Source organism: Nyctibius grandis, chromosome 18, assembly GCF_013368605.1.
Source record: "Nyctibius grandis isolate bNycGra1 chromosome 18, bNycGra1.pri, whole genome shotgun sequence".
Lineage (NCBI taxonomy): Eukaryota > Metazoa > Chordata > Aves > Nyctibiiformes > Nyctibiidae > Nyctibius > Nyctibius grandis.
The window spans coordinates 5,458,856-5,530,944 of NC_090675.1; positions in this window are offsets into that span (position 1 = coordinate 5,458,856).

A 72,089-nucleotide genomic window follows, 5' to 3' on the forward strand; every position below is an offset into this window, starting at 1 on the left:
CTGCAAATTCTTTATTTTTTTTTCCTTACGCCTGATTCACTTTCGTGGTTTGCTGCTGAAGTATAGAAGTCCATCCAGCCATAAGAGAGAAAGATCCATCTTTCAGCATCAGGAGATTAAAGGAATAGAGTGAGATTTTGCAAACCTGAAAGGATTTGAAAATCCCTCTCCTGCTATTTCTGGAAAAAAAATCAATGTTAGAGCAAGATTATCTTCATTAATAGTGTGAGAATGAGTGTTGGCTGCAAGTTTGGTTTAACCTGAAAAGCAGCATTCAGCAGCTGGGTTTCCACATCTAAAATAATATCCGGAGAATCAAAAATTCTTTGCCACACACAAAATCATCCTCCGGTTGTGTGTAATGGAGCTCGGCAGCATAATGTGCAGGAGAGAAGGATAACCTTTTAACATCTCTGCATCCCTGGGGACTGGCGCGTTGCTTATTAACAGATGCTTGGTGACTTGAAGTTCCCGAAGTTAAAGCTTTGCATGTATTGCACAAGTCACCAGTTTTATTGAGGGCTTGGGAGAGACATATTTTTTGGCTTTTATCCCACTTTTCAAATGTGGCATGATGTAAGTCACTGCTCTGAAGTGAAGACAATTGTTCTTTGGAGGGAGAAAGCTAAAGCAGCGTTGTGGGAACTGCTCTGCAGTGTCCTGGCTCTGATGGGGGCCATGGGCACCTTCTTCAGGCAGACAGAAAGGCAGGAGGTGTGCTGGGGGCTCACCTCAGCAGCATGAAGCATGAGCGGGCATGCCCTTTCCAAAACACCTCACATTCTTTAGGTATTGGGCATGTCTGGAGGGGAGGGTTGTTACTTGGGGTTTTGGTTTTACTGATTCCATCTGGACTTCAGTTTCTGCCTAGACCTATGGAGGAGGTGCTACAAAATCCTGCCTCCTGTGAAGCCTTGTGTAGGGCGAGGTGAGAAGGGCATTGCCTTTGAAGTAAGCCTCTCAGAGAGGTCTCTGCATTTCAAAAACAGTCTAGCCAAGCAGCTCCAGTGTAGGACCATGTTGCTCAGCTGACTGCAGCCAAGCCTGCAGTGCCCACCCAACAGCTGCTGTTCCGCAGTTTGCTGACCAGTGTAAAGCCTTGTCAGACTATGAACTTGGTGTGCAAACCACAGTTGCTTTGTCCTCACTGAGATTTCAAGTAGTATTGGCTCAAGTGAAAAACATACATTTGCATGCTAAAGACAAGGCTGCAGGTACCTCAATTAACCACAGTAATGGGGTTCAGCAGCAAATTAGGAAAAGGACCCAAAAACTGCTGGGGACGCCTCTCACAAAGATTGAGACCTTCACTTGAGGCCATGCAAGTTTTTTTTTCCCACTGACACTTGTGCCTTTGGATTAGGCAGGTCTTTCTGGAGGACTTTCATTTATATCTCTTGAAGTCAGGCAGCTGTTATCTGAAAACATCCAACACTTGGTCGATCACGGCGTCTCTGCCACAGGAGCTGTGCGGAAAGCCGGGGCTGTGTGCAGGAAGAAGGTCTAATTAACAAAATCTACACTCCAAGAATTTGCTATTTTCAGGGCACTTCTCCACCTGCCAAGCTGTGCTGATGTTAGCAGTGCATGGCGAGAGGAGTTTTAAAACAAGTGCTGGAAAAAACCCAAACCCTGTCCCTGAACAAAACGCTGCCAGCTCCCGAAAGACTTGCCTGACAGGCTGAGAGCCCTGTAGCTGTCAATTCTTCATGCCCTTTGGGGGTCTGCTTATTATTTTTGAATAATTTACCTCTCCAGTGGTTCTTCTGGCAAAGTGTCACCTGTACAAGCAAAAAATAAGGGTCCTACCATGGCTGCCTTTAATTCTTGATACAAATGGGATAACTATGACTTCTGTTGTTGTTATAATGATAATAATCTGCATTTGATGTACATTTTGTAGGAACATAAGAGGTATGTCTTAGAAGAAAGTTGTGTCGTCGGTCTCACTGTGTACCCCAGCAAGGTGAACAGACTCAGGTTGGTGCCTTTTCCAAAGCCCCGTGATAAAGCAACAGAGAGGTGAAAGTATTCAAAAATAACCAGAGGCAGAGCAAGGGCTGCAACACAGCTTTTCTCTTCCCGGTTCCATCACTGACACTCAAATCAGTGACATTTCACGTGCGAAGGGCAAATAAATACATGAAAATTATTTGGAGATCGAAGTTCAGAGAGGTGTGGAGAAGGAGGGATTTGGTGAATGAAGGTTTTGTGAAGAGAATCGCTGGCTGGGATTGCTTGACAGAATTATACTTCATTACTGACGCTTCACAGCCTTGATTTTCATATTTATTTGTGACTCTTCTTTTTTAAAACACGGGCTCTTTTGACATGAGAGTCATGCTGTGTAAAGCGCTATTGATTAGAGTTTCTAATTTCATGCCATTACAGCATGACCATTGGGGAATGAAATGTATTTTATTTTTTCCACCACGGCTGTGACAGCAGTGCTTGGGACGCAGCCACCGCGCGGGCTGTTGGCAGCAGGCATTTTCAGCTAAAGATCTTTGCTGTTTGAGCCAAAAGGCGAATTTGCCCAAGGTCTAAGCCTCAGATCAGTGTGTTGTTCCTGGAATTAGAATAAATCAGTGGCAAAGTGTATTTTGGGGCCAGAGGTTTCCAGAAGGACAGCTGGCTTGGGGACTTTCCATTTTTCGCTCAGGCCTGCAAAAGGCCAGTTTTTTCCCCCTTCCAGAGGAATGGTTGCCATTTGCAGTAATACCTGCTGTCTTTCCAGCATCTCTGGTTTGGTGCTTAAAAAAGTGAAGGAACCTAAAATCACTAAAAGCTTGGGAAAATCCCAGACAGTGTCTGCTGTGATCATGTAACGTACATAATCCCTGTTACATACAAGGGGCAAGAACAAACCCATTGGAAACCTGAGAAAGGCCTGTCCCAGCCTTATTATAAATAGTTTTTTCCTCTCACATGCTCGATTTGGGCCCTTCTGGAGTTTCCCAAGGAAAGGGTTCATGGTGAGACAGGGGAGTTGGTGCATTCATAGCATTTCAGTCTGTTGGAGCTGCCTGGGGACATCTTCCCCTTCCCTCTTCCTCCAGATATCCCCCAAGCCCCTTGGTTTTTTTGGTCTGTCCTGAAACAATCTGTAAGAGGCTTCCTTCAGCCTCTTGCAAAAAATCACCACCTTTTTTTTTTCCCCTGTGTAACAAAGGCTTGTGCTATGCTGAGGTAAAGACACTAGGAAGATAAAGTCAGCCTAAGTCTGCAGCTGAGCTTGACTCTAATGAGTTTCCCTCACAGTATAACTAACGTGGCTTGTCTTACACTCTGGTTTTACCTCTGAACAGTAGATATGCACTAGCTGTCCTGAACTAATGAAGCTTTCCAGCAGTGAAGACAAGCTCTAACGGAGCGGCTATAGACATGTGAACCCCTTACAAATAGCCAGATGAGAGAGGAGTGAATGCTTGAAATCTGTCAAAGGGGAACCAGCCGAGAAAGTTCTCCGACTTCTGCTTTATTCCAGGAGCAACTGACACCCGCCGGCGGGTGATGAATTAGTGCAGCACAGCTGGAGCTACTCAAGGGCTGCAGATGCGAATCCCAGAGCTGTTCCTACACGTGCTTGAGCACTAGAGGTAGCATGGCCGGTTTTGGGCTTCCCGTGCAGTAAGACATTAATGTACTGGAGTGAGGCTTAGAAAAACTGGGGGTTTGAGGAGGCAAAGGGGTCATCTTGTTTATGACTATTAATAGGAGGGTGTGCAGAAGACAGAACCAGTCTGTCCTTGGAGATGCACAGCGACAGGACAAGAGGCAACAGGCACAAATTGCAGCATGGGAAATTCTGTTTAGATATAATGTAAAAAAGCATCCACCCTGAGGATGGTCAAATGACAGATGAGGGGCCCAGAGAGGCTGTAGGATCTCCAGTCTTGGAGATGTTCAAAACTCCATTGGACAAGGCAACCCTGTAAGTTGGCTCTGCTTGGTCTGGAGGTCATGATTTTAACTGTGACTTGTGCGTGACACTGGGGATGACAGTGCTGATTTCAGTCTGTAGTGATGCATTAGGTTGAAGCTTTCCAGGCAGAAGCCCAGGCCAGCCCTAGCTAACTCTGCCAGGTGAGTCCACTTACTTCTCAACTGTCTGATTACAACATTACAGATGCATCTTGCTGGTACTGTCCTTGTTCTTACTGGCAGTTACAAGCACAACCCTTTGAAACAGGAATCCGGAGTGGGACGCTAGGTATGGTGCTCTACCGAAAAACCATTCCCAAAGCCAGCAGGAAAGGAGAAACCTCTGCCACCTGCTTCCTGATGGCAGCTCCACATGGACCCTGGGGAACAGGTTGGTGATGTCTCTTGATTTTGCTGTTGGATGTGGTGAGGTGTTCGGTCTTCCTCACCTGCATGGGTGGTTACCCAGCACCCCTCTGGGCACGGGGCATGGCAGCACCTGGGAATCGGTGCTGGGCAGTCACGGGGGGTGGCAGGCTGGGAGGTTCACTTCAGTGCCATGCCACCACTCACGGTCCATCGCCTGCCACTGCCCGGTGTCAGGCTTCCCAGAGGAGTCCCCTGCAGCAACCTGCAACACGGCCAAGGAGCCCTGGGAGGGGAGTGCTTGGCCCCTTCCCCAGCACTTGGTTTCAGTGTAACGCAATCCCGGTGAACTCCGTGCCTACTCACTGCCTGCAGGGTCCTGTGGGCTTTTGCAGGCTTGCTGACATTTCTATACATTTCTAAATATCACGGAAGCATTGCTGGGAGAGGGAAATGAGGAATGAATGACATGGACTTGCAGGCAGCAAAGGGAAAAAGGTAGTTGAAAGTTTGATTGTAGTAACCGTGCCAATAGCCGCTGAGGAGCGAAGCCTCCTGCAGGCACGGTGCCTCTTCCAGGAGACGAAATGAACTTCTTCAGCTTTAGCCCTGAGTAAATAGCGGTCCAGCTCATAAAACATCCTGAAGTGCAGAACTGTTTACAGGCTTTATTTGTCTTGAGCCTTGTGCTTTGTGAGATCAGAAGCAATTTTATTACCCAACTTTGTGCAGTGTCATTCCAGAAATGATCACAAATGCCATGTGAGTGTTTACCGTAGATGGCAACGTCTAATAGAAATATATATCTAGAGCAGCTGAGGGCCAGTCCCAAGGATGGGCTCTTCCTTGCTTCTTTTTATTCTGATTTCTACCTTCCTCATAGCTAGAGCTGAATGAAGGCACATATCCACATCCTGGTGCTCCCTGACACCCTGACTCCCTCTCCCTGCAGCGGCATGCTCCCCACAGCTGGACACAGGGCAAAGCCAAAGGAGCAGGACTGAACCTTCCCTCCCTGGTAAGGGGCATCGGTTTTGGGGAGCAGTTCCCCCAAAACGGTGAACTAGAGCCATGGCTGCACAGTGGAGTGGGAGCAGCGGCGATGCACAGCCAGCCAGCTTGGACTGCACGTAAAATGGAGCTTGGTCAGCATCCAGTATTGGCCTTTCGCCTTTTATTTTCCAAGCAAGATGCAAGCAATTTGTCTTTAGGATGCTATAAAGGTGCCTTCAAGAATATCATATAGTCTGTTAATGCTACGGAGAACCTCTTAAAAACTTAATTGCCTGTGTCACCAAATGAGAAGAGAGTAGTCCCTTGAAAGATCCTGTGTTTTGAAAACAGACAGTCAGTTCTAAATATTTTCAATCGTACATGCCTCTTTACTCCTGCTGACAATAAGAGTAATTGCTGAGCACAGGATAAGGGAGATTGTCTGAAATGTTTCAGCACTATTTTCTTGTTCCCTATTTTTTTCACAATGCAAAAAGACAGTGGCATTCTTGGTCTGTGACCAAACAAAAGGAGAGGTTTTCTTCTCATGCCAAGAGACAGGCGAGACAGAGATCTCACTAACAAAGTGACTCTTTCGGTTTGAGAACATCTCAGCTCCCATCCTCAGTTCTCTCTGCCCCTTTCCTCATCAGATATTCACAACCCTCTGATGTTTTAGGGATCATTAAAAGACAGGTGAACAAAACCAATTAATCACAATTACAGCTATATTTCGGTTTCAGCACAGGGCAGTAGGACCCGAGAGTCCTGGAGGCACCATGGCTGCATGGTGCTTGCACCACATCTGGGCACAGCCCCTGGTAAAAAGGACCAGACGTTGAGCACTGGGATGAACGATGTGACTGAAGCCCCAGAGAAGTGGCAGAGGCGGCACTGAAATCCAGGTCCCATTGCCACCAGAACACACTGCCTTTCAAACGGAGAAAAAACATTGAAAAAAGCCAAAGTCTGCTACCCACGCTTAAAAGAAAACAGGCTCCACCATGCACGGCTTCCACAGAAGAGAGGTCCTCGAGCCAAGAAACTGTTGCTGGAGCCAAGGGAGTTTTGACTGAGTGATGTCTTCCCATTTTGGCCCCGCTGCATGTGTGATAGACAGCCTCGGTTCCTGCTACAAGTCTGCTGCCCACGAGGATGACAGGTAGGGATGTTTCTTCCCACCATTTACTCATTGCACTGACTGACCAACATCTCTATTAATTCTGGGGAACAGGAGACCTCGAGCGTTTCAGTTTGGGCACTCACCCATTGTTTTTATTTTCTTTTGGCCATAATGTTTAGCGTAGGGGATTCTTCCATCTCAGCCTGGCCAGAGCTGATGTAGGTGTTTGCTATCATTGTGTTCGTTCATTAAGGGCTGTTTGGCTCTTTGCATTTTCCTGTGTGGCCCGTGATCCAGCATAGTACATAGCAAAGGAATATCCACTGTAACATGATGTGACATCTGAAACCTCAAAGGAGACTCAGGCTTATGCTGACTGTACTGTTCATATGCTTCCTTTGTACCTGCTCTGAAAGGAGGAAAAAAATGGGTGTGATCTATAGCTTTAGCAATTTTTAAGAAAAATTTAAGCATTTACTGTTTTTTTGTGGGCAAGCAGATATGCAAAGCACAGCAGATGTCTCGAACTTCAACAGACAAGGGAACATTTCTTCTCCTTAGATGAAATGGACTGGGCTTTGCTCCAGAAAACAGGAACGATTAATCCATCACTGAACATGAACTTAAATGAGCTAATATTGGGTATTTTAGTTCTGATGTATGTGCTAAATGAAGTAATCATTCAGGGCATAAAAGTAATGGCTTTGGGAAAATGTTCTAAAACACAGTGGCTGAGGCACGTGGGGCTGAAGCGGCACCCCACTGGAGCAGGCACCGGCGTGGCTATCGCTCCCGCGCTTGTCGTGTGCCAGAGCAGCAGGAAGATGAGTGCAGCAGGACGGAGCCGTGCAAGGGCTACGCTGAGTATCCTCAGAGCACAGCAGGAGTAAATGCTGCTTAAGCCCAGCAGTCTGCAAAGCAGTTTCAGTGTCTTGATACATGCCACCTGCTCTGGCCCCTGGCCTCAGCGGCTTTATGCTGAAGATGCCTCTGCATTGTGCTTTACGTGCCAGGGTGAGTCCTTCCTCGCGTTATCTGCCATCCTAGACGCTCTGCTCTGCAAGTACCACTAACCACAATTGCACCCTTAAGCAAGAGACAGCAATTGATATTTTATCATTGGGATTTTTTTTTGCTGTGACTTTTGTATCCACCTGGAGTGAACAAACTATTACAGATTTCATCCAATTATGTTAAGTGCAGTTGGACATACTGTGCCGAACACAATCTCTTTTCAGTGGGAGAGAGGGGCAGTCCGTTATCAGCTCGAGGCGCCATCATTCATTAAGACATCATTTGCTTCTCACCAGCAGAGCCGAAGCACCAAATCTATAGGATGTCATAATAAGGCGTGCTAATGAAAGATAGGCAGAACAGGATTAACAAAAGGGTCCTCTCCACATTATACCTTCCTCTTACTACTTTGCTCAGTCCCTGACTTTTATGATCTCCTGAGGGAATGTTTCAAAGGGGTGCGTGGAAGTGAGGCCCGCAAATCCAATTAATGCTGATGTGGTTTGTGCCTAGAATCACCATGCACCACTTAAAAAAAAGCCTGCCTGAGTGCAGCAGACTATAAAAAGGAAAATATTGGGCATACAGTGCTGTAAATAAGCCTCTCATCCCATCCCTGCCTGTTGTTCTTGCCCTGGGCTAGGAAAATCTTTGATAACCAGTTCAGCACCTTTGCTCTCATGGTCCGGTTCATCACATAAGACCCACCTCTTCCCTTCTGAACCAGTCCAGTTAGGATCTTATTTTTACTAGAATTGGTTGCTGTGCCAGAGGCTAAGTGGGAGAAAGAGCCCACTTGCTTCCTGGGATCTCAGCTCCTTGGCCTCAGGCAGGCAGGACTCGCTGGCTGCTTACAGGGGTCATCCTTCCTGGAGCAAGCACTGCGGAAGCGATGGCACGTGTCCTCCGTTCCCTCCTCACGCCCCCAACGCCATGTTGGCCATCATGAGCATGTCTGGGGAGGAAAGTCAGAGTTAAAGGCTGCAGTTAGCTCCTTGGCCTCATCAAGGTGCAACTGGGATTCAGCGAAGTATCTTCATGGCAGGATGCTTCTTGGACAAGTCATGTGGGGCTGCACCTTCCATTTTGTCCACCTACAAGGCAGAACTTTCAGCTTTCATGACCTTCATCACTGGACTGGGTGTGAACAGCTCAAAAGTTTTTCTAAGTGTAAAGAGAAGATACGTCAGAGTTCAGTTTTGCAATGTGTATACAACTACAGATCTTTGTGGGGGACAAGGACATGCTTATACCAGTGCAGTTCTATATACGCATATATCCTGGTACGTAACCCTAGTAAATATACTATGACTGTGATACAGACATAGGAATACTAGTATGGAAGATGCTTTTGTCAGCACCACATTATTTGCACATGGGGATAAGCTAGAGTGTCTTTGAAACCAGTGCACAGAGCTGGGCTGGACTCGAGAAGTGCGCCTATAAGCTCTCCGTGAGGCATCGGAGGAACCAACCGGTGGCAGAGTTTACAGAAACCAGGCTTCAATAGTCCCGTCACTCATGGAAGGGGGGGTTAGGGCACTGACACTGATTTTGTGTTTCTGCCAACACTTCCCATCCAATTCTGTCTACAGTAAAGCTCTTGTTGGTATAGAAATGTCATAAAAATTCACATCTTAAATCACTTTGCTGCGACCTGGCCATAGCCTGAATTACTTGTAGGAGATGATGGCCAAGACCCATGGTCCTGAAGGAGTATTGTACGTGGTGCAGGAGAAGGGCTGAACCAGTTGCCTCCTTGCATTTTCCAACCCAGCTCCAAATCTGACAGCAGAGAGGCTCTGGAAGGGGCACTCTCCATTTCTGTACCGCTGTCCACATGGGCGCAATGGAACCCCATGGGCACAAGCCAAGCAGGGCCAGCAGGTTGCCCTCTTCAGCCGGCCGGCGCCTCGCCAGCTTGGCAGCAGCCAGGGCAAGCGTGAGGCACTGCACGCTTTGTGTGCTAACAGGCAAAACCCTGTGTGAGAATGTGCTTAAACATACGCAGTGATAACATTAACTTACACCTTTTGCAAATTATTAGTAATGCACGTTTCTTCCCTGCCTCGCGTGTGTATAGTACGTAACTATGCACATTAAATTTAGCCTATTCCTTGCAATTTCTTCTTCCCGGAGGGCAGCCGATACCTGTGGCACTGGGGACCCAAAATGCAGCTGAGAATCAGCTAGTCCAGTAACTCACCTACACAATCCTACACAATACGTCCCTGGAGAGAACAAACCAGGCGCCTGAATGCATGGGGGAATCTTGTTGCTATCTGTCTTCTGCACTGTTATGGCTTTTATCCAATTATCTGACTTTTTACCACCTATAATATGTTTTTCTTCCCAGCATGCCTAGAAGAAGAACTGTACACAATTGCCTGAAAGGGAATTGCTGTGGAGACGGATGAAGTGACATGACTAAGGTCACCCAAGGCCTGTGTCAGGGAAAAGGAGCTGAACCTGGGGCTCTCCCAGCAGGGACTGAGCATACGACGTAGGCTCTGGATGTAATTCAAGGAAAAGGAGTTTGTGGTTGAAAAGCACCCACTGTAAGTCCTGCCCTACCTCTGAAGCCAGTGAGAACAGCAGGTCAGCAGAAGACATCTTCTAATATTTCCCTTCTCAGGGCATCTGTGCAGCTTTCCGGGAAAGGCATGGCATGCCCACAGCTGGACCAGATGTGCAGCTGATTCCTTCATTTGCCTTCAGATTCTCACTCTTGTGTGGGTACAGTATCAGTCCAGCCCTGCAAAACTGCATTTTCTTTTTACCATTCCCAGAAATACCATTTGAAAATGATTTTTCCATTTCCAGAGCGGGTCAGACTGTCATGGCCAGTGGCTCCACTGTGGTCTGTAAATGAGTTAGGGAGGTGACACAGGACTGCGGCAGGCTGGCATGGCCAGAGCACTGCCACCAGCACAGCAACAACCAGAAACTTTAAGGCCGTTCCCCAGAGAGTACTTCAGGCTGCTGAGATTCAACACATTTAAACAGGATCCATGGACCAAGGCAGATGCTTAAGTACGTGTTCCCATAAAGAAACTCTTCTAGAAAATTCCAAACTGAGCTTGAGCCAAAAGCACAGATGATCTTGCTTCAAACACTGTTAGAAGAAAGTCTCTTTGGCCAAAATTTCTCTTGCTGTTTTTCTGCACTCCAGTAAGCCTGGCTGCTGTTTCCAGCCTGGAGATGACTTCATTTCGCTAGATTTCTCAGCCCGGGCTCTCTGTGCCTCAAAGCAATTGTTTGTGCTGCAGTTGGAAAATGTGTATCATCACAGTTGCCTTTTTTTTCCACTGCAGAGTAATTAATCGATATTTCTCATGGAGGGCAGTCAATTCTCATTACACTGGACTTTCACAAAGCTCGGGGTTTTTTTTTTTTCACAGAGTGGAATATCCAAGAGACACTTTATGCTCAGGCTGAGGTCTCAGCTTCACACTTTTGCTCTCTTTGGGCTGTGAGAGTGCGAAGGCAGCACGGCAAATTTCACATTGCGGGAGGCAGCCGCCGTTGCAGAACTCTCTGCCCGTGTGAAATGAATAAAGGTTTTCCTGCAAATTTTTCCCTGCAGCTCTGTGCCATCTGCGGTGTGCCTGCAATACAGTGCCGAGGGCCAGGGAAGGAGCGAGGCGGAGAGGAGGTTACAAGCCACCAGCCTGTTGCTAACCCAAGCTCATGACCCCCTGCCAGCTGTGGGAAGCAGGATGGCACCTTCGTCCCAGCACGGGGTGGCCGAGGATCACCGTCCCGGCAGCGCTGCCCACTCCAGGGCACCAGCATAGAGTCTGCCCCTGTAAATATATGATCAGTGTTAATCTGATAGCCTGGGGGGAAGGAAAGTGCATGCTGCTCCCTGCACGTGTGCAGCATGTAAGAACCAAACGCTGAGCAGCACCAACAAAATTGTATTTGAGTCTTCCGTTAAGCTCGTGAGTTCCTTCCTGACTCCATGTATTTTACTGTACGATACAGTACTGTCATTATTATTACAAAGAATCACTAATTCAATAATGCCGCTATCCTGCACGAATAACATCCGTACAATATTAATGCATTTCCCCCCTCGTATTCATTGCAGAACACAAAAGCTGTTAACAGAACGCAGGAAGTCTTAAGGCAAGGACGCCGATAATGCGACAGTCACTGTTACCCATGCATTGCTAACGCTGATTGGAGCTCTGGAAATTATGATTGCAATGCACATTTTTGGATGCCATTCACAAAAAAAAAATGGCTAAAAGTTAAAACTTCAAATAGAAGTAGGAAAGCTGCCTGGCATTACACGATAACATGGCACTTTATTATCCCTCTTCAATTGTTTGACGTTTATGCCTCTGTTTAGCAAGTCTGTTCGTTATCATTCTCCAATTAACAGAGACTTTTTTCAGATTATTTTTATGAAATTCTCATTTAATTAGCAATACAGCTGAGTCTCAAATGGCAGTTTTAAAAATATCCTTCTACCGATCAAGCAGCCAAATGGTCTTTTGGAGAAAAAACATATTTGCAGAATTGTAAACCTTCATTTGTCTGCTAATTATCCCCCCGCTTAGAAGATGGGAATGCGAACACCTGACAATTGGGGGTTATTCACCGGACGCTTCCATTGCACACAGTGTGGAAAAATACAAATTTCACTTATTAAAACCATCTCATGAGCTTTTTCTAAAGTAAAGAATGGGATTTATCAGATGATTTTCAGATTCTGCACAATAGATGGGGAATTAAGATAATGGATGACAAATAATAGAAAACAGGTGTGACAGGAGACATCAGGCATTCTGCAGGCATGGAGCAAAATGGGAGGAAATACGTTTATAGTACAATAACGCAAGGAAAAATAAAATAAAATCTACAGCAAAATTTCCATGAATGGCCCCTCCTGCTATACAGCTGGAGACCATTATGGTATGGAGCAACGAATACACAAATAAGCTTAAAACGCATTTTTGCTGTATATTGATGGGTGTATGTAGTTCGGGTAGAAAAAAAATCCCTTAATTTACCACTGAACTGCTTCCACATTTGCAAGGGAATGTGGCAGCTTTCCAGGTCTCTGCTGTTCAGATCTCCCGTTGCGCCGTGCTCTGCATGACCCTGCTGCTCTCCAGCTCCTTGGGATGGGTGAGCACATGCAACTCATTGCAGCGCAACTGCTGCCTGCGTCCAGCGCTGCTGGGTTAGCAGCAAAGGGATGGTTATTAGCTGGATAAGGGGAAAATTCATGTCTTCATACCGCAGGGTTGCAGGGAAAAATACCAAATTTGAGAGGAAAGGAAACATCTTACGTTTCAGGTTTTAAGCCTAATGCTAGCAGGAGATAACGAGACTTCTGCCCATGCCAGAGGTGGGTGTTGGATGCTGTTGGTGTTACGCACAGACCAAGGGGATGGCTGATTTAGCTACTATGGCTTTCCAGTGCTCCTGATCTCATTTATATCCCCAACAGTCCTCTGAAGCCTGGACAGGGAGGAAGAAGGTGAGATACCAGCACAGCCCTTTCAGCTGGCTGGAATGCACTTCAGATTTGCAGGACCCCACCAACCATCCTCACCAACTCTAACAAACTCCGAGAAGTGCTTCCAAGTCAGCATTTGAGGGGCAGGGAGAGAAGGCACTAACGCCTCTGCCCAGGCATTGAAGGGCAGTAATGAAATAGTCTGCTGCTGCCAGATAAGTGCAGAGGATCCCTCGGAGAGTCACGTTGGATCTCCAGCTGCAGTAATACGTTGTTATGAATCTCTATCAGTGCACTTGTAGTGCAGCTGGAGAGTATGTCTGACATTGCCTCCAGTGACCTTTTCAATATAGTCCAAGTGCTGCAGAGCTGGTGTTTCAAGAGGAATTCAAATCGAATTTACTCAGGCAGAAAGGATTGGCCCGAGGATAGCCCTACCACTCGCTTCGCATTTCTCCTTGTCATTCTCATGGAAATTGCAATTCTTTATGCATGGTGCTTCTTCCTACGCTGCTGCAAATGCATCCCTTTAAACAACAGGAACAGCCACCGAGCTTTTAACGGAGGGTCCTCTGTGGCCTGGCAGGGACGGCGTGGTGTCGGGTGCTGCGGGTGAAGGGTGCTTGCAGGTGGTGCCGGTGGCAGCAGAAGTGGGAGGATGAAGGTGTGAACTTGAACGCGACCTGTCGAAAGGTCCCAACGTGGCCATGTGCCCTGGCACCCCAAATTAGCTGCTGCATGTCAAGCACGCACCGTCGTGTTCAAAGATGCAGCTCATTGCCACGGGATGTGAACAGCAGAAATTTGTGTAAGCTGGTAGAGACGTGCATGGGAGAGAAATTCATTCAGGGCGCTGCAAGACAAGAGCAGCCGAGGAACAACATCTTGGTGCGTGACACTAATGGCTCTGGGGTGAGGTCTCTGCCCTTCGGGGGGCAAAGTGCATGTGTTTGTGGGGAGGGAAATGTTGGTTTTCTTCATGTGCTTTCCTGGCACAGTATGATTATTTCATACATCTTTGTATGAGGTGCTTTAAAATGTAATTTCTTTGATTAATTTGGTGTCTGTATTTTCACTGTTTTGTTCGCTCCAATTTATGACAAAATTGAACAAAGTGGGTAACAAAATATAGCCCTGTCAGGCTCCTGTCTTCACGGATATAAAGAAAAATGTGAAACTGTCAGGCACACAAATGTGCCAAACCCCAAGGAAAATTATTACATTCTGCTTGACATTTACTTTAATTTTACAAAATTCTGTAATACCATTATAAATAATAATAATAAAAAGCAGCATGGAAATATTGTTAAGTGTATTTATTTTCATTTGCTAGCTTTGTGATTTATGGGTTTGTTTTATTTTATTTTTTTCCTCTCTCCGCATCAGAAGAGAGGGCAAACACCTTGAGCGCGAGCGCTGCCGCCTGCCTATCTGCCAGCCGGGGGAAGGGGTGGCTGAAGTTGGGTCATCCAAGGAAATGTGCCCTGCTCATAAGAACAGAGGAGAGTACCAGGGGATGTCTCTGCTTCCAAAAGCTCTGAAAGTCTTTTGTTAAACCACATAAAGTGTTCTCTAGGGAACAAGTAACTTGGTCAGACCCATAACTGCTAATGCCAATCCAAGAAAGTTGTTTTTTACCAGCTAAGGGTCTAACTGGGGATGATCAAGTGGTGCTGAGTGGGAATGGGAGACAGACACCCAAAATAAGTGTGAAAAGTGAGTAGTCTAACCCAAAGACTAGTAATGAAAGTAGAGAAAAGAGTTGAGCCTGGAGAAGACACAAGAAGGTGGAAGCCAGCAGCACTCAACTTCCAAGAACAGGATGAACAAAGGCTGTTAAAAAAAAATATGCCTGGGTGATGCTGAGGGCCTAATCCTCCTTACCGTGCTCACGTGAGCATTGCCGTCCTACCCTTTCCGTGAGATCAGGGTTGGCTCTTTGGGCCATCCCATCCTTGAAGCTCCTATGAAGAAGCCCCTTAGCACACAGTTTTTAATCAAGGGCTGCCCTTCAGTCTCTTCAGTCTTCAGTCTTGCTCATTGGTGGAGCTCCAAAGGCCTTCAGGACTTGTTCTCCCAGCTCACTTAATTGCTTCTGAAAATCCCATGTTCTCCTCCCTGCCAAGCCTCAAAGTAGAGTCACACACCAAAGGAAATGGGAGAAGAAAACCACTTCAAGGCATCAAGGTGACTTTTCCTCTGACAGATGAAGACAAAGAAAAGTGTATGAAAATAATTGATGGTATGTAGCGAACGGAGCTGGTATCATTTACATACTGAACTGACAGCATGCGCCATTCACAGGCCCTTTCCACTATAAATAATGCTTTATAGTGACACAAAAAAGCCTTATTTATCTTGGAAGTTAAAAAGGCACCATCTGAGTGGACAGCTGGCTTCTGGACTTCCCAAGAAAATGTTTATATAGGAGACCATGCTTTAGATAAAGATATATAACCTGGCTGATACAGGCATGGCTCCGTAGCCAGTGAATTGCAGCACTCCAGGGATTTCCAGCCCATATTCGTGCTCCCCGCCCTTACCCCAAGGTCTGATGCATTTCCTGGGCCACAGAGCTAACCCATAGCCCGCTGCAGACCAGAACCCTCAAAGGGCTTTGAGTGGTTGGCATTTGCTACCTTTTCCCCCCCAACATACTCATTGTCTCTCATTTCTGAGGTGCTTGGGTCTCCTTAACAGCTTCCAGCTGTGCTGGATTTGGAGGTGAGTGCTCCCAGCTGCTCCCACCACCACTGCCATCTCTGTTGCTCACAAAAACCTGCCCTCACCTGTTTTGGTTAAAATGAGCTCAATATAAATAGCTGCACTTTGGTAATCTGGCTTTTTTAGGCAAGAGTAAGTTTGGGAGTGCTCTGTGGGTTGGGGTATGCAGGAGGTAGGTGCCTATGAATAGATGGGGCTGGTGACCTCTGCAGCCAAGCAAGAATGCAGGGACAAGTCCTTGTACAACTCCCACCACCTGGTGTCTGATGGGGAGGTGCACAGTGGCCATTGCATCACACAGGAGTTTGTCACAGCGTTGGTCCTCCAAGTCCCAGGTAAGCCCTGATGTCCTTGGATCACTGAGCTCGTGGGAACAGGCCTTGCTGAGGAGTGGGAGGCTTCTAGAGGAAAAGGCTTTCGTATTTGGTGAGAGGTTTTGGTGAGCTGGAATCTTCCTTCTGGCTTGCAAGGTTTAATTTGTTTCCACCTGAAAGGGGTGGCTGCTGTCAGGAACTAAACCCTGCTGAAGTGTGGAGGCTCTAGTCATCCAAAACAAGAAAGGAAGGGCTGTCCTGGGGTCTCCAAGAACATACTTGTGCTGCCAAAGGCTATGCTGGTTCAATGGCCAGCAAGCGTGGACCCCCCAGGGTGTGTACTTGAGTGAGTAGTGCTGCTCCTTCATACAAACACCATCCATCTCCCCTCCCTCCGTGGCCACCTCGGCCTCTCAGGTCCGTGCTCTGCCAGAGAGCGGGTTTCCGCTCTAGCCTCTCCTTTATAAAGCCCTTCTGGGAAGCGAAACGTGCCGCCTGCTCAGGAAAAGGCGTTATAATGGGCAGCTACCTATAGAGAAAGATGGATCACCGAGTCAGAAATCAATCGGGAGGTTGTGATGGCATCATAAATCAGGGGATGCTGAGCGTTAAAAGAAACCTAACGCTTGATTTATAACTTGGCAAAAGCCATTTGTCGCCAGCCAAGATTTTCAGAAAGAGAAACATTTTTGTAAGCTTAATTTAACGTTATTTTTTTTCCACTGCGCTAAGCGTTCCTGTAGGGTTTATTTTTCTCCCCCCACAGGTAAAACTCAATTTGCAGATAAAAGCAGCCAAACAACATCTGAAGATTTTGTTTCACTTTGAAATGCTTGATGGGTTTGAGCTCTCTTTTCTCTAATCCAGGGTCGTTCTTCTCTGAGCCTCGACTCCTTCCCAATGTCTTTTATTATCTTTGATTGTCACTGGGAGTCAGAGGATTTTGCTGGGAGATGGCTGGTTCAAATCCAACTTATGCTGCCAAGAAGGATTATCAGTTAATCACTGCTCTGTTGCTTCTGTGAAGCTCATTTTGGTATCAGCAGCAGGTGGGCAGCTGCCTCACCCAAACCTGCCTCTGGCTCCCCGTTATCTGTGTGTCTGGGGCAGCCGTGGGAGAGGCCCAACCATTAGCTGCAGCAGAAAGTGCCATGAGATGTTACCCCTGAGCTGCAGGGACTCAGTGGAGGGGATGAGTTTGTGCTGCTGCTGCCCAGTGCTGTGATTGGGGAACTGCTGTCCCTAATGCATCGGACTGGCTTGTTTAAAAGCCGTGTAGATGTGGTGCTGAGGGACATGGGTTAGTGGTGGGCTTGGCAGGGCTGGGTTAACGGTTGGACTCGATGATCTTAAAGGTCCTTTCCAACCAAAATGATTCTGTGATCTGTCCCAGCATCTCGATGAGGACATCTCCTTTGTTACGCTGCCAGACAGTGCACAAGCAACCATTAACATAATTCTTTTTTAAATGAGGAATGAAAGTATTATTCTGGTGTGAGATGTTTTGAGAATTTAAAATTAAGCATCTGCTTAATTCTAGAGTGCTCTGAGCAACAGTGAGACTTGGTGAAATGTGGACAATGCTGTTCCCAAAGTACTTACCTTTTTTCCCTTAACTTTTTAATTAGTTGGATTTTGGAATGGATTGCTTTGGGTGCTTTAAACCAAGGTGGACAAGCACAAGGGATGGGGGCTATTCTGGAGTTTTCTGTTTGCATTGGTGATGTTGTGCTTATATACAGGTTATATATTGGATGTGTGCTTATATATGGGTGTCCTGGTTTCACAGGGATAAAATTATAGAACCACTTTTCTGTTCCATTTTGTTTCAGTGTGTGGCCAGCTGTGGGATGGTGATCAAGGCCATTAGCAGTTAAACCCAGGGCAGCTGCCCCAGGCTGGCCCACAGGTGTGTTCTATAACATTAACGTCGGGTTCACTATAAATGGGAAAACTGCTGGGGATGGGGGGGGTCCTTGCTCTCTTCTCCCTTTTTCTCCTTCTCCTCTCTTCTCAATGGTTACTATTCCTGGAGGGACTTGCCACCACTCTATGGGCTAAGTTCTCACCTGATTAGGAGAAAGGGTGAGCTGAAAGTTTGCAGCTTCTCAGGGAAGAGCTGAGCTGAGGAGGCTGTGACAAGGGGTTTGGATTCAAAGGTGGAGAAAGCTCTTGCTCCGGGTCCCCCTCTGAGGCTGAGTGCTTCCCCCATCACTTTGACTTTCTCTAACTCAGTCCAGACTTGCTGAGGAATCTGCAAACCTCAGGGAAGCTCTTTGGCAAAGCTGATGTGCATTTTGCCTGGTTTCGGATTTCATGTGAAAAACCACCCAGCCCCCTGTTCTACACAGTTCTTGTTTCAGCTCAGTTAAAATAATGACCAATTTGTACATGCCAGAACCACAGGATCACTCCACAGCACTTTTGTTAGCCCTATTTGTCCATTCGACAAGCATATAATTGTGCTTCTTAATTGGACGTATTTGTCAGTGCAAAGCATCACACACGAGGCCTTCGTGGGAGCGGACCCAGCTGTGTGACTTGTCTGAGTCCAGCACACAGATCTGGCAGACCCTCACCAGGCCACAGAAAGATAAAAAGCAACAATTCTTTTGTCCACAAGAAGATAAAAAATGATGGCCACCTGGTCCCCTTCTCCCCATGGGAGGGTCTGGCTGTTAATAATAATAATAATAAAATACTTTTGGTGAAGCATAAGGCCAAAGAGGTCTCCACTGTGCTCTGCAAGAGAGCTGTCACATTCTTGGTGAAGGTGGATTTAGGTGAGGTCTATGGTGATGTTCAGAGCAAGCTCCTCCAGCAGCAGAGGCCTGAGGCAACGTCAGGGCAACCAGAGCATCCAGTGTGGGCTTGCAAAGAGGTTCTGAGCAGGGCTTGTAGCAATGCACTGCTTGCAGCTCCGCTGGGAAGGTCTGTGGCAAATCCCTCGCCTGCTGGGCACGTAGGGCAAGATGCTCTTGCTCCAGCAGCTGCAAGTTCCCCGTTCCTGTTGGGATGAGCAGGGCTGACCCAGCATGGGTCATGTGAAGGGTTCCCCAGGAGCTGCTGGGGTCCCAGCACACATCTCTGATCCCTTGGTCCCCTCTGCCTCCCAGGATGCCCTTCCCCAGCAGCGCTGGGCTTGCTGAAGGCAGCGTATAGGGCTTTAATTTCTGCTGACACAGACCAAGGGTCAAAGAGCCTCTGTGTCTCTGCCAGTCCATATCCTTCCCCTGTCCAGAAAAAGCCTTTTCCAGAAGAAGGTGGTTTCTCTGTGCTGCAGAGCAGCCCTGGGTCTCGTGGTGGGGCGGGGGGCACTGTCCCGAGCGGAGAAGCTGTCTGCAGGGCTGGTTCCTTTCTTCCCTCTCACTTTGTGAAATCACTGGTGCTGCCTCCCCTTACAATTGAAAGGCAAGCTTGTAGTACAGCAAGGATCCTAAACGGGTCAGACCAGCAGGCAGGCTCCAAAACAAACATCATTAACGCCAAACCACTGAACCATACAGTGTGAGCTGACAGTGCCTCTTGTGCCTCCTGACTTTGACCACACAGACGTCGCCGTCTTAAAGAAACAGCCGGGGCTGCCTGCATGGGGGCTGCTGGCAGCTGCCTGGGAGGGAAGGGGGAGATGCCACCAGATATGGGGCCAAGGCCAAGGTCCCTGCTCCACAGGACAGAGGGCTGAGGGGTAGGAAACCCTCCGTAAAGCTGTGGTGGGGAGGACAGTGCAGCCAGCGTTGCTCTGGTTTGGAGAAAAGAAGGCTGAGGGGTGACCTCATGGCTCTCTGCAGCTTCCTGAGGAGGTGCTGAGCTCTTCTCCCTGGGATCCAGTGATAGGACGCGTAGGAATGGTTCAAAGCTGCCCCAGGGGATGTTCAGCCTGGACATGAGGAAGCATTTCTTTACCAAGAGGATGGCCAAACACTGGAACAGGCATCCAGAGAGGTGGTCGATGCCCCAAGGCTGTGAGTGTCATTTGGACAATGCCCTTAACAACGTGCTTCAACTTGGTCAGCCCTGAATTAGTCAGGCAGTTGGACTAGATCAAAATTTCTGTTCTGTTCTACTCTGTTCTCTCTGCCTGCTGAGCTTTCCCCTGTGCCACTCTGAATCCGAGAGAAGTTGACCCTGCTTTAGGGTTTTTTTTGGCTTGCCTTTTTTTTTTGCAGATAGGCCAAAAAGAAGGGCATGGCAGCACCACGGCAGCTGCTTTGCTTCCTGTTTTTTTGTGCATCTGCACAACTTTGGGGTGACTTGTTCTCGTTGGCAGCTCTTGGAGGGGTGTGCACCCAGGTCCTGCTGCTGCTCTGCAGCCTGGGCTGTGGGTACAGCGCTGTGCCAGGGAGCACGTCCATCCCCCAGCAAGAAGAAATAAAAAAAAAAATGAAACTCAAATATCCTCCGCTTACAAATGGTGCCTGTGGTCCATTTAGTTTCATACACACAAAGTAATATCGTTCATAGGCAAAATCCCGGGAGCCTCCCAGAACACAGAGAGGATCGGTGTTGCTTAGCTACCGGCGGTACACTGGCACGCTGAGATAAATCAAACCAATACAGGTCCAAATATTAAAGCCTTTAAAATAAAATCAAAGCCATGTCCATAATCCCCAGCGCTTCCTCTTTACCTTCGAACAAACATGGCGATGTGCCGGAGCCGTGCAGGAGGCAGCGAAGGATGCAGTTACTGCACAAGCTGCTGCTTCTCCTTTTCTTTCTTTCTTTTTCCTTTCCCTCGATTAAAAGCAGGAGAATATGCTGTGCCACCCCAAAGGAGAGCGGGGTGGAGGGGCGGGGATGGACAACCAGACCTTTGTAACAACATGGAGGTGAGAGTGACTTTTTGCATCTCCCCAGCTGGGTATCATGATTATTTACCGCTCCGAGCCCTGACACCATTGTGAAGCCCTTCGAATGCCCGTCCCTCCTGCGTGAGCAAGTGTTCAGCCTCAGACAGCCTTGTAGCAGCAGCTCTTGTTTTCTGGAGCCTTGCGAGGTTTACCCTGGGCAAAATGCTCCGGGCTAGACCTGAAAGAAGGGACCACAGAGCCCTGAGCAGAGTCATGGTGTGTCCTGACAGTCAGTGCCACCTCTGCTGAGAAATGGGGGGGAAATACCTATAAAAAATACCAGAGCAGCCTGTTACCCCAGAGAAGTTCCTCGGCTGCCAGGATCATGGGTCCCTGATCCCCCTGGGACAGACGTGCAAGTGCTGCGGGTGGGATGGTGTCGTGCTTGGAGAGGAGGTTATGGAAGTTGGTAACTTTAAGTGTTTAAGTCCCGCTCTTAATTAAGTAGCAAAGTGAGGAAATCATGTCCCAGAGATTGAAGGAGAACCAGCAAAGCACAGGAAAGAAATAACCCTGTTTGGCTCATTTACTAGAGTGAATAAAATCGGTGGGAAATGGTGATTGACTGAACTTGTTTATATAAATTAATTTGCTGAGGCTGATTTTTCTCATGGACACAGAATGGCATGGGAAGGCCTTGCTCTGGAGCTGAATGCTGGCAATGTCCTACACCCACAGGAGCAAGGTGGGCTGCCAGGATCAGGTCTCCAGGCTCAGTAATCCCGGAGAAGCAGAGCTCAGGTTCTGAAATGCAAATTTAAAGCAAGTTGGAGACCTTGGTGCATGGGCACAGCACTGAGATAAGTCACTTAGCGATAAGGCACCAGAGAGTGGGTTAAGCTGTCTATATAGACACAGCCGCTCAGCATTTGTATGACAGTAATACCTAGAGAAATCTGCCAGGATTAGATCACTTATATTAGATTTGGTAGATACGCACATACAGACTCCTCTCCCAACAGATTGTAATGTAAGTAGACAAGTCAAAATAGTGCTGAGAAAAAAGGCTGTAACCGTACTCCAGCTTGTAGAAGGCAAACTAAAGCACAGTGAGGTTTAGCCGCTTGCCCACGGGGACAAGAAAAATGTGTAGCTGAGCTAGGAACTGAACCCAGCTTTTCTAAATTCCAGCCCCAGAGAGTGCTGGAAGTGCCAGGACCGCTTGGGGATGCCGAGTTGGTCATTTGCTGGCACCGATCCTGCGGTTCCCGCCCTCGCAGGCCGCGCAGCGTGTCGATACCTGCGCTCGGCAGCTCGCAGGACGAGCCAGGGCCGGTGCTGTTGTCCAGCAGCTTCACGGCACCGGTGAGGACACGTCAGTGCTCCTTGGTGTGGAGGAGGGACTGTAAGTCCTGGCTCCTCCATGGGCTCCCTGCCTGCACAGCTCATGGAGGAGACGTTCCCCAGGGCTCGTGGTAATGTGAAGGGGCAAATATCCCTGACGGGGAGAGAGAGGCATGTCTGGAGGGTGCTTTGCAGGTCTCTGCTATGATTCATGCTGGAGTTGCCCTCCATGGGAGTCAATCTCGCCCCATCACTGGGAGCAGAGAGCTGGGGAGCTGGTGTTCCCCAGGCTGAGCTTGCCGTCGTGGGTGACCCTCTGCCCGCTGTGCCTCTGTGACCTCGCCGTGACGGGTGATGGCACGGCCTCGTGGGGTGCTCCGGTGTGAGCAGTGCTCCCAAGAAGTCACTGGAAGTCGAGCTGTGGTGGATTTCCAGGCTCACAGGGAAAAGCTCACGCTTTTGTCACTCCTCTCTTCCTCCAAGGGCTCCGGGAGATCACAGGCCATCAGGAGAGCCTTGGCAGGAGGGGAACAGCAGTGAACGAGATTTCTTCTTTTCCCTACTGAGCCTCAGTGTCTCCCTGCATTTTACCTGCAGGAAACAGCCCAGCGGTACCTCCAGCCACGAGGTATCTCGGTATATCTGAAGGGGACGCTGGAACCTTTCTTGACCATCCTAGAGGATTTTTATTACAGGGCCACTAAGAGGAGAGGGAGGGATGGGACCTGGGAAACCTTGGTTTGGTGGGTGTTCCCCTTCTGTGCTTTGTTTGTCTCCCCTCTGTGAAACAGGGTATTCAGAATTGCCAAATTCTTGTGGTTTTCACCAGCCCTATGCTGCTTGGAAAGCATGGATTTTTTTTTTTTTCATGAGATTCTCAAAAACAATCTCCTCTTTATTTTCCTTTCTACTAAAAAATACTAGAAAGTCAGAAAATTGGCAGTCTCTGGCTATAATCCGCACCAGCCAGCTTTTTGCGGATAACTTTGCCCTTACACCTTTCCCTGCATCGAACAGATGCACACACCTCTTAGAAGAAATCAGATGATTATAATACGTTGCTTGTGTGGCACTAAAAGGAAAAGAGAAGCAACAAAACGTGTAGGTGTGCACAGCCGGCCACATTATGATCCCTGTTCCAAGAGACAGAGATCATGTACATTTTAATTGATTTGGCTGAGTTATTGTTAGATCTCAAGAGGCCTTTTATTTTTCCTTTTGACCTGCTCCATGCAAAGCCACTCTGGTGGGGGCCTCTTTGGAGAGGATCGCCAGGCAGAGGAATTCAGATGATTGTTGTCCAAACCAGGTGAGAAAACACATTTGCACCGAGAGCAGCCAACTTAAATTAGCAGGCAGTGGCATGGGATGTGAGCAGATAAATGATTACAGGCTGATGAAGACAGATGTAAGACATAAACAGGTGAAATTTGACTTAAATATTTATAAGAACTGAGGGCGCCCTTACAAATGTTGTGTTTGGGAAGGAGATAGGGTGATTTATAGCTGCTGTTCGCACTGCTTGCTCTGCTTTTGTTGCACTGTGGTCTGAGCTAACCTGGTTGTCCCACAGACGAGGTGCAACTTTAAGGTCACACAAACCTTGCATGGTGGTGCGGTGTTGTCCTGGAGCTGGCTGTGGTGTGAGCATCTCTGAGCCCCTCAGCCCTTCCAGCAGAGGATGGTCCTTCTGCTGTACATATAAGGAGGGTCTTCATCCCAGTTGCTGCAAATGGGGCAGGACCCCGAGCATGTAGGTGCAGGGAGCCAAGGAGGTGGAGCTGGTGGCACCCAGGACCGAGCAGTGTGGTGGGAATGGTCGGCTTTGCAGAAGGGAGGAAGAGGGGTGCAGGGATGGTGGAAGAGATATGGGGGGCAAAGAAGCTGGGGGGAACAGGATTGGGCTCTCAAAGCTGGGCATGAGGAAGAGAGGGACAAATGCTAGGTGGGGAGATGGGACTGGTGGGGATGGGGACTTGCTCACTCCTGCAGCCCCTTGCCTGTTTGCCTTGCATGTCATTGGCAGTGGCAAACACCACTCCACTGGAGGCGAAACCGGTGCAACCCCATTGCCAGTAGCTCAGGGTGCGAGATGTTGTCCCCACACACACCTTGGTGGCCACAAAGTCCCCACACCTTCGGCTGAGCAGGGCTGTATCCCTGCGGCCTGTGTTGGGGTGTGACCTCCAAAGACAAAAGCTCTCTCTTGCTAAACAGAGGAGAAAGAGCTGCTGCTATTAATTATTAATGAAATCTCACACACAGCATTAAAGACACAGGCAATTCTTTTTGGCAAGTGTAATGAAAAAATTAATTGAATAATCATTCTGTGTAAATAGATTTAGATAGGCTTCTCTCTTTTTTTTTTTTCCCTCCCTCCTTCTTTCCCCTCCCCACACCTTCCACTTTCCAGTAGACAAAACACTGTGATTTATTGCTTGGAATATTGTTATAATTCAGAGCATCCCATGGTGAGCGGTGGCTGTACTGGCTGGGGCCACCAGGTCCCTTGGTTTCAGATAGTCTTCTTTAGGGGATGCATAGCGGCACGAGGTAAAAAAAAAGGCTTTTAAAATTTACTGTTATTAGGAAAACTTTATAAGAAACTGAAATGCTTGATTTACTGGGCATTGGTTTGTTAATGGCTTCGAGGGCCTGATCCAAAACCTGTTAATGTCCGCGAGCCCTTCTGTGTTTCAGTGAAAAATGTCTTCCATTAAATTTAATCTTGGAGTATCTTCTTTGGGGTCTCCAGCTCTCACTCCCTAACATGGAGTATTCATAAAGGCAGAAACCATTTTGCCTGTACCCATGAAACTTTTCAATTCTCATTACTCTGCAAAGTGGCATAACTTCAAGGAAGAACCAGGAGAGAATCTCTTTTCATAGGAATTTCTTATGGCTTTCAAAATTAACAATCAAAAATACACACCAAGCCCCAAAGCCCCCTTTCTGCCCCCCTCTGTAGGGTCCTGAGTGCTCACAGATGTCCAGCAGCATCGCAGCAGAACCGCAAGGAAGGGAAGGGATTCAGGACCAGCCTGTGCTGAGCCTGCTCAGCATCGTCAAGGGTTCAGCAGGACATGTTCGCTTTCTGTATTTTGAGGCTTAAAATGGCCAAATTCCTCGAGCCGTGCTCTGCCCCGTATTTAAGATGATGTAGACCAATTTTAACTCTAACTCTGCAGACTTCCCAGCAGTCATATCATAATACGTATTCCCTGGAGTAGCATCACAGTTTGACCCTATGTCTTTTTTGGCTCCTCGACTCACCTGACAGTGAGTTTCCAGCTTTCTTCTTGTTCCCTGCTGTTGCAATTAACTTCAAACAGTGTCTTATCATTAAATCAACCTACATTGAACCAGGCAGTTGCCTTAAAGAGAGACTGCTCTTACCCTTTTTCTGCACTTACTCAGCTGATGCATTGTTCCTTCTGAAAAAAAAAAAGAAAAAGGAGGAGAAATAAAATTTATCTCTTGAAGCAAGTGCCTTGTTGCTGCTTGTCGTGCCTGGAGTTTGAGTCTTTGGCCTACAACAAAACCGCTTTGTCTGCTGGGGTTGGTGCTCAGCAGTGTCCAAGGGTGATCCCCTTCCCATGAGCAAAGTCCTGGGGTTTTGTTCCAATTATACCAGTAACTCCAGATGAAAACCAGCAGAAATGCACCAGTATAAAACAGGGCCAAAGGCAAGATGACAGTCTCCTCCTAACAGATACTGCTTTTTTTTTCCACTGATGTTTTATTGCCCTCTCTTATAAATCAGGTCTTTCATGGGTTTTATGGTTTGGTTCCATGTGGTTACCCTCTGCTAAAGTGTCCATTATCAAGTTTCAAGGCTCTATTTAAACTTTTAATTAAAAAAAAAAGAAAGAGTAAGTAATCTATAAACAATGTAACATTGTGGGGTTTTTTTTCTTTCTTTTTTTTTTTCCCTCCTCTCCTCCCTGCAGAAGAGCCAGCTGAGCCTGATACCTGTCTTCTCTATGGCCTGGCAGCTGTTCAGGACTGCTCTTGTTTTTTTATGGATAAACCATCCTGAACCAACTACAAGCTGGTTCACTGTACAAGATGAGCTTGTTTCAGCTGCCAGAGGTGCAAGAGTATGGGAAGTACTGTGGGTTTGGGGATGGACATGGTGGGATGCCCCTGGATCTGGCCAGGGGTGTCGGACCAAAGGGCTGTCATGGATGGGGCAGGCTCGTTTTGTATGGGGCATCGTGCTGATGCTCTGCAGCTTGGCTTCGGGTGCCCAAGAGCATATCTACAGCACGAGTGTCCTTCCTGGAGGGTTTTCTGTGGGTGTGGGAGAAGGACCTATACAGCTTATTATGGGGGATTATCGCTATTAATGTAGGTTGCCATGGCGAGTAATTAAAATCTTCCCACACGTCCCGTTCCTGCACCGCAGCAGGTGCCCTGTACAGCAGATGTTTTGCACACCGCATGCACAGGAGCAGCTTTTGTGCACAGGAGAAACCTGCGACGTGGTTTCACCTCTAGCTGTCATGGTCAATGAAAATGGTCCCTGGCTTGAGCTTAAATAATGCTTTTAATGTTATTTTGCACAACACAGGGGAGCTGCAGGGCACAGGTTGTAATCTGTGGACACTTACTGTCTTTGAGCATGCCATATACTGTTCATACCCGTTGTAAAATGCATCAGATAATTGCATTAAAGAAAAAACCCTCCGAGGAAGGCCACATGCCCTGCTGGGCACTAGGCAGAGGCCAGGCAGCTGCCTGTCCTGCGGGGGCAGCCTCTGTTGCCTGCAGGAGATGTCTAACAGGTGACAGCTCCCAGGTCCTGCAGGCTTTCAGTCTCAGTGCCAAAGGCTGCGGGTCTCTCCTGTAACAGTGGAGTGTAAATGGCATTAAGGTTTCATTCCTCTGCTTCAGGATGTCTGTGGGAAGCCCTGTGAATCGTGGCATCGAGGTCAGAGCTCTGCGTGCTGGAGCAACGACCTGCTCTTGGGTCCATCACCTGAGGGGGTCCATTGGGCACTGTTTGTAACTGGTACTGATCCTGGCCAACCAGGATCTGAAAGGTGATCAGTTCATCCCCAAATAGAAAATACAAGATCTGTCATGTCCTAATTCTGGCTCTACAGTGACTCGCCAGACTGCTGCTTGCTGGGCTACTCCATTTCAACCCTGGAAAAACACAGTGTCTGTCTTTGCTTTTGTACTTTGCTTTTTTTCTCCATGGATTTCTTTGCAGTGCCTCTATTTCAGTTGTCTAAAGGGGTTAGGAGGAAACATGGACAATGGCTCCTGTGTTTCTCAAGGGAAATCTTTGACCTGAAGCTTGTGCAGCCTCTTCTGCTTCCCTGTGCCTCTCTGAAGAGCCAGGCTGTGAGCCCACACTTGGTCAAAAAGCTGGAGATCCAGCAGTTGAGCACGTCGCCTCTGGTGGGCTGGTTACTCGGACAGCAGCCAGCGCTTGGAGATTTTAGAGAGGACGGAGCTGGTGAGACTGACAGGAGCAAACCCACTGCCCGCTCCCCTCCGTCACCCCGCCGCACCCCTCGCGCTCCGGATCAGGCGAGTCGTTGCAAGGTATTGATTGTGAAAGGAACAAAAGCAAAGTGCGAGTGAAGTGCAATAATCATGTGAGAGGAGAGAAACTAGAGAAGTACACCACAGGTTCACTTAACTCCTACTTGGTCGATACGCTGCTTATTGAAACGCATTATTCTTCTGTTCCTGATTCCCAAAAGTGTCTGAGCTGCCTGGAAGACCATAACAAAACAGGCTGCCTCCTATGTCTGCCATTGATTGTAATGGGGAAAGACAGAGCACTGTGTAATAAAGTGTAAGAAGATGATTCCCTCAAAATGAATAGCACAATGGTATAACAAAGATGGTGATTAGCATGGAGTTGTTTCATATTCTCGTCTTTGTGCAACGAGCGTCTGGCTGGCTTCTTGACGTCGCCGTCCTTTTCCACGCTGTGATGCTAATTTAGGGCTATACTGAAAGCAACCACACTGGAAGGTGGGCTGATCCCCATGCAGAGAGAAAAATAAGATAATTTAATTTTTGTTTCATTACTCTGATATTTTGCTACTTAAGCTATTCACAATTTATCAGCAGGTATTTCCTTTTTCACTTTTTTATTTAAAATAAGAGCTCCTGTTAAAACTGTGTGAAATACAGATTGCTTTTGCATTTACTGGCTAAACAAAACATAATGGTTTGGATGAACTTTTTTTCTTTTTTCCCCTGCCTGGATAAATGAAAAAAAAAGTAGTTGCAGAGTTACCAAAAAAGTCTCAATCAATGACAAATTAAGTGTTTTGGTTTGGGGAATGGAAGGGAACAGCAGTGAGAACAGCTATACTTTTAAGTTAAATTTAGGTAAATATAAAAGAACTAAAAACATTGTGCTTAGAAAACATTTGAACTGAACAATGGATTTAAGAGTAACGCTCATGGTGATGTTGGCATAAATTTTAGATTTCAGCATTACCCAACCTGGATTTTTTTTTTTTGGCAAACAGGTCCTTTACTCAAGAGAATTTGCTTGGCCTTTGCCATAATATAACAAATATTAAAATCTGTTTTTTTTAAAAAAAAAGTCACTTTTAACAAGTAAGATCTCAAGTGTATGGATAGACCAGATGCATTGTTTACACTGATAGCTGGGGAGCTCTTATTTTTTGACACATTATTTCAAAATGAGCTTGACTAGAAAGAAAAATGCCTAATTCAGCCTAAAAGAATGCAGCTGCAGAAAATAAACCCATATTGTTTTAACTCAGTTGTTCCCCTAGCCCAGGCATAGATGCTGTTATTTGCCATAGGGCTGTAAGATTGGCTGTAAACCATGGAAAATAAGATCAGGGCACTCACGAGCCCTGCGTCGTGTGGGAATGGACGTGGTGCCGAAACCCACCCTGCACCATTTTGGTCGTGCTGCGCTGGTGGGTTAGAAATCCCCAGTTACAGGAGCACATTGGCCATCAGAGCTGCATCTACCTTTAGAAAATCCAGGAGGATTTTATAACTTTTTTTTATTTTTTATAAAATCCAGGAGGATTTTATAACATCCTCTTGTAAGAACCGGGTCGGTATCTGCTATGGCCCCGACCCCGAGCGCGGTGGGGTCCGGGGGAAGCGCCCCATCCTGGAGCCGGGGTGGGTGATGCCACGTTTGGCGTTTTGCCGGTGCCGGCTCTGCCTGGGCCCTGGGGAAAGCACTGCAGCCCCTGTGCCTGCAGCAGGAGCTTTGTCGAGAGCCACCACCATCAATCTGCCCAGGTTTGTTAGCACTGTATCGATCACGCCCCCGAGGGCAGGTCCTCCTGCCCAAAGGCAGCCCTGAGACCGTCACAACAGCGGCTTTTTTTTTTTCCACATTACTGTATTTAGCCTGAAGTTGATGCCAGTAACCCCATCATTAAAGCCTTCCTGGATGTTTGCTCAGTTCCTTGCTCCCCCAGCCATTTAAAATCAGGTACGCCCTGTCCACGCAGGCCAGGCCAGCTGTTACTTGAATTTCTTCCCAAGGACGCTTCTTAAAAACCATTTCACGATGCTGGTCCTTTGCCAGCGTTGATGGATGCAACGTCCCAGCTTACTGGAAATTCAGTGAGTCAAAGCATGGAGATGGAGCAGCAAAAGGCAGAGCAGTCAGCTTGAGTGCCTGCCACTGCCTGCAGCAGAGCCCAGAGTGTCTCAAACCCACGTCATCAACACCAGCCCCCTAAACTTCTAGCTGGCTTAAATCAGAAGACCAAGGCAGTGGGGTCTCAGCTTCTGGTGTTGCACCGTTCACGTGAGTACCTGAGGAGTGAGGGTTGGGGTCATACTTTTGTCCCCTTCTTGTGTCCACAAATGTTTCCAAAAGCAGTTGGATGCCCCAAAGTCTTGGTGGTGTTGGAGGCATCTAATGTGCTTTGATCTCTGGCTCCCAGGGGTGAGCACCGACATGTCTGGAGAGCTTTGGACAGTCTGTCCCATGTTTATAAACTGTTTTGGAGAGTTTAAACCTGTGTGGAGGTATAGGACTAACCTAAAGTCCAGCCAAAGCTGGGCAGCACTGTGCGCTGCTTTAGGGCCATGGCCCTCACCCCACACGGCCATCTGCATTTTGGAAAGGGTCAGGGTGCATTTTCAGAGCTGCTGTGGGGTCCTTCATCCCAAGAAGCCCAAGGGAGCAGGGAACATGTGCACCTTATTTTTAGCAAGAGCTGGACATCCACAGTCCTCCTTCTCCCAGCCAGGACTCTGACTGGAGCAGATGATCAAACACCATGCAACCTCTTAGTTCACATGGGTTTCTAATTTCCTGGAAGCCCTTCAAGGCTTTCTTTTTCCAATAGCTTACCAGCAATGCCACCAGTCGGATGATATTTTTTTCATCCTAAAACCTCCCCAGATCACAGACGGAGCTGGCCTGCCCACGGCTGAGCACAAGCTGTCAGCTGAAAAAAGACGCGCAGGAGCGTGGGCAGGCAGAAAAGCTGAGGCAAAATCATGGTGAACTGCACATTTTTTTCTCCTCTGTGTCTCTCTCCAGTTTTGTGTCCCACCACTCCCACCTCCCCGGAGGCTGGTGTCACCCACAATAGCTTAGTTTTGAAAAGAAGGTGGATAGGTAAAGAAGAGAAGGTATAATTATGGGTGGAATCTGGGATTTTTTTTATCAGACTGTGACACTGTCGAACGCTTTCTGTGTAAAGTATACTGTTGAAAAGGCACCGACTGTGCCTTTCCCACCACCATTATCAAAGCTCCAGTCAGTCAAAGCCTCGCTGTTATTAAATGCTGCTCTGCAAATCTGCATTGTGAAGTTGAAGGATATAATCACAGGTGCCAGACATGGGTAGAGAGCTGATCCAGAGGTGTGAAAAAAAGAAAACACAAGGATGAACCGAATAAAAACACATAAATGAGGTGTAAAAAATCAGATTACAGAGGGCAGAGAAGGTGGGAGTAAAATGAAGCAGAAAAAAAAAATCCATTACTTAGGCTTCTTCTCCTCCCCCCCCCCACCCTTTTGTTAATATAGAAGAAACATGGGAAAAATGCAAGCCAGCGCGCAGGCGTATTTGCCAGTATTTGCCAGCCCTGCTTGAGACTTGCAGTACTTGAGATAATTCAGGCATCTCTTGACTGCTTCTGTCGGTGTCACAGGGCCAGTGGCATCAGCCGCGGGGACCGGCGGGGTGCAGAGCCCCTGCCAGCACGCTGGTGCCCCGCAAGCAGCCGGATCCACGGTGGCTTCGGCAAAGCCCGGCACCAGTGGCACCCATCTGGACAGTCGGTGCAGTGTTCAGGGGACTGGGTTGACCAGACAGCGCTGGAATTAGAAATTGCACCCAAACGATTGAAATTAAAAATATTAACACAGACTTAGGCTATAGGTAGAATATTTCCAAATTTTTCTGCCAGAGTGAATTAGAAAGGGTATTAGGGCTATCACAGCTGCTCTTCCAAGGGAAGCCGATTACACACAGTCCCTCCTGCATCTCTCCCTGCTGCTTTTGTGCATTGTACAAAAACCTCTGTCTTTTAACCAGGAACTTGACCACAGCAAAACTGGAACCAGTTTCATTGCACACAGTCTTGTGTGTAGCCTTCCCAAGCATAAGACTACTTATTTCAGCTTAGGCTAAGCCTGTTTGTAGTTGATGTCAATTAGGACAGAACTGATAGAAGTACTGTTCTGTACGCAGCTGTTCTGCAATAGGTTTGCAAAATCCTTTGAAAAATAACACTCTAAGGCCAACTGGTGCAACTCCGAACAGAGAAAGCTGGCTAACTTTTTAGCTGGCTTATAGAAACATTACCAGGTGGAAGAACTGTTAACAGGCAAAGCAATAGGTCACCTTTTCTGTGCATAAAATGCCAACAGCACATTAATGGAGCTCACACACCCAACCAGCCCCTGCTCACTGGGCAGGGATGCAGTCACGATTATAACGTAGATAAACATAGATTTTTTTTTTGTTTTGCCCCAAGGCACCTTGGAAACTTGGCCCTATTGAGGTCAATAAGAATTTTTTTTTTCAGGTTTTTGTCCTGACTCTTCTCAGGGGTAAACTGGGCTCAGAGAAGTATGTTTGATCTCACCAGGGAATTTGAGAGTGATGTTTGCTGGCCTTTTTTACACATGATGATAGGCGAAATGATCATACGGCTTCCTTCTGCCCTTCGTATCCACCAGCCCACCCCTTCTTGCAAACGCTTTTCTTTTTGTTACTCTGAATCTCAGTGGTTCAGAGCATCCCTTGTAAACCCAGCAGCACACGCCTTGGGTGAGGTTAATTTTGAACACGGCAGGTCATCTCTCAAGCTAGCGCGACCTTGGTTCAAATTCTACTATATTTCAATTGTTATGGATTTTCAGTGTCTCTTTTCTGAATGGGAACCTCTGAAATGAAATAATATGAGGTGCTATAGATCTGTTTGCTGGCAAGGTTATCACAAAGGCAGGCAGGACAGTTTGCCTCTGAGAAGATGTGCTATAAAGCCTCCAAGGTCTTCCCATAAAGTCTGTGAAATACTACCGCTATAGACATGCGTCATTGATGTTTAGGGTCAACTTTTCAACCTGACCCTCGGACCAGCTGAAATATGCAGCTTTATTATCGTGTGATCACTCTATCGTTCAGGCGAGCGATGCATGGAAGCCCAAGCAGCCCATGTGCAGTGAACAGGCATGCAGGGGGAAGACACGCTGCCCAAGACAGCGTTTCAAGGACACGCTAAAGACTGACTTGTCTGCATACAATTTACCACTGATTTTCAGCTCTCAGCTGCAGGGAGGCAGCTACAGACTCAACGTGGAAGAGGCAGAGGTGTTCTGGCCCAGAAACCAGGTGCCACCCTGGGGAGAAGCGTGTGGTGAAGGAGTTGGCAGAGAGAGGCTCGCGTTTCGAGCAGCACTGGAAATCGGGCACTACGGAAGAGTGGAGAACCTGCAAACATGCAAACCCCAAGTCACAATAAAATGATATTCATAGCTGGGCTGGTTTTGTATTTTTCAAGTACCAGATGGGATTATATCCAAGTTCACAATGGAATGACATAAACCATACGCTCACTGCTGATGGAGCAAAATGATTGATTTTTTTTTTTTTTTGTCCAGTTCCAAAATATGTTGCTTTGGGGGCTCGATGTTATTTGCAGATTCGGCAGGTTGGCTGATGAAGTGAAAAGGATTGTCCAGCTAGCGCTTGCTTGGCAAGATTTGCCTGACCTCCTGGGAGATGCAGCCAGAGGAATCGGCAGTATTGACATTTGTTGGTGGATGTCTACAGCCACATGGTTAAACTACATGGCACAGCTCTTGGTACAACCAGGGAGAAAAATATGATAGAATTTTTGTTTCAGGTGCAGACTTCTGCTATTTAAAACTGAAATCTTACTTTGCTACAGCCAATATAGAGTCCATTTCAAACCTTCAGGTCTGACTGTGTTTAGTGGAGATCAGTAATACTCACGCAAGGAACTTTTTTTAATCCCGGGATGTTCATGCTTGTATACAGAAGACAGAATTAGCCAAGATTTATAAATTTCCTTTCAGGTGTTTACAGCAGCAGATTTCAACAAGAGCGCTCTTCACCAGCTTTAAAAAGAACAATGAAATTGTGTAGTGAGGGGCTGATTGCTGCTCCGTGGGGAACTCCTGCACACATTATAGAGTATCTGCCTCACACGATAATGACAGACAAGTAGATGACCTTTCTATGCTAATGATTTGGCTCCTCAATGAATTCGTCCTATGTGTTACAGGCAACTTGTCTTTATTCAGTGATGGATCATGTCATGGGATCCCAGAGCTTTCGTGTGTTAGTTAATGTTCTGTCAACACAAGCCCCTGAGAGATTGTCCCAGATGTCCTGGATGACAATTAAGCTCTCTTGAATAAAAGAGATGGTGCCTCGCCAATCTGCAGGAGCTGACGCACTTCCCGAAATACAACAGGTCACACCCCAGCAGAAATCTTTCCCGTGTCTGCTAGCTTACCTGCTGCTCAGAGCATGGAGCTCAAGTGCAATAGCGGAGTTAAAAATCTACAGTAAAATGAACTGGAAAATATTGATCCAATTTAAAGCAGCATTACAAATGCCCAAATCATTGCATCCTAGCATTAACTAATTTTTAAGTATCTAATGGTTTTATCTGCTCTGCTGCACTTCATAATGACAAGTAAATGCGTTAGCACACACAGCTACTCCACCGCAGACGTTTTTGCTTCCCTATAGCAGATACAGACTGTATATCTGCCCTATCTCACACATCCCAGCGCTGCAAATAAGCACAATCTGAGAGAGAGGAGGAGGGGGGGGTGCATAAGTTATTTCCAACAGGTTACAGAGTTTTGTTTTGTTTTGGTTTTTTATAGACCAGGAAAATCCAGGAGATTTTTTTTCAGCCTCCCAAGTACAGTAAGATGTGTGAAACCTTCAATTCCCTCATAGACAAATAATGAATCTTTGCTCTGTTCCTGGGAGCTTTACACAGTTTAGAGAAAAGGAAGCATTATGTGACAAAAGCAACACGTCAAAGAGGTCTGTGTGAGCACCAGGGAGCGTTGGGCTTGGGAGATGAACAGTTACTCATTGCAGCTATTTCAAAACAAATACAATAACTGATGGGACTGAATATCACCTCACAGGAGTGGATATTCACACTTCTTGGGAGCTAAAAAGCTCCTACCACCAAACCCTGAGGTAGGAAAATCAAGAGCAGATGCCAAAACCAGTAAAAAATGAGTTTACTACTTCAGGTTTTGTTTAGAGCTCATCCAAACCCATGGTGGGACAGGTGGGTAAGCGCTCCCCAAGATTCAGTGTCTTCAGCCCAAAGCTAAAAGTCCTCACTGTTAAAAACATATGGTCTTTACAACAGGAAAATGTAGTCATCAGGTTTTCTGAGAGAACAGATTCAACTACTCTGTAAGAACCAAAATTACTAAAAATGCCAGAAAAGATTTCTAGGTTTTTTGCCATAAGATTGGGGAGAATATTTTTAAAAAATCAAGGAAATCATGTGTATTATACTGATAATTTCATTTGTTCAAAAACCCATTTCAGTCCAAACGAAACAGTAACCACTTTCTAGAGGGCTGTGGCATACAAAATATTTATTAACCCCCTATAATTTTTGTGCAGCTCTTGGTGTGGTCAGCACAGGCCCAGGAGCTAAGAATATGGAAACTGCTTCTGTGTCAGATTTGGGGAACAACAGAAGAGCTTTTGTCCCCCAAAAACTTGTCTACTGCCTCCAGCTCTACTAGCAGGTCTTAAAAAAAAAAAAAAGGAGCTCGCCTTTCTGACGGGAATTGTAGTATTTTCTGAATGATGCTGCACCTGTTTAACTGAGGGTGTGATATTTAAACCAATTAGTTCAATTTACAGAGGAAACCATGCCCTTATTCCTCTTTGAAATAGCTTGTTTTGATTTAATTAAGACTAAATCCTTATTAATACATTTATTGCAGGTTTTGACTGCCTGTATAACCCAAGCCAAGTCACTTCAGCCAGCTGCCCCATGAAGCCCAGTGGGAACTGCTGCTGGGCTGGGGTTAATCACCCTCATCCCTAAACTTGTCTGACACTTGTTTGACTCTGTGTAACTTAAACTTCTCTCATTCCCCCTTTTTCTCTCTCTCCCTGGTTAACTGGTGAGCGTGGAAGTGAAGACTCCCATGGAGCAGCACTAGCAATGCCTGGCGCCAGCTGTGTTGCAATCGCACCCTTATGCAGCACAGCTGGATGTGGGGCAGACCCCTTAAATAGGGGCTGCAGCAGCCTGGGTTGGCACTATGAGGAGGTCAGAGCTACCAGGATTGGGTGTAGAGACACAGCAACCTCCAGAACTGCGAAGTGGAGACTCTGCAGAAGTCCGATATTCGCTCTTAAACCAGCATGAACAAGCCAAAGTAACGCCTGGGCAGGTTTCTGTCTTGGCAGGCTCGCCAAAGCTTGCTTCTCGCTGCCGTAGCACTCTTGGGGAAGTCAGGCTTCCCTCGGGTTTGCACTTCTACAGGACTCTTTGCAAAGGGTTGCAAATAATCAGATCCCTCAGGAGGTGTTCCCTCTGCTCTGAGATGTGTCGTGCCCTTGCAGGGGAGCAGTGACCTTCTCAGGCTAGGAGGAGCTTCTAGGAACCTCTGTTTGTATATCAAATATTGAAGAGTTTCCCTGGTGAATGAATTGGACGTGATGGCTATGGTCTGTCTGTGAGTCTAATGGGGGAAAAATCACTTCAGGTGCAGTAATTATTGCAAATATTTGTTGTTTGTGTTACAGCCTAGCTACTGTGTTTGTAAAACACAGGGAAACTGAGGCACAGATTGCTTTACAGAAATAATGCGATGCTGTTTTCCCAGTTTGTTGTTATTATTTGTTCCTTATAAAGCCTCTTGGAGCTCAGTAAGTACTCTCAGGAATGAGTGTTGCAGAAAAAAAATATTCATGTGTTTTCTAAGGATTGTTGTTGAAAGCTAGAGCATACTTCAGGCCTCGTAACCGTGAGTGCTGAAGCACGGTCGAGACAGTGTGGCAAGCTTCTTGGAGGATAAAACAATGCAAACCTATAATCCATGTTATGGGGTCATCTAAAGGACCAGTCATACCGAATATCATCAAAAATTAGATTTCTCTGGTGGAAAAAATTTGATCTGGCATTTTTCACAGTCTTGGTGTCTTTTCTTTGAAAGACTCCTTTGTTCTGCAGGTCTCGGGATGAAATTAAATCATGGCTCATGTAAATACTGATTTTTTTGACTGGCTGGGAGCCAATCTTATATCCTGTAACTACTTATGCCCCCTTCTCCTGTGTACATACACCCTGTTAAACTTCTCCCCACCTTCCAAACTGAGGAAGATCAGGGGCTTTTGTTACTTCTCTGGAAACCTGTGAGAGAAATCAGAAGGTGTGAAGGGCATCCTTATGACTGTGGTGTGGGGTGACCCCGAGCTTTATAAAAATGGCAGCAACCTATGGACCTCAGGGGTGTGGGTGTTGCTGCAGCTCGTGAACTCCTCTGTGGTTTTTGCCTCTGTGAATTGTTCAGGAACCATTTCTGACTCAGGGGTTTTAGTTGTAATTATTCTTCAGACACTTTGGCTGGGAAGTTGCTATCAATGGGTGGTTCATGACATCCTCTTGGTGTTTGTAATTCAGTTTTACGTGGTCTGTGACTGGTCACCAAAGTCATACAGTATCGCTCTTACTCCCACGTTGTTTTAAATTAGGAAGCAATGAATAACAGACTGAAATTTGGGGTGAATACTAATTTATGCTGACTTGCATGAAGCTTTTGGGAATTGCAAACATTTCCCAAATGCCTGGTGGTTTTCCAAATGCTTGTTGAGTCACAGCCAACCACTTTCATTCACAAAAATATTTACAAGATTGGGTTTTTAACTATTTAATCAGCTCTGTGAGGGCTGGAATTCTGTTTTCTGACTGAAGTTGCTGGAAATATTCACACTAATTTCACTGGGATGTGGAACTGACCTAAGTTACTATAACAGCATGTAATTATATACAAATCTAAAAAAAATGCAAAGCGCATTAACTCAGAACTTTCAAAAATTAAAAGCAAATGCTCCATTAGGATGAAAAAAGACCTGGCCTGAGTTTTGCCTGAGACCCTCAAGCAAATATAGTTCTGACTATGGATGTATCTTTTCCTGAGACAGAGGAACATCTTACGTTGGGTTTTTTTTCCCCACCATCCCCAATAGGATCTGCTGGAAATTGTTCAAGGGATTGGGATTTGGGAATAAGTCTGAGGGTAGATGGATTAGCAGGCAGTGAGTTGGTGAGAAGGTCAAAATGACAATGTATTGCATTGCTTTATGCACACTGCTGTTCTCAGCTGTGCACATACACACATTTCATATACAGCTGTGTATTTTATATGTGTATGCATTTCTGCTTTAGGAAAACTCTTCTCTTGTGTGGCTATACGTATCTCTTATCAGTCTCTGCCAATGAACCACTACAATTATTTGGGATTTTTTTCCAAAGACAGCATGCTCAAAATCCCCTCAAGTGCCGCAGCTGAGTGCTGGGGAGACAGACGCAGACAGAGGAGGGGTAACCCCATGAACCACTTCAGGTTGTGCCAGCCTTGCACTAGCCCCCAGCACAGGTGAGCAGTGCTGCTGCCGGTCCCTGCGCAGGGTGATGCCTGGTGCCAGGGTTTGGGCAGGAGAGGCACGGAGCTGCCGGCCTGCAGGAAGGGTTAGTGCTGGCTCTGGTGCCTTAAATCCCTGCAGCAATCAAGGCCTGACATGCAATTGCAGACAGCTTAGGGAAAGTGCCTCCCTTGTCACTGCAAGGCAGTTCATTGTCACCCTGTCAGGCTGTGCAGGGCTGCTGTTCTCCGTCCAGATCCTCGCCAGGTGCTGCAGCAGCAAAGCTCATCCCATTTGGGCAAACAGCAAGCTCACGAGCTTTGTTTTATTGAAACCATCAGGCTTGGCTAAAATCTCCGGTCTCAGAGCAAAGCCAATGACTTCATCCTTGGAGCTGCCTCCATGTAACCTTTGCTTTCACAGATCTATTAGGAAGCTCCCCAGGAGGGAAAGCCCAGCTGCCAAATAAATCACACCTTCCCGGCAGAGAGGTGTGAGATGCTCAACAGGAACCTGAGCTGCCTGGAAGGGGAGAGACAGGGGATCTTCTGCAGAGATTTTTTTGTGCTTGTCCAGGCGCCAGCAGGGCCAGATCCTCTGCCGGAGCCCGTCGATGTAAATGCACCAGTTCCTGTGGAGTTTTGTTGCTCTATTCTCAGCGAGGATTTGGCCAGAGCCTGTGTGTGTGGTAGGTAGGAAGGAGCCTGTAGTAAACCGTGGGACTTTTTATTTTCCTTGCTAATTAAAAGCAGATATATTTTTTTAAACATTTGCAGTGGGAAACTATAATTTAGTTTCAGAATTTCCCACTTATTACTCCCCTAATGCCTGTGAAAAGCTTTGAGTTGCAGTTCATGATTTGACTCTTTATAGGCAATTAGCAGGAGAAAGACCTGGAGAAATGCAGGTACAGATTTGCAGAGCTTGGGGTAGGATGATGTGAGGAAGAGAATCTACAGAGTGGGAAACTTTGCTATAAGACAGAGGGGAGAAAAGTCTCCATTATATCATTTCTTTAAAGATGCTTGAGCATCAATGTTGCATGGGCCAGGGGTTGTGTCAGCAACCCATAATTCAGTCTTGGTTGGCCCAGAAGCCAGATTTCCACACGTGTATCTGCAGTGCACATCTCCTTGTGCCCTCTGCATTTCATGTGGTGGATCAAACAGAGCTGACACCGAGAAAAGGGACCTGAGACTCCCCTCCAAGCCCTGCCTTTGTGGTTTAGCTCCAGCAAGGGCAGAATCCGTTGTGAGGGTGATACCATCTGCCCAGAAGGTGCTGTTCAAAGGTCTCCTTTCTGGAGGGCAGAGCGGGGTTTAAATCCATGTTGCTGTGCCTGCAAAAGAGCAAGGGCTTGGCTAGAATTACAGGGGTTGTTTTACATTGCACTTTTCCTGAGAGGCGACTGGAGGGAGAAAAATTATATATGACATTTGTCTTATTCATGCATCATTCAAGACTGATTTCAGAGGGTTTTGGACAGTGGGATGAGACGTTCTGCCTTGGGGCCTCTAAACCGGACCAAGATTTCTGCGTAAGAACGCGGATGTTGCTGGAATAGGTTTCTGGTCTGGGTTTTTTCTTTGAAGACTTGCAATCTCCAGCTACTTCAGAAGAAGACACAAAAATTGAATAATCTGAGTCCCTGAATTTTTGGGTTTTATATCCCCCAGCTCCAGTGAAATCTTTTCTGCTTTTGTATCAAAACAGCTTCTGGCTCCCACATTTTCACTGGCTCAGATGCTTCATCTCCATGAACTGTTGGACCTAAGGCCTTTCCCATCCTTTGGGCTTTCTCCAGGCCTGGTTTTACCCACTTTTCTGCAAGCCCCTTCTGCTGCCACAGAAGAAAATGAATTGCGGGCTTATGTTTAATTCTTGAAGGGAAGGTATTTCAGTCTACCTAGCTGTGATCCAAAAGTACTTATAGTGCCCAAAGACTGCAAATGAGAGGTGAACAAGGGGAAAGAAAGGGTTATGTCTGCTGTTGAGCATAGGTAAAACTAGCAGGTGGTTGGGCAGGTCAACATAATGTTTGTCTTGGCATTAGGGATTTGGTGCTGAAGCTACAACCATCTCCAATGACTTTGTGTGCAAATCCTGTCAGGGGTGGGAGTTTGGGATGCCCCCAGCACTGCAGCAGATGCTTGCTGATTAATGACACCCAAGTGAAATCAAGGCTACCTGAGATGGTCCATATGCTCTTCATCAACCTGCAGCTGTTTTGCAATGAATGTCTCACAGCAATAATAGGAGCAACATGGACACATTCTCACAGCTGAAATGGTGACTTGTCCTGCTGTTCATAGGTCTTCCTTGCAAGTCTGCTGTACAAAGCTTCACATTTATGTGCTGGGGCCGTGCTGTCAAGGTATAAGAAATCACTTTCATACTTACTGAGCTGCATGGTCACTAAGGTGTAATATCTGATGGGCAACAGATGTCTGCTTTCTTCCAGAGTTTACAGCATTGTATTATTGCTGTTATTTGCTCTGGCTCTGTGCTGCCAGGAAGTGGAGGAGGGGCATGTACTAATGCTGCCTGCTGAATGAATGGTACCTACAGTCTTCCTTTGGCTTTGTGGGGGTCTATTTTAAGTGCTTGAATAATACCTAGTGGTTACAGATCTAGCATACCTCCTCAGAAACGAAATCATGTTTCCTGCAGTGGAAATTGCTGGTTTATTCAGATAGCCTTTATCCAAACACAGGGGTGTTCAGCTGAGGGAGACTTGTGTTTCTCAAATGTCCCTGTGCCCTGCACAATGCTTCAGAAGATAAAACAGCCTGTGAGTAAGATGAAGACCATGCCTTCTGAGGAAGTCTCTCATGAATATGACATGCTTTAGCTTCGCGTTAGCTGGCTGTGCTCAGGGACCAAGTAGGGAGTTGTGCCTCCCATGGTGTTCAGCAGCAGTTCATGCACAGAGAGCTTGCTGGTTTAGCTTGCTTGATGGAGAGAGTGAGATGGTGCCTCTGACTCTGTTCCGGAGCTTCTGCATCCTTTTTGCTCTTGAAAAAGTACTGTGCAGCCTTAGACTTCCACTTCGATACCCTCCAGGAAGCCCGGTTTAACATCTCATCTGAAGGACATGTTATGAGTCATTAAAAACATTTTTTAAAAGTCTGGAAGTGACCTATGGGGCTCCAGGAGACCGATTCCCATGTAGCAGCAAGCAGCTGGTTTGTACCCACCAGCTCTGAGCTGACAAGCCTCTTGAAGCAGCGGTTCTGCCCTCTGTGGAGAGGTGTTTTGCCACAAAAATCTCAGGAAACAGCTTTCCCAATCCAGTACGTTTATCTCTGCTGCAATCTGTTCAGGGAGAGGCATCCACAGCTTCTGCCTGGTTGGTGGGTATCATCCTGCTACAGAGCAGTGACACTCTCACTTTGTTATTTTTCAAGATGAAAAGGCTTTTATGCGGTCTTTCTGAATAACAAGTCACCATGTCACAAACTCTTATCATCCAAGTTAGCTTTTGAAAAGCCAAATGCCTTGACCACTGTCTTTGTAGATAAAACAAAGAAGTGGCACCTTTCCACAACCTTCCAAGGAAAAACCTCCATGAGTTGCTGAGGGGCTGCTCAAGTGGCATCTCAGATGAGAGCTTTCTTGCAAGCCTGGATCCCCAGCGGTTTGGGAGCCGTGCATCTGATCAAGCTCTCTGCAGCATCAGATTCATACTGTCAAACATAATGAAGAGAGGAAAAAAAAAAAAAAAATCACTGAGTCAATAGGGGTGAGCTGGATCAAGCTGAGTCCAATTCAGGACATGAGTGTGCCTGTTTCATGGTGGGCTTTTTGCATTTTACGTGTCATTTAAAAATGTGCTGTTCAAATCCCATTTCTTCTACAGTCCTCTCCTAGAAGGAGGAATGGGCCCCAGCTCCTTCGGTCACACACAGGACTGAATGTGCATCTGCATTACAAAGACATTTGCATCTGTCCTGTCATGCCCAGATTAGAAGGTCTCCAAAGCACGGAAGTCTCTCAGTCTCTCCTAGTTTGGGCCCATTTCCAAGGTAAATGCAAGTATTTGCAGACAAGCTGTGGAAAGGAATGCCTTACCCACTCTGGGGAAGAGGAGAGAGGTCTGGAGAAATATTATTACAAATTCCTGGCTTGATGACTATTCTTGTCTTTTCTAGGGGCTGTACCCCCAGCAGGACAGCACTGAGTGATTCCAGTGGTGTATTACCAGTGAGACTAGGATGTCAGGTATTCGTCCCAGCAGGACTTTATTCTGAAGGATCTCTTCTTTTAATTGCTGCCTTTCCGTTTTTGGTGACAGCTTCCCGAGTGAACAACGGACTGTGGGAAACCTTGGGCCATCCTGTCTCCACCGTATGTCAGCTGAAAAGAAAACTGGCACACCTGACCTGCCCCTGCTTAACAGCGTGACTGCTGAAGAGCTGTTTGCTGCTTGTTAGGACAGCAGAGCTCTCCTGATGGCTTGGAGCAAGGATGAAGAATCCCAGAAAAGGTGCGTTCATAATCTATGCTTCATTAGCACAACAACCAAGGTACCGAGTCCCTTTTATCACCATTATCTAGGCTACTGGACATCCTTTTCAATAAAGGAGAGGAAAAAGTCCCACAAGCTCTCCCAAAATGCCGTTAACTCTGCACATGAGAAACCTGAAGCAGAATATAGAGTCCTAGATAACTTAAGAGATAAAAAAGGCCAATAATCTTCAAATTGTTATCCTTTAGCCCAAGATGCTTGGGTCTGGAGTTTCTAAATTTAATCCCCTTTTCAACCCACATGTGGAGCCACCTCACATAGAGATGTGGCCAAGCAGATTCTTTGCTCCCTAAATCTGCAAGACAAATTTTTAAGAGCAATGAACAGGCCATATGTATTTTCTTCCTTATCTCTTAGCCCTCCATGACTTGGAGATCATTACATAATCTTGGATGAGCCTTTGTTTGAAAGGTTTTCCCACACTTTACCCCTCAAAAAAAAAAATTGTTCACTTGGATTTTTTTGGCATCTCTGTTAAATGTTTTTAGATTATCATGAGAGATCCTGGAAGTCGCTCCAACAGCAACAGGTTTGGTTCCTTCTCCTGTAATAAAATCTGAATAAATTATCTCTTGTTGTTAGTGCATATGGCATATCAAAGCGATTTGGCCTGGTCTGTGAAATACATTCTGTATTAATCTTCCCCCTTACCTGTAGACTAGGTGAAAAAGCATACACAAACTATTTGATGTTTTTCTTCCAAATCAAAAAAAACCCTGTCTCCACGGTCCTATTATCTCCTTTTATTAAGTATGTTTTCATGCTGTGCTTTTTTTTTTGTGCCCACAGTCAATAACAATTTAAATGATACTCTTTGATGCCCTTTGTTCACATCATTTATTTCCATCTCTTTATCTGATTTTGCCAACAGGACCTAATTTGAAAGAGGCTGCAGTTCACCGGCAGGAGGGATTTAAACACTGTTAAGACTGACATTTTCCCTCATCTCACATCCTGTGGGGTACCTGATTGCAAATTTATAATACACCAGAGGTCTTGCCATCAGAAGATACAGACTTACAGTAACAGCAACTAATTTAAAAAAGATCTTCAGCGCATCAGTGTCTGGGACTGGTTTACACAGACTAATTAATCCTTATTTGACCTGAATTAACTCTTAATCTGTGTGAAATGAAAAAGCTTTACTGGGATACAGAAAATTTTAAAAGATGGAGAAACCTTTCAGAACAGGAGGTTTCTGCAGCTGGGTGGCTTGTGGATTAAAATACTTGTTGGCTGCTGCTGTGGAAAATTAGCCATTTCATTGTTTTCTATTCCCGCCCTACTGTTACTAACCAAAAAATACAAGAGAGGGGTAGAAGATTTTTTGCCACCAGCAATTGCTATCACTTGCTAAGTGGTGCAGAAGCAGAGCAGAACTGCACAGTCATCCCTGCTGTTTCCTGCTGATATCTTGGGTTTACCAAAGAAATCTGCAGGATGGCATAAGGGAGAAATATAATTTTGGAGCAGATGTGAGCCCAAGCCCCCTGTATAGTAGGACTTTCCCTGCCATCCGTGGTAATGCTGCTGTGAATGCCATTATTATTGCATTAAATGTCCACTGCCCAGCCATGGCAGAGAGGCGTTTAAAAAGATGCTACCCCATTACGTAGAATAAATGTCACCCTCTCAAATCAGCAAGCTGTTGATGGCTTGAGGTAACTGTTTAAAGGTTATCCAGTGCTGCTTGTATCTCTATTTTCAATTACCCCCACTTGTTGGCTTTGAAGTCTTTAGTATGGAAAATAAATCATAGCTCAATGTGCCGTTCCATCATTCAGTAATGCCTGATGTGACAGTCTCAGAAGATCACAAGATTATAGTGATAAGGGTCTAGTTTTAAAATGTTTACCATTTCCCAGTTGGATCTTTGACCTTGGACTGTGTTAATGTTGTGCCATTTTTTAGGTCTAATGCCAATCTCTGTCTTGCAACATATCATCATTTTAATGCCTGATTTACACTCTGAATTATGGTAATTTATTGTAATAGTGTGATTTGACCTTTTCAGTATTTCCTGTTTTTATTGGCTAGATGTTTTGTCCCTTTCCCCAGAGGTTAGCGGGACTTTGGAGGGAGCAGAGGAGGCGAGTGAGCCTATCAAAGCACGCAATGCTGAAAAGGGCAAAATGCAAGAGCATCCTGCTAATTCAGGAACTGAGGATCACATGGAAATTTAAAGGTGATGTTTGTGACAAACCCCACGCCAAGAACAGAGATGACATGTTGTCAGCCTTATGGATGAAAGGGCATCTTTGGGAATGGCTGAAGTGGTGTCAGTGAACCTCCACGTGTGAAGCAGGGCTCTGGAAAGGCTTGTTGTGCCTGCATGGTGCTAGCCTGCATCTTGCTGGCATGGAGGTTGCTGTCATAGTTTGAACCTGGTATTTATGGTTCCAGCACAGCGAAATGCCCTTGAGAGTGGATGGGTCTATTTTTAGAGGAAATCAGCTTTGGGAATTGGAGTGTGCCCTGATGAGGTAGCAGAAATGTAAAAGGCCAAGACGGAAAGTGAAAATATAATCCTAATTGTTTCTCCTTTTATTGCCCTCTGCCCAGAAACACTGCTTCTCTAAGGTAGGATTTGCAGGCATACAATGAGAAAAGAAAGTGATAGCTTACTATTAAAAAAAAAAAGAAGAAAAAGAAAATCCAGAAACACTAAAATAATCCCCTACAACAAAAAGCTTTGATAAAAGCAAAGCTGAGCCTGAGGGTGATGCTGCTTCTTCACCCTGTTGTTCAGTATTGAGTTTGTTCCAGAGAACCCAGCCTTTCCTTTCTGTTTGTGAGTGTTTGGTGTTTTGTTTAGGTTTCTTTTTTTTTTTAAGGACTGCCCTTTGGCAATCCTTTTGAAATAAGTATTTGTGCCTGGCTCTGGACAGGAACAGCAAAAGCAAGCAGTCAGCTCTTCTAATGGCCATATTGCCTTTCTGGGAGCATCTTCAGTCTTTGCTCTGAAAGGAGTGGGAAAGCACTGCAGAGTCAGGCTGGGACTTGAGCCCTCCAAGAGGCATTTGAAACTTTTGCTAATAAGGGCCCAGAAAAAAACCCCACAACTGTGACTTTTAGATACAGACAGCTGTTCTGTAGGTCCTTATCACTTGCTGTAATTGTGGACTGACAAAATCATCACCTGTTGGAAGGAAAATTAAACCAGAGGTGAATATTCCTGAGTTGTCAGCTTTCTAAGGAGTCTTTAAAAAACCTACATGAAGTGTGATTTTTTTTATTGTATGGTTTTCAATCCATTCAGCCAATTCTACAGCAATACAGCCAGGAGTACACATGCTTTGTACATACAATCACCTTCATTAGTTTGTGTAAATGGTTACTTAGAAATAGTATTATCTGCGGTGAGTGGTTTCAAACGACTGCACAGGCAGGCATATAGCTCTATGAACATATTGTATATGCTGGGGCCTTTGAAAATGACTCCTCAAGTTTATACTCTCCTGTTACTGGGATTTTGCACGAATATTTTAAAAGAATTGTTTTAACATTTTCATACTTGCTTTTAAAGTAGATCATCCTCCATGATCATGGACAATGGAAATGATTGTTCAGTGGTATGTTACTCTAATCGAGTCAATTTGCTTTGCTGGGATTTCCCTCTCCCCTGTATTCAGAGCTCAGAGTGGTAGGACCAAACAGAGTGAAGCGGATCTAATTAACTTCTCTCAAGGGTATTGACTGTCTGCAAAGGAAGAAGAAAGCAATGAGGAATATGTTATGAGAGCCTGTTCATTGCCAGCTCACACACACACAGTAGCACATCTTCCTCTTGCAAAACCAGGGTTTACATAAATTTCCTTATTTAATTGTGTTTCCTGTTGCATAAAGGCACCAGAGGCTATGTGAACTCCTACAGTTTCTGAAGACAGAGAGTCAAAAGGAAATAAAGCAAAAGTGCTTTGTATAAACAGCTGAAATTAGAAATTCATAATTACCCCTCATTCATTAGGAGGATGAGAAGTGAAATGTAAAGTAGGTTGATCTTCTCTCATTTAAGGTGTATCCATGTGCAGATATAGAAAACAAGCCTGACTGAAGATCAAATGCTACCTTCATCTCCCTTGAACAATAGCAAGACCTTCACAGCCATCCAAGGCAAGCCCAAGATTGGGAAAACTATGTAAACACAAGAAGGTGGTGCAATAGTGGGTCTGGCAGTGAGCTTTAGCAGGGAGCTTCTGCAGCAATGCTGCTGATTGGAGTGGGTGCAAGGAGGGTGGGCTGGCTGGCCAGGGAGCCACCACTACCAGCTTGGCTGGACATAGTGACAGGAGATAGACTCCAGTGATTTCCATCCACTTAGGTCTGAGTGTTACTAAAGACCAATAGTTCATATTAGTGTAATTTAAAAAATGAGAGCCAAACTGTTGCGTGCCTCAGTTTCCCCAATGGAAATGGCAGAGTGAGTAATGACATGCAGACACTCAAGGGTTTAGCCAATGGATGTTGACCTACAGTGTCTTGTAATGAACTGCTCTCTAGAAAGTGGTGCCAGCTGGATACAGGATAGATAAAAATGCCTGTTCATGTGCCACAGTGATAAGAACATCACTGGATAGAGGGAGGGTACCTGTGGGAGGCATGCAGTGTACCCGTGAGATGGCAGCAGCATCAGCTCTAAGAGAATTCCTTGTGGAAATGGCCACAAAGGTGCCATGGGCGCTGTCACCTCAGGCTAATGAGAATCCCTGTTTGTCTGTAACTGAGAACTCATCGTCACCCATCACACAAACTCAGAAGGACTTCCCTGGTATCCTTGAAACTCTGGTGGGACTATTTACTTGCAGGACATGCAGTTTCCTCCTGCTGTAGCATTATCACAGGGTCACCTCTGCTTTGGAGACCTGGACCTCTTGCAGCAGGGAGGAACAGAGGGAAGCTGAAATATGGTTACTTTTTACTCTATGAAGTACAAAGGAACCTTTACACCTCTCTCCTCTGAAGCATCAAGCAGTTAGTAAGTCTTTCTGACCATCGTACTAAGATGACAAGAATGAAGATGGTGTGCCAGGCTAGCCAAGGTAGCCTGCGAGCGTCTGGGAGCTATTTTCAGATGTCAGAAGTTAACAAGGTGCTGGCTCCTCTGCTAAATTGAAATCTTTTCTGAACGTCCTCGCTTCTGACACAATCTGTTGATTGTCATCTTTATTATACCGTGTGCAAATAAATGCATAATAGCATCTCGCCAAAACGTATTGCCATTCAAATTGTACCCATAATCTGTATGTCTAACACAATCTCAGTGTTTCCTAATGAATACATTTTCCTACCAATTTCTGCAGGACAAAACCCCTGTCTGGTCTTGCAATTTATTCAGCAGTAGGGCTGCAGATGTGTATGTGCCTTTCAAAGGGGGAGAGGATCTGTGGTGGGGAAGGAAGAGGGAAGGGACGTTGTCAACAGCTGCGTCAGCACAACATCAAATCAGATTGCAAGAGACAGTAAAGGTATAACCTGAGCAGAATAACTCTCTTCTGGGCATAGCTGTGACCAGCATCAATACTGTCAAAATATTTTGCTGGTGCAGCATCACCTGTTTAACAACAGGATGTTTTACAAGCCTTTAAACTCCCCTGTGTCTTAGCACCTTCTTTTCGGAAGGCCAAGTGGGCTACAAATGAGCTTCAGCTGTTGCATTGTGATGGTCTTCCTGCGTTACACCACGCTTGGGTGGGCTCTCGGTGCCTCTGTTTCCCTTTGCTCTGTTGGGTGATGTCCTGCTCAGCAGCCCCATTGGGCTGTTGCAAAGATAAATAATGGCTGTTTGCTCGGGCAGTAGAAAAGTAGGAATCACACATACTGGGATGTAGAGAGGAGCGATGAATGGAGGGGGGGCTGCCTGGTGTTAGCGCAGCAGAGTATTTTGCTGAAGGGTGCTCCAGCAAGGTGATTGAAGGCAGCCTCCCTGCCCTGTGCTCACTCACTCACCTCTCCTCACTCACCAAGAGGCTGGAGCTGGGAGCCCTTGGCAGTAACTGCCTGGCTCAGCTGACAGCATTGTGTGCTTGTACCAGCACAACCAATGCGTGGGAAAACACTCAGAACAAGTTTTTTCTCAAAGGACAAAGGTAAATAGCAACAGATCATCCCCAGTTACCTCTCCTAAACAAATGCAAAACGTATGTGCCATCAGCAAAGTGTTTTATGGCTCCCACCTCCTTCTTACTTGTTTGATAGCTTTTGCAGCTCAACCTGCAAAGCTGCTGTGGTGGGACAGCCCTGTGAGTGGGTGACCACAACGGCTGAGTGGTGACCCTGGGATGGCTTAGTGACAACAGTGACTGGTGCTGCGAAGAAGCATTGGGACAAGGTTGTTATAATGATGGAGAAGCATGAAGCAGCTGCTGCGTTCCCTTCCCCTCGGCTGAGGTAAAGGGATCCATGTGCATTAGTAGGAGCAGCTGCTCACATCTGTGTGCGTTTATACACTGCTTTCCTCCCTTCATGTGAGTGGTGCTAAATTAATCTAAGATACCTACAGCAGCAATAGTTATTAAATGCTATAATTACCTGTATGCTAAAGAATGCCCTATTTGCATTCAAATATATTCACTTCACTATGTTGTGCCACTGCACTTAATAAATAGAGCAAAAGGTGGTTTATAGGCCAGGGCTGTGCTTTATCAGCTTTCTGCTGCAGTCATCAATTAAATCATTAAATAATGAATGGATTGGCTCAGCTTTATTAAATGATAATCTTCAGTCCCGTATATTCTGTAATATCTGCCGTGTGTGCTGGGAGTGTGCGTGCTCCTCGCTTTAAAGGCATCAGAGCTGGGTGAGGTGCTGAGTAAAGCTGGAGTCTGCTGTGTGGCAGAGCAGGGGCTTGGCATTTCCATATGGTGAGCTCCTCAGTGCCTGGGTAGCACGCAGAGCTGCAGCCCCGCTCTACAGACTCTGTTTTTAATAAGAGTTTTGCCCCCAGCAACCCTTTGGATGCCTTTTTCCCCTATAGGAACTTAAATCCTCACAGCAGAACAAGCACACTGGAGAATCGTACTTCTTCCCTTGCTGGCACTAAAGGCAAGGAGGTTTTGGGAGACCAGCACAATGTGGGGATCTGTCGTAAATTTCTTATAAGATGCTTGGCATTTCCTTACCTCAGCTGCCCTTTTGGGTGGAGCAGGGCTTCACAGAAGGGTTATAAGGAGAAATCAATATTTCCAAGACGCTACTGTAGGGTACTGGCTGGAGGCAGGCATGTTGTACCAAGGCTAACAAATTAAGTGTGTGTCCAGGGCTGCTCCAGGGCACAAAAGGTGACACGCAAGGGCCCAAGTGTGTGTCTGCAGCCTGAGAAATGAGGTGGTGGGTGCAGCGTGCCCCATGGGAAAGAGCCCTGCAACCTGCCAGCTCAGTGTGTGCCAAGGCACTAGGAGCACTCCAGCAGCTTAACCGCAGACACAGCTAAACCTGTCCGGGTGCTCAGGGACATTCCCATCCCCGCTCACCTACTATTGTGAAAGGGCCCCAAGAGCGCAGACTGATGGAAATTTGGCTACCAAACTGCCCTTGGTCCCTTAGGCTTACCCAGCTTCACAGCTACAATCGGGCAGGCATCCTTTGGGCTCAGTCCATAATCAGTACAAGACTGATGCAGCAAAACCTGCCTGGGAGCACACTAGTGCACCAAAGGTACAATTTACAGAGGAAAACGTTAATTTTTAGGACAATAATCCTCCTCCTCGGGAATCCCGTCATCTCTTGCTGGGTGAGTGAGAGCAATACCTGGCACTTGCTGGGCTGGCTTCCTCGGACATCGCGCTGCTGTTACCATCCTTCAGTGCGTTGTAAAGCACTTGGGGATGGCTTGGCAGGGGGAAAGGTGTTTCTTAAAATGGAACTCTCCTGATCCTATGCCTTAGAAAAGCTTCATTAATTAAATTGTAGTTGCCAACAGAGAGGGTATTTTTCCTGGCAGTTAAACGGCTGGAGGATCTGAGGGCCCCAGGCAAAGCCAAAGGTATTCGATCCAGCAAGATGTTAACTGCCAGGAAATATCCCAACAAGACAGTGTTATTGCTGTAATACGCTTAATAAAACATTCTGGTTTTCCTCTGGCACCACAGGCACTGGGAAAGCTTGGGGACAACATCCAACTGTTTCTACATCTAATCCAGCTCGGCAGGCCCAGAGCAGGCGGTGCAGGGCACTGCCACCCCGTAGCCCGTGAGGTCAGACATGCTGTGTACGCCAGTGCGTTCCCATTCAGAGCAACGGGGAGGCAGGCCAGAGGAAACCCGTGTTTACTTGGCCTCTTAACACCTGTAAGTCCATGAAAGTGTTGTTTCTGATGCCAAAACCAGGGTGCACTTGAGCAGAAAAAGGGCTGCTTCTGCAGCTGGTGGCATTTCTTGCGTTTTTCTCTCCATACGCTGTTTCTGCTGGGGTAGTATCAGGGTGTTTTGTTGTTGCTAATTATAGAGAGCAAAGAAAAAGGTACTTTGCACTCCATCGTGGATTAATGCTGTGAGATAGGCTAGGACTATAATCTCTGTTTTGTAATAGGAACTGGGCTGTGATGACACAGCAAGTCAGTAATAAAACTGAATTAGCTTCGGCTTGCAAAGAAACTCTCTGCCACTTTGTGGGGAGAGAGGACTGTGGGGTTCAGCTGGATTCAAGCTTTTCCCAGACAGCCTCTGTAACACTGAGATCTCCCCTTCCCAGCCTGCAAAACAGGTCTAGAAAAAAGTTTCTCTCTCCAAGTTTTGCTCCCCTCCTCTCTTTAGAGTGCAAACCCCATCAGAGAAGGAGTCTGGGTTTTACATGTCGCACTGAGCACAGTGCAACCCTGATCCCCCCCTACACGCCACATCTTGCAGGCTGGAGCCAAACCAGCATTTCCATGGGACTGCTTCAGACAATAGCAGTGCCGTGAGAGCAGGCCTTTATCAACCCACATCATGCCAGAATTGATGGCTCTCTTAATAAAAGCGGGTGAGATCATCACTCTTGGCTTAATTTTTCCTTTTTATTGCCTTTTACATGTACAAGTAATGATCAGCTGCTTAAATATCTCTAAAGCCAACACTTGTTCACATCTCTCACTCTCTAATGAATGGCAGTGTCATTTCAGAGGGAGTTTTAGCACGTTCCTAGACCAAAAGGAGAGTCTTCTTGTAGGACTGGCTCCGCTGTTGTCTCCTATCCTTCAAGATCCAGGTACAGCTTAAGAGATCCCTTGGATTTCCAAATAATCTTCCAAGAGAAGTCACCAGATTATGGACTGAAGGCTTTGTTTCCCCTTGTTCCCCAGAAGGATTTCTAGACATCGTGGGCTCTCCATTTGCCCACTCCAACCCACAATGGGCATCAGAATCAGCTTCAGCCGTTATTGAGATGTTACTTACATAAGGCTCTTGTTACTTATGTTAGGCTCTGATACAAGAGCCTAAATGCAAATGACGCTCAGTGTGATTTTAATTCCTAAATGCCCGTATCACTTTAAAAAATGACTTTTAGGCTCTAAATCACTTTTGAAAAACCATCTCTCTGCCTCAGGTATTGCTTATGTGCAGAAAAAGAGAGTTCTTGGTGCCCAGCTGTGTTTCTACTGAACTCACCAGCAAAATTATGGTTTAAGGGAAGAGATAAGATTTACTCCCTCACTTGACCATACTATTTTTTATAAAATATATGCCATGTACAGGATGTAGTTCCCCAGAAATACAACATTGTGCATAAAAAAAACAAAACAACTCAACTGTAAGTGTGTTTTCCACAGCTCTGCTCTCCTTCAAGAAAACCAGTTGGTTTGGATTTAATTCTGCCTAGAGGTAACCAAAGCATCTAAGTTGCAGACCCTGAACCTGCTGCCCTGAGGTGACCTTCAGCTCACGGTTTCATCCCACTACCCAGAGAAGGAGGTGAGAGCTGCTGTAGGAAACCCCAGAGCGAGCGCTGGCACAGCACTGGAAGGTTTGAGGCGTTATTGACTTCTTCCTCCTGCTGTATGAAAAATTGATTTACTGGAGTTGAAAAGAATTTGCAATGTATGTACATATGTGTAATTGGTTAGAGTACTCACAGAGAGAGGCAGCCGCCCATCTCACGGTGCCCTGCCACGTGCCCGTGTTTGCAGTAGTGGATGCAGGGGAGGAGATCGCCCTGGCAGGGCTGAGGTGGAAGAGTCTGCCCGTTGCTGTGTGGCAGCACAGATACAAAATTTAATAGTTTTAATTTTTTCACCTACCATTAATCTGCAACATGCATGAATTGTATTTAAGCTCATTTAGAGTTGGGCATTGTATGCAAAACACTAATATCAGCAATATAGTCATCCAGAGCAGCTCCCTTTGTCAATATAACGGTATGAGGGGGGGGAAAAGCGTGTCTCACACAGCTCCAAGTGTGAATGAGCAGTGCAGAGTTCATGTGCTCCTTTGAGGTGGAAGGCCAGGACATTGCATTTCTCCAGACCTCTGGAGAAGATCTGGAAACCTTGTAGTGGTTTCACTGAAGCACATCTTCCTGGGAACAAAGCTCATCCTGCTTGGAGGACAGGTAACACCAATAGAAAGTGGGTGTTAAACCTTCATGCCACGTTAACCCATCTTGCAGAGCTTTCCTGCTGGAGGGAGCTGTTTGACTCCAGCCCCACTGGATCAGCTACACCTGCTCATGGTAAAACCCCCCATGTTCAGGTGATGGGGCCATTAACAGAAATCAAGAAAAGGCTTCAGACCAGGGTGGGGCTAATTAGTTGTTGATTGCCTGGGCTCTGCAGGCAGGGGTGGAGGACAGAACAGACCAGAAGCTCTGAGTTCACTGTGTTGGTAGGAAAAGTGAGAAAGGGGATGGCTTTCAGTGAACATCTACCAGGAGGCTACTTCCAACGGTGAGTACCTTGAGTTGTTGGTTTATTCTTTGGGTGGGTAAATGAGGGGTTGAAATCTCTCCTTCCTTCCCACGCAATCCCTGTATGTCAGACAGCGTCTATTGCTCATACTATGCCGCACATGGTCTCTGAGCTGTGCTAAACCTCTCTAACGTGCTCAAACTCAGCGAGCTGCCCTGATGCCGGCAGGGATTTCATCCCTTGGCTTCCACAACTTGCTATACAAAAATGAAGTGGGGGGCTGCCAGCTCTGGGGGCTGCCTACATCTGTGCTGCAAGGCTGATGCACCCCAGCCGAGTCGCTCTGCGCACGCAGGGGCTGCGGGGCTGGGATTTCAGGACTTCTGGCAGCCCGGGCTGTGCGACATCTGGAAAACCAAGAGTTTGCCACCCAAACTGGGACTCAGCAGGTCTGGGATTTCACTTCTTGTCTGCGACCTTTCAGGGCGAGGTCTGGGAGGGAATAATCTTTCCCTCCTCTGCTTTTGTAATCGCGTTGGTGCATTTGCTGGGGCTGTGCTGGCTGAAGTGCTGACAATTTGGGAAGGCTACATTCTTCTAGGAGGAAAAACTGGGAAAATAGTTACATCTGTGTAGTCTCCAGCCTATCTCTGCTGCCAAAAGTGCTAAGTAACAAAACCGAAACACGCTCTGGTTTCAGATGCCATCGACTTCACCATCCTGAAAAGGGGCCTCTTCCCACTGTGGCTTGTTCGAATGAGGAAAGCTGGGGGGCGAGGCAGGCTCTCGCTTGCACTTGCATTTATTTTGGTGTGAAAGACCACATAAGGTGTTGGCTGAGAGAGAGGAACCGGGTGATTAGGGAGTTTTTGTGGACTGGGAGATGCTCAGCCCTGCCAGTGCCTGGCAGTCGAGGGTGTCTGAGCTCTGGTTTCTAGCAGAGGTGTGCATATTCCACCTCTTTAGCCTGTGATCCATCGGGGTTCCCTTTGCATCGCCTCACCCCCTGCCCCTTCCTTTCTTTGTCAGTCGGTGGATGCCCTGACCCTTGTTAGTGAACAGGGGCCCTCTAGGGCTATTTATTATTTAATGCTGCATTTCTTGCCTTCCTTCTGTTCATCTTTCTGCCATTTAGTGCCCCACGTTGAAGAAGTGTTTGATGTGTTGTCAAATCCCTCCATAAGATATTTGATTGACATGCGTATCTCCTGCCTGAGTAAACCTGGCTGACAGGGAAAGGCTTTCTTCCTCTGTAAAGAAACACGACAGCTGCTGCCTTCCACTCTCCACCTTTCCAGCAGAACTCAAATGAATTGCTTAATTTCAAGCAAAGTTGATAATAAGGTTGGGGTGCCAAAAGTGATTACATTTCAGAGCATCATGGCACTTTATTTATTGAAGTAGAGAGATCATGTTTGGATCCCCGCCTCACCCCCCAAAATTTCCCCAAAAGAACAAACGTTGTTCCTTGCTGGCTGCCAGGGATGTCTGGGAACAAGGCTGCTGTTGATCTCCTCCTCGCAGACCTTCTCAGGGGACTGTCTATGCCTTGGCAAGGCAGGACCAGCCCCAGCAGGTCCAGGACCTGGAGAAACCGCCACAAAAAGCATTGCATGGGCCCCATTTTTTTTTCTCTGAGCATAAGCATTGAGGTGCTATTCTGCAAATGACTTTTGCAACCTGCCTGTGCGCCTTTAAGTTGCTTTAACCGCGTGTGAAGCAGAGGTATTAATAATAATACTATTCACACCAGAATCTCCTGGGCAGCTGAATGACAGTATGAATGTGGATTAATATTCCTTAGCCACAAGGGACTAGGAAGGAGCTGATGGAAGCATAGCTTGTGAAATTAATAATCACCACCCACTTGGAGGAAAAGGAATTGGATTATAGGGACTACAAAATTAATAGTATCTTGGGCAGGCAGAGGCCATTGAAATATTCATTGGGTTCAGCTAACCTAAGACAGTAAGAAGCAGGCAAGGTGTGATGCATTATGTAGCCACGGGCCATGCTGAACCGCATTTCGTGGCTGGGGGGGCTGGTGCTCAGTACCCGTCTCTGTGCGCCGGCAGTGTGGCACTAATTGGGCAGAGGTACAAGGTTATTGACGGGAATGTGGATATCCACTGACGAGTGCTGCCAGGTATTTTTACAAACCCAGTGTGTTGGGTCCATGTGGAGCTGTGTCTCCTTTGCCTCTGGGAAACGCTGCCTCTCTCACTGATGGAAATGCCCTTGCCCAACAGAGCCAGGAATGGAGAGAGTGTTTCCATTCAAAAGACACTCCCCTCCCTTGCCCCCCAAATCCTTGTTTCTGGACCATTTGGATGAGGGAATAGAGTGCACTGTCAGCAAGTTCGCTGATGACACAAAACTGGGAGGAGTGGCGGACACAATGGAAGGCTGCGCAGCCATTCAGAGGGACCTAGACAGGCTGGAGAGTTGGGCGGGGAGAAACTTAATGAAATATAACAAGGGCAAGTGTAGAGTCCTGCATCTGGGCAAGAACAACCCCATGTACCAGTACAAGTTGGGGACAGACCTGTTGGAGACCAGCGTAGGGGAAAGGGACCTGGGGGTCCTAGTGGACAGCAGGATGACCATGAGCCAGCAATGTGCCCTTGTGGCCAAGAAGGCCAATGGCATCCTGGGGTGTATTAGAAGGGGTGTCGTTAGCAGGTCAAGAGAGGTTCTCCTCCCCCTCTACTCTGCCCTGGTGAGGCCGCATCTGGAATATTGTGTCCAGTTCTGGGCCCCTCAGTTCAAGAAGGACAGGGAACTGCTAGAGAGAGTCCAGCACAGAGCCACGAAAATGATTAAGGGGGTGGAACATCTCCCTTATGAGGAGAGGCTGAGGGAGCTGGGTCTCTTTAGCTTAGAGAAGAGGAGACTGAGGGGTGACCTCATTAATGTTTATAAATATGTAAAGGGCAAGTGTCATGAGGATGGAGCCAGGCTATTCTCGGTGACATCCCTTGACAGGACAAGGGGCAATGGGTGCAAGCTGGAACACAGGAGGTTCCACATAAATATGAGGAAAAACTTCTTTACGGTGAGGGTGACCGAACACTGGAACAGGCTGCCCAGAGAGGTTGTGGAGTCTCCTTCTCTGGAGACATTCAAAACCCGCCTGGACGCGTTCCTGTGTGGTATGGTCTAGGTAATCCTGCTCCGGCAGGGGGATTGGACTAGATGATCTTTCGAGGTCCCTTCCAATCCCTAACATTCTGTGATTCTGTAATGTGTGACCAGCAAGCTCCAGGGAGAGGGACCCAAGCTCCCTTTAAAAATCAGATCTCTGGCAAACCTGCATCTGGCATGAAGATGCCATTCTTAGCTCTGAAGAGGGTCAGCATCTTGTGTTGTTTTGGGGGGCATCTGTCTGTAAAACAACACATGCACACACATGCAGGCAGGCAGAACAGCATCATGAAAAGTCTCAATGGGAAGCATCCAACAAGCTCCTGTTGAGACCTGTGGTGAGAACGGTCCTAAGGGACCTGAAGTGGTGTCCAGTGGGTGCCTGTTCCTGTTTTTTTGCACTGATGGCTTTAAAAAAGGCATCCTTGAGATTTATGAGGCTGGTTTAAAACAGAGAAGTTGCCTCGCAAACAAGACACGTCCAATACATAAAAAATACCATGATGAAGGGATAAGATGACAGCTTTGTATCCATAATGCTTTCATCCCAAGGTGCCTTTATGCAACTGCTAAATATTTAACTTCTTTTCACTTCCAGCCTTGGATATTTTTAGCAGGTGAAGATGCAAAAAGCCCTCTGCCCCACATGGGTGTTGGGGGAAACACGTCAGTGTGGGGCAGACACAAACCACAACCAGTGTGGCCATCTGTCCCTCAGCTACTCTAACACTTTCCACTCTTGTAACGCATCCAGCTGAAAAGTGTTTTGTGGATTTAAGGTCTGGTTTAAACTCAGAGTTTACCTTTGTAGTTGCCTTTGATTAGGAGTTGAACTTGATCTGGAGAAAATATTTCGTGACTCCTTTTCACTAGAAGAGCTGTGATTTCCTTGAGGTAGGATTTGGGCTGTTTTCCAGACCAGTGTGATTGAAGCAGGGCAGGTCCAGAGTGCGGGCAGATCATCAGCGTCGGGTGCAGAGACACAGCCTGTCCTCTTGTCCTCTCCTGAACGGGTGGATGGCCCAAGCAGGGGTACTGGGAGACTTGCTTGTTGTCCCTGTCCAATTTTCCACACTGTAAGCCCTGTCTGAGAGAACACATACGTGACTTGACCTATATACTGCAGCTGGTGGGAAGGGAAGGTTTGTCCATTTGAATTTTGCTGGAAGCGAGGAAGGAGAGCTTTTCTTTTTCTCTGGCCTCCTTTCTTTCAAGCTTTTGCAAAAGGAGTTGAAATATCAAACTAGAAAATTCAGCTATCTTCTTCAGCATCTGAAAGGACTCCAAAGGAGTCTTTTTTGCAGGAGCAACAGTTAATGCTGACTTGTACAGTCTCTCATGTTGTGATTTTTGACTCTCGCTGTTCCCTAAAGGAAAATCGCTGGGTGAAACTCCCTGCAACCAGCCAGAAAAGAGCATTCAGCTCTTCAGTGTCTTCTCAATGTGAGCTTGTAACTAAGTCTTTAAGACACCAGCCAGGTTAATATGCATGTGAAAGGAAAATCTGTAGGGTGTCTAAAACGCTTGTACAAATGGGGTTGAAGAGCAGCAGGCCAGGGAGCATTGCCCCCACATCCCACCTCTCCTTTGAGGATGCGGGTACCTCTGCTTCACCACGTGCCTAAGAATTATGGGAACACTGGTCACAGCAAAACCACTTTTAAACTTCTTAAAACTAAAACAAAGCAAAGAGATGAAAGTCAGGAAGGCAAAAGTTATACAACTTATAAACACCAAATATATCCTCCTTATGCCAGGGACTCTCTGGGTTAAAGACTTGCTTGCTTTAGAAAGCAGATTTGGGACCAGTATGTCCCACCAGATAAAGGGTAATGGCCATGGGATGCTTCACAAAGGTACGGTAAGGCCACGTATTTGGCCAAGAAAAGCCAAACTGGTGGGTCCTATGGCTTGGCAGGGCACTGTGGATGATGTCGGTGCAATATGGGAGCTTAAGCTCAGCTGCGATGTTGGCCAAGTGTCACACACTGTCAGCTTGCTTAGTGTATCGTAAAAAAACTCCTCTTTTCTGTAATCCTTTTTCAGTTTCTTTCTGCTACATTTTGCATTGCTACTTCCAAGCATCTGTACAAACCTGTGCTGGGTCCACAGGACCAGCTCGTGCCCACAGCTGCGTGTGCTGGGGCTGCTCCATTGCCTTCGGTGTCCCAGAGCTGACCGTCCCGGCCGAGGACCTGCCCTTCGTCCTTGGGGGGCCCTCCCAACTAGCACGCGAACGGTTAAGCGGCTCAAACTGCCTGCTCAGGAAAGCACTTTGTTTGCCCTGAAGGGGGGTGAGAAAAAAATCTGGAAAAAAGGACCTCTGGGAGACCTTGTAAGATTAAGCCAACATACCAAGCTGCTGAACAATGGTTGACATAGCAGGGCTCCACTCCCCGTCCCTCCCCCGGCTCCTATAGATCACAAACATATGCTCCGTGCATGCAGGCTCGCAGTCTTTTATTTCACTATGTTTCAGTTCCCGTCGATCGTCTCTTTTTATTCCGCGTGTGACAAAAAAGTTAATTTGAGAAAAAGGATAAAGTGTCACATTCTCTTGAGAAATGAACATGTAAATGGCCTGGAAGCAACATCATTTTTCTCTCTCTTTCTCCCCCTCCACCCCCCAAAAGCAACATTAAATCTGCTCTCCTGATCTGCTGTTTCAATAGCTGCTTCCCTGGCGTCGGGAGGATGGATGGGCCAGTGGTGGAGCAAAGCTCAGGGCAGAGGATTGGGAGTTGTCCTGCCCCCATCCTAATGCACTTACACTGCTGGGGTGGGAGCTGTGGGGCTGGGGCCGCAGTGCCCGTGCAGGCTGGTGCCCTGTCCTGCACAGCCCCACTCTGCCAGCCCGTGCTGGGGGATGCAGAGGACCTGGCTGGCTGGAAGCTCCCACTGCCGGTCTGTCTGGGGTGGGCAGTGGGAGCGTGTCTATGCCCATCCCGGCACAATAGATGTGTCAGTGGATGTGAACGCAACAAAACGAGCAGAGGGAGGTGGCTCTGGCTTTTGGCAGCACTCAGCTGTTGGGATTGTTGAGGATGGGGCACATGATGATGCACTTACCGCAAGGGGTTAAACGTGGGTGTCCTTTGCCTGTGCATCCTACCAGCAAGAACAACAGTGAAGACAAAAATGCAGGATTTTTATTGATGACTTTGGAAGGAGGGTTACTCTTTTGCAGTGACTTTTGGAAAGGGAGGGTATAGGTGCCCCTCAGAGGCTCTGATCATGAAGAGAAAAATACACAGCTCTAAAAAATAACCCTCCCTTAGAAAGTCTTCAGCACTATAACAAAATATTAATGTTTAAAGACAGTCCTTCTTAATATTTCAGGAAGCAATTGGAAGTCCCACAGCATAGTTCATTCTACTTTTTAAATGGAAATATTTAACTTGGAGCAACAGAGCTCACATTGGCTCCAAGATAAACTTTCCTTGGCAGTTGCAGCTCGTGCATAACACTAAAAGCAGCTCCATCTTTGGGGTGGCATTTTTTTTTTTAGCTCATCTTGGAGACCCAAGCTCTGAATTAAACGGAGGGCTGGAGCAGCTGCTATTTTGCCGATGAGTCCAGAAGCTTGTCTGCAGCTGGGGAGCGGGGGAGAAGGGCTGTCTGGAGAGGGAGGCAGGATCCGCACAGAAGGTCGGGCTAATTAAATCTGGAGAAGTCACCAGAGAGCCCTGTGTTTCTGCATATTATATCTTCAAAGCTTTCTCTCGTGCGGGGCACGATAAGAAGAGGGTCATCTTGACACTTTCATTTTCTCCTGAAAGGGCGAGTGTTGAGCTAAATAAAGAAATAAATACATGTTGATTACACGGGGAGGGAGGGACAGAAATATCTGCCTGTTCAAACAGCTAATGTGTCTCTCAGGGCTCCATGTGCTCCTTCTGCTTATTAACAGTGGAATTTTTTATTATTGTTATTATTTTAATCTGCCAATCAAGTGCTACATTGAAATATAGTAAAATATATATCATATAGTGAAAACTCCCGTTTTCATGCATACCCACTGGCCTCTGACGCAAGCCAGCCTTCGCCAGCGCTCGCACACCTCCCCACCTTCTGCAGAAACACGAAAGTGGAAGAGCAAACGTGCAGGGTGTGTGCCTTGTCCTGTTGTCGGGGATTTGCTGAAGGAAAAGCTGGAGCAGGTCGTCCCACCTCATGAGCATCTCTGTTTCGGTGTCACGGCTTATGAGTGTCTCTTTTCTGCCCTGGGAAATGCTCAGTTCTGGCAAGTTTCTTTAACTGGGAGCACTTGAAGTGTCTGAAAAATCAAAGCTGCAGTATAGATTTGGAGATTCATAGGAGAAAACCTACCAGACTGTCCAGAGATTCTCCAGTGCCATGTCCATGTAAGAAAGCCCTGGTGCCAGATTAACGCCCCGGGGCAGCTCCCTGAAAGCTGCCCTCTGCTGCAGGAGCACAAGGTTGGTGGCATCCCTAAAACTCCAGAAAACTAGGTGAAAATTTTCAGTGGTGGTTGTTTTTTTTTTTTCCTTAGAGATCCTCTAATGACTATTTTGTTCTAAGAGTTGTAGTTGGTAATGGAGATTTTGAAGCGGATCCTAAGGCTGAAGGCTCATCTTTGGAGACAATGCCCTGGCGTGGTGGGTAGGACAGTGGCTGGGGAAAAGCAAAGCAGTAGCTCCAGAGGGGTTGATTTAGCTCTTACACACTGGAATTAACCCCCCACCTCCTGAAACCTACGGGTTGGCAGTCGTTCTTTGATGGTCGGCGGAACAAAATTGAGTTGCTCCTGTTATTTACCATAGTAAAAGAAAAAAAGGGGTCTGCAGACTAAAATGTGGTGTGAGCAGATATTTCCTAATAGTTTGCCTGACCCCAAATCTTCTCAAAGAGATGGGCTTGCCTTTTTTAGGGCTAATACAGCACATGAGCCTTCAGCCTCAGGGGATTACACCAAGTGGTTACTCCTCAAGGCTTCATGATGAGCCCCAGCAAGGCAGAAGGTGGCTTCTTCAGCTCTTCTGCTGCCGCCTGGATGGAGACACAGACCTGTGGACCAGCGCAAAGGCTGCTCACAGGCTACCGGGCAGCTGGAAGTCCCAGCAAAATGACTACATACCTCTTTTTCAGCTTAGACATATAAACTTGAGAGTGGAAAATGAGGATATGTCTGGGGAAAGCTGTGGTCGGCTGTCTGTGTTGCTCTGTTCAGATGTGGCAGCAGCAGTCATGGCTTTGCCGGTGTGCCCGGCTCGTGTCAGTGGCTCGGAGGGCAGCGCGGGAGCATCGCTATGGGCCTGCCCGCTCCTTAGCCTTGTCCCAAGGCACATACAACTGCCCACTGCAGGACGTGACACCAGGCTAGACGATAATTACAGAGTGAAATGTCAGCCTCATTCACAGGAGCATCATTACCCATTAGCTAATTAGGCATTAGCCATTCCAGCACTGCTGTTAGTGGCTTTTTAAAAAGCCACTGGATATTAGGAGAGAGAAACACTTTGAAATTGCTCTTATGATAGTAGGTTTGAAAGAGCAGGGAGTCCTCTGATGCTTTCAGCATGTTAGAAAGCAATGACTGATTCACAAATGCCTCTTTTTCCCCAGCTCAGAGGTGAGGAAAAGAGGAAATACGCGCACGTTTCTGACTGTGTCCTATGGAAAAGGACATGATTTCGTATGGGCAAGGATGTGAACTCACAGTGACTCAGGGACCTATTCAGTAGTGGTAATGGGACCAGTGAAAAGTTTGGCAGGGCCACTGTGCTTGTCTGAGATCCACATTTCCATTTCAGTTTATGTATCTGGGTTTGGGAAAGTCTGCTTTCTGGGGATAACTTCGAGTTTTAACTTAAAAACCTGAACCTGTGAAGACTGAGATGGCTTTTGGTGGTTGCTCTAAACCTTCTCCCAGTGCTCTTGGGATCATGGTTCACCTCTTCCCGGGTGAGAGGTCCGGGGCCACTCTCGCCTACGTGGCAGCTCAGCAGGACCCCCATCCCGACACGGGCAAGTCGTTGCTTTTGGTAACTTCACAGTAAAACTCTGTGTTTCCACTTCGCTCTGAGTGGCATGACAGTTCACAGGAGACCTTGTGGTTTCCTGCCTGTCTTGTACCGCATGGAAACCTCCGCGGGCTCACTCTGAAACTCCCTAAAAGGAAAACTAGCAAAGATGGATGGGGGTGGAGAGCTCTTGGGAGGGCAGGTTTTTGGCTGGGTTTCAGTCCCAGGCTGCAGACTAGCTAACCTATTCCCTTCAACACCAGCTGCCTCTGAGCGAGAGCTACCTGGGACTGTGCTCACTGCTTTTTTGCTTCAAACATCAGCTGCCAAAGCTCTTTGTCTCCAAAGGATGCTGCCATATCCTCATCCTCTCCATTCACAGTAAGCACATAGGGCAGGAGGGAGACTCTCCTTCAAGCATCTAGAACAGAGAATAAATGTGCTGGAAGGTGGCTCTTCTCACAACAGAATGGGGAAAAGGAGAAGATCCATATTTATATAGATCTGTCATCTATATGTAAACCTGGGGAATAACGAGCAATTTTATGTACATTAGATAAGGGAGCCATGTTCTCCTTTTAAATGAAGCAAAGATTAAATTGGTCCCAATAGGATGACTCTTAATTCCTTCCATTTATATATTCTTGTTTTATTATGCTTGTGTGATAGCAGTGCTTTGTAAGGAAGAACGAACAGATAATGCAATCAAAGAAGGTCCATAGGAGTGATTTGCCTGAGTTATCAATATTTCTGATGCCACTTTCTGGGTTATTTTCTTTATATGTCTCCATCGCTTCTTGGCATTTCAGCTCTGCATTTAACAAGAGTCTGGGAGAAGCTTCTGCTCCTCTGCCTGCCACCCTAACGGCAAACGAACACTGTCCCGGCTGCCTCCTGACAGCCCCATTCACTCCAATCTCGGAGCGTTATTCAGCAGCACTCAAGGCTTTGGAGGGAGAAACGAAGGATGTGAGTCCTTATTCCTGGCTTGTGGGCTATGAGTGCTTTGTTTTGAAAATGGTGTATTTAAAACTAGAAGGTGTCTGGAACTACTGTGAGAGTGAATTCAGTAATTTAGGGAGATAATGTACAGAAAAAGGTCTGTGGTAGGTATTACAAGAGTGTTGTACGCCTGCACAGTGCGAGAGTACTCCCGAACAAACATGGAGAAGGGGCAGAAGGGAGAAGCAGCTGTAAATGGGAATATTGGTATGGCTGTACCTGCCTGGGAGGGCAGGGCAATGATGTGAAGCACACGCATTAGTGAGCGATGGGTTGGTGCCACATAAATTCTCAGGACAGAGAGAAGCACCACGTGGAAACGGCTCCTTTGGCTGGGAGTTGTTTCCAGCACACGGCGAGGTCAGAAGGGGAAGGGAAAGGCAAGGCGGTGGCGTGTCAGCTCCCGGACACGTCAGAAAGCCCTGCAGCGGTGGCACGGCCACGGTCATTGCCCAGAGAGCCCAGAGCGAGCCAGCGTGAAGATGGAATTACAGAGGGGTCATGTCCCTGTCCGTGCGGGCAGCGGCTCGCGCTGCCAGGCCACGCGCTGTGCCGAAGCGGTGCCAGGCTGTTCTGCACAAGATTTCTGTACCTGGGCATTAATTGCAGAAGTTCAGCCTTTGGAGCAAAAGCACTTGGCTGAACTGAGCTGCTGCTGGGCTGAAGCGCGAACTTTCCTCTTCCTTTGCCGTTTTTTTGATGGGTGAACAATCTCTGTGGTTTCTTCACAAATGGGCTTTCTTCAGCTAGATATGGCCTGGAAGAGGGGACAAGCCTCACTGTGCGTTTATCCAGGGTGCTGCAGACAGGTGAAGCCCATGGGCAGTGCTGATGCAGGCACCAGTGGCGAGTTTAAGCATCAGATGAGGTCGACTTGGCCTGAGCCTGGGTCCCACAGCTTCCAGGCGTAAAATACAGAGCCTGGAAAATTCCCTCTGCTTTGAAGGAAATTCAGAATAAAATAGAAGGGGCAATTTTATTTTTTGCCTGGTTTAGCTCCAGCAATGTTCCTGATGTTGTGCTAGGAGGGGTCTGTGACCCTGGGTGATCTAGTGTTAATCGAGGCGGGTTGTGTTTCAGTTGTCCCTACAGAGGCACTTACCCTCTCTGTGCAGCAGTAAATTTTACTGAGAGTCTGTGTGTGTGTGTGTGTGTGTGTTAAACGCTTCCCTCAACAAATGTGCGCACGGGGTTGTACATATACAGTTTAATAGTTATCGCTCTGTACTTAATAGGATTACAAAGATCTGCAGACAAATGAACATATCGCTATATAGCCTTATCATTGACTGATAAGTAAAAGCCTAAAGATTGTTGAGACCATTATGTTTTGATATTCATCTTAATACTTGTTCAGGAGACAAAATGAATAAATCTCTTTTCGGTGCTGCAGCCCCAGCCGAGAGGCAGGCGCGAGTGAGAGCCCCCGATGCCTGCGGCACTGACCCAGCCCTTTTCTGGCCGGCTGGGGGATAGAGCATCCTCATCTGTATTGTGGGGTCAGGCTGGAGCTTTGTTTGCCTCCCCAGTCTCTGCAAGATGGTCACAACCTGAATACAGCCCCACCGAGCTCCTTGCAACAGCAGCTCCCAGAGGTCTTCCCAAAACTGCTGTTGTCATTCTGGTTTCCACGAGGAAACTAAGGCACAGGGCAGGATTGTGACTTGCCGGTCCCTGACCAGCTCATGGAAAAGTGGGGTCAAAACCTGTCTCTCTCTATTTTGGGGTTTATAGCTCCATGGCTTGGCACAAATCACTCCCTTAGTGCTTCCTTGCTCCGTTCTGCCCCGAGGCTGAGCTCAGCCTCTGCTCCTCCCAGCCCTGGTGTGTGACGGTGACAGCAGCACTGACCCACAGCCAAAACCCCATCCCGGCACACAGCCCTGACCCAGCAGGGATGCAGCTGAGGGCGAGCTCTTGGGCATGTCCCAAGTGGTTTCAGCACTTCACAGCATAAAGGCAGCACGTTTCACCTTCCCTCCACTGGATCTGCTGCTTTTCCTCCTGGATCCCAGGCGTGCAGCTCCGGGGTAGAAGCAGCAATGCAGACCCAGGCTGGCACTGCGTCCCTGTGCAGCGTCTGCGGAGGCTGAAGGGACCCTCAAGCTAAACATTGGTAATCAGCCTCCACCAACGCTCCCCCACGGCCTCGCTGCTGGCTGCGGCAACCACAAAAAAAGGGCTTTTTGTAGCTCCTCTGTCAGTGCGGAGCAGGGGGATGGGGAATCGGAGCAGACAGGAGAGCTTTGCTGGGAGGGAATATTCCCACCCTCTGGTGTCCTGTACTTTTTGGCCATATTCTTGTGCTAATCTGGAAAAGCTTTATGGAGATATTGAAAACAGCTGCCCCTCTAATTAGGGTTGGGAATGTTTGTATTACCGAGAGTGTCAAATTGCTGCATTACAACAAAACCAGGAGACACTTTGATCCAGAAAATTAGATGACTTCAACTTTGTATGAAGTCAGAGCTCTCCTTAGTATTTGAGAAACAAAGCAAAGGAAAATAAGGTGGGAGATACTCGCAGCTATTACGTGCGGGCAGGCGTTCAGGAGTGAGCTGTGCAGCCATAGTCAGCGTGGGGCTTCAGACCATGTGCGAAGGTCTCAGGTTATGCCAAGTGTTGTGGTTAAAGTGGAAAATTTACAAGCAAGTAAATTGTAAAACAATAGTGTGCACTGGAAACAACATCAACATTTTTCAAAAATAATTGATTTTGTCATAAATCCTTTTTTATATATGTGAAAGGCCATTGAAATCTTTCCAGTTTTCCTTGAGCAATTTCAGTTTAATCCAAAACTGTATTTTTCTAGCAGGAACCATTTCAGAAAGGCCTCCACAATGATCTAAAGCAGCTTCCCCTGACAGCAGCCCAAACCATACCTGGCTCTGGTGGACCTGTCTCCAGGAGGAGCAGAAAGAGCTCATCCCATGTTGTTACAGATGTCAGGCCAGGATTTGCAGCTAGGGCTCTCTCTGGGGGGCTGCACAGATCCTTCCTTAGAGGGGAACATCCCCCAAAGCCAGGAGATGCATCCGCAGCCGGTCTGGGGCATCGCTTGCAGAAGGGCTGCCCATGGGAGCAGAGCCGGGCTCAGCTGCGGTGCTCCCCGTGCTCTCCATGTGAGCAAGCTGCCTTGAGCTTGAATCTCTAATCTCTTCTTATCTCTACATCCTTATTCCAGACAGGTTTTTCCTCCTAACACAGTGTAAAGAAAGCAGGGGGATCTACTTGCCATTACCTGCATTGAAATTACACTGGAGGGTTGTCATCTTTAAATCCCACCAGGCAGACGCTTTTGTAACATCTTAAACCTAACCAATGAACCCAGAATCAACCTCCCTAATAGAAAAGGGAGATAAAAGATTCATCCTTCCACATACTTTAACAGTAGGAGAGCAGTGATATTTCAAAGGTGAGACAGGCATCCTGGAGGTGAAGGCAAAGGACGCGTGGGAAGCGCAGAAAGGATGCAGACTTTAAAGGTGAATAGGAGGGCATCTGTGCTCAGCACTATGAACACTTCGGTCGCAAGACGAGACCTCTTGATTCCACGCTGAAGTGGAATTGCACATTTCTGGCTCTTATTTACTCTGCAAACAGAAAGTAAAAACTCCAGCCCTGTTCGATTCCAGGGAGAGCAGCTGCTATGGCCACGCGCGCTGCTGCGGAGAGGGGCTTTGGATGTCCTGGCAGGTTGGCCAGTGCACCCGCTGCTCTTATCTGCCTTTACAACACAGCTTCAGGTGGGGTGAATAGCTGCGTATTTGCAAATGTTTTCATAAAATAACCAGTCACTGATTTACCAGGAGCTGAGATGGTTTTAGCTTCCAACAACTGCAAGTGCAGCTGCAGCCGTATAGCCTGGCACCGCACGGGTTGGGGCTGGCCAGCTAAAACAAGCCCCAGCCTTTAAACAGCAATCCCGTGTTTAGAAAGGTTGGGAATATTGTGTAAATATAGCAAATGTGGCACCTTCCATCCCAAGAACCCCACCTCTCCCCTGCAATGTGTGTGTATACCTGAGTTTGTATGGAAATTACATGTAAATCAGCAAAGCCATCAAGAAGCAGCTAGATTTGTTGTGAAAACTGGTATTTTTCTCTTAGTAAATTTGCTTGGTTTCCCTCTCTCTCTTTTTTTTTTTTTTTGGTCCCCATCAACTCAGGAAGTGTCTTACGCAGCTCTGCACAGGGGCTTTCCAGAGAGATGGAGAAGCCGGTGTGTGTGCTGCTGCTGGCTTCAGTGGAAGCAAGGGTGGCTCCAAATTCCCTCTGAGCCAAACAAAGCAACATAGAAAGGGCATTAAATTCCTTTCTATAAAGCACCAGAGAAGGTATTTACTAGGCATAGAAGACTTTATTTTTTTTTATTAATCTATTTTAATTATAATAGGGGTAAGGAAGAGGGGGCAGTGAGCGCTGAGCCCAAGTCTGGCAAGGGCAGGCAGTAGGAGCTACGTGGAAAAGAGGACAAGGTCCAAGGTGATGTCCTGGGACGTGGGTTCATGGTGTTACTTTGGTGCCTTAGAGCTGTTTTATTTTAAAAAGTCTAAAAAAATCATCTCTAACATGTTGGACAGGGGACAATCCCTCCACTCAGACATCTCTTCCAGGGCATGGGCATGGAGTCATCAACAGAGGCAGGGCCAAGACCGCACTTAAGGAGATACTGCTTCGCCTCATGCATTGCTAGGATGAAGTGGTTGTCACACACCACCTTGGGTACAAAATATTGACACAACTTTATCCAATTACGTTTTGAACCTGTGGGACAAAAATCTGTCGACAGCTCTTAAATGTGATGGCATTATCTGTGTCTCTGGAGGTGTGAAGCTATGGATCACCAGATGCGGAGAGACTACGTAGGAAATCTGTCCATATGGGCTTGCCCTGGATTTACAGCCTCTTTTAGATGCTTGCTCTCAGTCAGCATCCAAACCTGGGTATTATATGGACTTTTGGTCCTCCCTATTGTAGGGAATTTCTATTGTATTACTAGTGAGTAAGAGCATTTCTATCCAAGCCTGGCACAGGGAAGCCGATAGGTTAGGGGCAGCCCAGCCTTTCGCTCTGCACGGTTGGTCCCTCTTGGGTGGGGTGCACCCAAAGTCTTGAGGAAAAAGTGCTGTGCTCTTCTGTGAGAACCAGTTCCCAGGAGGATACATGCATTATTAATGGAACAAACTGATGTGGCAGGCGGCTGTTTTTCTTTTGTTTTCCTTTTTTTTTTTTCCCAGCGATGCATCTAGCTCTGTATGAGAGGCAATTTAAAAAATAGCTATTGAAGGTTTGTAATTCAAGTATGAATGTGCCTTCAGCCGGGGCAACTGATTGCCTCTTCCCTAAGGGAATAAGCTGTCTTATAAAGCACCATTCACTGCTATAATGGTCTGCTCCCTTTGGGGCAAAACACTCCATTTTAACTAAAAGGGGTTTGTATACAAACAAGACTTAATGCATCCCAACCAAAATTGCCCCTTCTACATCAGTATGTGTTTCCAGGACCCTGACCTGCAGCCCGGCGGTGAATAAAAGAGGGTCCCCTGGCATGGTCTGTGCAGGTTCAAAACTGGGATGTGGAGATGGTGGTGGGGCCAGGCCTGGGCGTGCTCCAAGCCACACAAAGGCAGGGAAGTACCAATACCAGCACACGCAGCCAAATTAAAACTGGGATGACTGAAAGGCGGTGGAATTGAATCCCCCTCCCTCTCCCCTGGCAGGGGGGCGAGGGCTGCTACCTCTGCACAAAAAGGCAGAATAACAGACAATTAATTAGCAGCAGGACTGGTTGCATGGAAAAAACACACCGTGCCACCGTTGATTTGCATGCAAATATCCCCATGGGTAGAGAGGATTCAAGGGGGCTGGCAGGAAATGATGGCTGGGAGGGTTTAACCTTGAATATTGCAAAAGGCATTGCTTCTGCTTATTTTGACACGTGTGGGTCAGCCAGACCATGGAGAAGAATAATTAGGGAGGGAAAGGAATGCAAACTCTTATTATTGAAGATACCTGGGGGCTAACGGCATGAATACATTTGTTATAATTGACCTGTGGCCCGATGATGATAATTCCTCTGTAGAGATAGCAACTTAATCTATTCCGTGTGCCAACATGGATGTGTGAAATAATTGCAACCTTGGCTCAGTCTCGTTTCTGCTCTTCTGGAGAATAGCTAATTTATGACAGAAAATAGTGACTAATGTTAGAATAAACAATATTATGACTCAAGTGACTTATGAGTGCAGCAGATATGATGCACGTTTAATAGGACATGACTTATCCAGACATGTAATTCTTTTACTGAGCAGAATAAAGTAAGTGTGGCAGAAATGCCAGCAACAGCTTTGCAATTGGAATACGCAATTTAAAATAAGTAAAGATTACTCCCAGGTAGTTTATTGCTTTAACTACATCAAGGCAGGTCCCTGTAGCAGACTGCATAATGACTCTCATTTCATTTTTGGTTTGTGTCAAATATCTTCAGTTAGTTTTGCTTTATTGGCTTCATGCAATTTATTGCAGCACTAGAATGTGATTGTAATGCAACTAGTATTTTAGTTTTATCTTCCACTGGTAATTTTTCTTCTTTATGGAGCCTATACTGTCTGCATTAATAAAAGCCATAGGAATTATACAGCGTGGAACCATGTTTTAGTAAGTGTCAGTTCACTATAGAAAAACCGAACTAGAATCGCTGTTCTCCAGCCCAAAGGAAGACAGACCACCACCGGCTGACGCAGGGTACCAGGATGCTACATGGCACCTCCTGCATACGCTACTGGTTTTACAGATTACTCAAATGTTTGTCAAAAGGAAGCATGGAGTGAATTCATCTCACTAAATAGCGGCTGTTTCTCCAACATGTCAACAGCTCAAAGACTCAAAACCATCAGTCTGAGCCCAGTCTTAGGGGGTTTTGTACAGCAAGTTGGGGCCATGGTGCCTGAGTAGGAATAGCTCTTCGGCAAGGGGGCCCTAAATGCAAAATGAGCGCTCAGGTTTCATTGCTTAACCTAAGTGTATCTAGTGACTCCTCTGCTGCTGCGGAAAGGAGAGGGTTAGTGGTCAAAACAGCAATCGAGGTTTCAAAGGCAGAAGTTTTATGCAAGATGCCTCATCCGAGGTAGGCAGGGACCAGCATTTGCTGCAGGAGCCTTGCTGCCCAAGCGCTCAGCGACCGGCAGCTCCTAGTGCAGTATAGATGCTCGACTAGAAATGCTTTTACTCACTAGTAACCTCCTAGATGTTGTTACTTCTTTAATCTCCCTTGTCCTTCTGTAAAACTTCCTACTTTACATAGGAGTAAGAACAAATGAATGCATTAATACGTAAAAATATGTGAGGTGGCTGGATACCTCCCTGATGGAGACAGTACTGTGGCCATGCAGTATTTGGTGGCCAGCACTATGGTCTGGTTTCCCCCATACATGTAATACTCACCTGAAAGTCTCACAGGACCTTAGTAAATTTTGGGGTGTTGATTAATTCATCCAAGCACCTTGGCTGTCCAGTTTTGAGCATGTGACTCTCAGCAAATACTTTCCTTGCACAATTTCTGCTCCTCTTTTGACATTTTTTATCCCTTATGCAACAAGACGCTTCCTCTGACGTACAGCCAGACATCTCTCATCAGCTCCATCCCCAGATAATAAAATATCTTTCATTAACATGAGCGGTACTCTCGCTTCTCAGAAGTGATTCCCTTCCCAATTTTGGTTTGCTTTGGCCACTGCGCCAAAGGTGCCCTGGGGAGTTTTGGCCAGCTGCGGCATTCACACGGTGCTTCCTGGGACCCCAGCTCACCCTCAGCTTTTTTTAGTAGTAAAACACAGTAAAAAAGGCCAACAAACATGAGTGAAAGGTTTTATGTGTATCTTAGGGAGCCCACCTATGCAAGAGTCCAAGCTGACTCCTCCAGCGCAGCCCCCAGGAGCGGGGCTTGCAGAGCTGCTGCTAACACCCGAAGGCTGAGGTTCATAGAGGTGTTTCTAGGAACCAAAATTCCAAACCCCACTGACTTGGAATGGGAGCTGGGTACCTAATTCTCTTAGGCTCTCTTAAATTTGCAGACAAAAAATATCCAGTGTATACAAGGGGTGGGGTTTTGAAAGACTGATTGTGCTTGCTGTGAAATGAATTTCCTTTAAAGCTGCATTTATTGCACTCCATGGCCCCCATTAATCAGAAAGTTATATCTGGCCTTCACATTATGGTGAAAGAAGTATGTGAAATATTCCTAAGCTGCAAAATTACTCAGGGCTGGTTTTTTTTTTTTTTCCTCTTTGCATTTGATTTCAGCATGGAAAATAAGTCACTTTTTGTTAATGTCTGTCTAAGGCCCAGTTGTGAACTTGGCTTTGTGTAGGGGGGAGCCCTGCTCTCGTCTGGTCCAGCGTAGCCTTTGGGCAGCCTTCACTGAGGCACCCGACATGCAACGGG